This window comes from Psammomys obesus, unplaced genomic scaffold, assembly GCF_907164565.1.
Source record: "Psammomys obesus unplaced genomic scaffold, mPsaObe1.curated_primary_1811, whole genome shotgun sequence".
NCBI lineage: Eukaryota > Metazoa > Chordata > Mammalia > Rodentia > Muridae > Psammomys > Psammomys obesus.
The window spans coordinates 11,405,434-11,466,381 of NW_026596085.1; the positions used below are offsets into that span (position 1 = coordinate 11,405,434).

The 60,948-nt window shown below is 51.2% G+C and overlaps 3 protein-coding genes across 6 annotated transcripts in view; 1 reads left to right on the forward strand and 2 right to left on the reverse strand.

Annotated features, from left to right (window-relative positions):
* Pim3 (Pim-3 proto-oncogene, serine/threonine kinase) overlaps positions 1-489 on the reverse strand; it is a 3,508-nt gene extending 3,019 nt beyond the window's left edge. The window contains exon 1 of the mRNA XM_055627228.1: positions 1-489. This exon is cut by the window's left edge and continues 42 nt beyond it. Within this exon, the coding sequence (XP_055483203.1) occupies positions 1-43 (43 nt within the window). The 5' untranslated portion in view covers positions 44-489.
* A 31,122-nt stretch (positions 490-31,611) lies between these two features.
* Positions 31,612-38,503, reverse strand: Creld2 (cysteine rich with EGF like domains 2). Its single transcript, XM_055627253.1, has 10 exons — positions 38,281-38,503; positions 38,107-38,189; positions 37,551-37,661; positions 37,003-37,094; positions 36,070-36,246; positions 34,997-35,092; positions 34,420-34,503; positions 33,606-33,701; positions 32,998-33,138; positions 31,612-31,905 (listed from the first exon to the last, which is right to left on the reverse strand). The coding sequence occupies exons 1-10, from the start codon at positions 38,410-38,412 to the stop codon at positions 31,856-31,858; spliced, it is 1,062 nt and encodes a 353-aa protein (XP_055483228.1). The 5' UTR covers positions 38,413-38,503; the 3' UTR covers positions 31,612-31,855.
* Positions 38,504-38,761: 258 nt separating this feature from the next.
* Positions 38,762-53,276, forward strand: Alg12 (ALG12 alpha-1,6-mannosyltransferase). Of its 4 annotated transcripts, XM_055627157.1 has the most exons (11): positions 38,762-38,879; positions 39,365-39,579; positions 41,111-41,298; positions 41,372-41,504; positions 43,890-44,063; positions 44,651-44,845; positions 46,815-46,918; positions 47,536-47,759; positions 52,067-52,236; positions 52,320-52,395; positions 52,547-53,276. In XM_055627157.1, exons 3-11 carry the CDS (start codon positions 41,134-41,136, stop codon positions 52,776-52,778), a joined length of 1,473 nt encoding a protein of 490 aa, XP_055483132.1. In that variant the 5' UTR covers positions 38,762-38,879; positions 39,365-39,579; positions 41,111-41,133; the 3' UTR covers positions 52,779-53,276. The 4 variants fall into 4 exon arrangements, with proteins under 4 accessions (XP_055483132.1, XP_055483130.1, XP_055483129.1 ...); XM_055627155.1 differs by lacking the exon at positions 39,365-39,579; XM_055627154.1 differs by lacking the exon at positions 38,762-38,879 and having other exon boundaries at positions 38,886-39,579.
* The last annotated feature ends 7,672 nt before the right edge of the window (positions 53,277-60,948 follow it).

A 60,948-nucleotide genomic window follows, 5' to 3' on the forward strand; every position in this document is an offset into this window, starting at 1 on the left:
GCCCGCAGAGGTGCGCCAGGGAGCCGAACTTGGACAGCAGCATCGCGGGTGGCCTCGCGTGCGGTGCCGCCTCTGACCCGTCCGGCACGGACGCGGGAGGGCGGTCTTCCTGACCGCAGACAGCGCGGCGGATCCCGCGGCCCCGAGGCCGAGCGCTCAGCCGGGCGGCCGCGCGGCGCAGTTGCCCGGTGGCCGCGCGAAAGCGCGTAGACGGCAGCTGGCCGAGCGGCTCACACGCCCCGGCCGCCTCGCCCCGGGGTTTTGGACCGCGGAGACGCGTATCCCTCCGCGGAGGCGGGGCCGCTCGAGGCTCCGCCCCCTTCCGCCCGAGTCTCGCTTCGCACGGTGGCTGTTGTGAGTGTCTCTAGGCGATGCTGGCAAAGCCGGACGCTCCCTGTCGGTTCGCCAAGGGCCCGTGGCGCGCGGGGACGGCGACCCGTCCGAACTAGCTTGCCGTAGTAAGTCGCGGATGTGCACGGCGTACCGCGGCTTCCCACAGCGCGCTCACCGGCCCTGCGCACGCGCAGCTCGCGCGCGGGCGGTGGCCCCTATGCCTCCGGCAGCGCGGGCGGGACCGCATCAGCCAATAAAAACCGAGGTTTTGAAAGGACACGGGGACTCAGCCAATGGCGGCGCGGGGCGGGGCCTTCCGAGCCTCGCCCCCGAGGCCGCACCGAGGAAGGTCACTCTCCGGCTCTGCGAGTTACGCGTGTTGTTCCCTCGTTCTCCGTGGGCGTTCGTGGCGCGTGGAGTCGGCTCCCTCCGACAGGCGGAAGTCAGGGAGGGCACTCGTGCGGCTCTGAGGCCTTCGATGACACCCGCGAGTGTGCGTCACCGGCTGCTCGCCCGCCACGGTGCGCACGTGGCTGGTTGAGGGAGAAAGCTCTGCCCTCAGACCTTTCTGCCCAGCCCCAGCTCCCTGGAGCACACCTTGTGTGTTTACCCATCAGCTGGGCTCAGTCAGATCTCATGTTCCTAGCTGGGTACCAAGGAGAGACTGCCTAACCCCTACATCCTCTGCCCATCCCTCTCATTTACAACCCCTTGACAAACTGCCTACAGCCTACCAGTGGCTATCATGTCTGTAGTCTGGTCCTGAGCAGCCCAGATAGTCCAGGCCTACGGCAGTTTCCCTATGACCTTTCTATACCTTAAAACACCGGCAGTTGTGGCCCACACCCTTAATCCCAGCACTCGGGAGGCAGAGGCAGGGGGATCTCTGAATTCAAGACCAACATGGTCTACAGAGTAAGTACCAGGACAGCCAAGGCTACACAGAGAAACCCTGTCTCAAAAAACAACAACAACAAAAAGACATGGCGAACTTGAACTCCATTATGCTAGGTGGTGGTAGGTAGCACATGCCTTTAATCCTATCAGCTCTGAGTTCAAAGGCCTGATCTACAGTGAGTTCCAGGACAGCCAGAGCTACACAGAGAAACTCGCTCTCAAAAAACAAAACAAAACAAAAAAACCTAATCAAAAAATTGAACTCTACTGTTGCAGCCCAGGACTTGGAGGTATGTGTTGTCATCTGGCAGCCTTAGCTGGGAGAGAATGGGTTGAGAGGAGCAGGGAACTGAACATGTCCAGTTGCTCTCAGGACTCTAGCTGGAAGTCTAAACCATTCAACATTCCTGGACTGCTACCACCTGGGGGATCTGGAGCCTGGCCTCTCATTCCTTCCCTTGTCATTGTTCCTCAACTCGTGCCGCCTTCCCTCTCTGGAACCCTTCTGAAGCTCCTGCTGCCTTGACCCAATCCAGGACCCACCTGGTTTCCTTTCCCCTTTCTGTCTATGTTGCAAACTGGGCTTGCTCACGCCGTGCCCACTAGCTAGGTCTCAGGTTCTCGGAGCTCTTTCTGGCGTTTCTCCTGAAACGCTTTCCAGTCGCTAATTCCAGTCGCTAACCATGTCTGCCCAGAACAGAGCTCCCTGCTGCACCTACCAACAGGATTCACAGGGCACCTGCTCGGGTGTGTGTCTGTGTGTGGTGAGGTGTCGTCTGCCTGTGGGTGCTTTCAAAAGACCAGCTGAGAGTCCAGCAGGACCTGTCCTCCTGCAGGCCAAGACAGTTTGGTTTGTATTGAAGCCCAGATTTTGGGAGAGGGAGAGAGGAGTGTTTGAGAGCTGTCAAGGTCTAGGTCGATGTGGATAGTAAATTCAATGGTAAAGATTATCTAGGGTTGACATGTGAACTTCTTTTGTTTTTGTTTTTTGTTTTGAGACAAGGTTTCTCTATGTAGCCTTGGCTGTCCTGGACTCGATTTGTAGTGCATGCTGGCCTTGAACTCACAGAGATCCACCTGCCTCTGCCTCCTTGAGTGCTGGGATTACAGGCGTGGCCACCACACCCGGCTTGTTTTGTGTTTTTGAGACAGGGTTTCTCTGTGTAGCCCTGGCTGTCCTGGAACTCTCTTTGTAGACCAGGCTGGCCTCAAACTCACAGAGATCCGCCTGTCTCTGCTCTCTCTGGGAGTGCTGGTGTTAAAGGCTTGTGCCACCACTGCCCAGACCAGCTGGTTTTCTAAGCCAGTTCTCTCCAGATCATGCCAGCCTTCACCCTGGCTAGTTCCTCAGGAAGTCAGCCTAGGGAGACCAGGACCAGGGAGGATCACTTCATCCTTCCTCCCGAAACTTCTGAGGGGTGCTCCTTGAATCTCCCCACCCTAACAACAATGAGGCTTGCTCCTCAACAGTGCTCAGTCACCCAAAGCTCCTCTCCCCTCACTTTGAAGGTAGGCTGAGACGCCTCCCAGTACTAGAGGGCTTGGGGAGGAGGAAGGGATCTCCTCCTCAGGTGGGGATTTCTCTTCATCATGTTGTAGGTCAATTACTCTATGGGCCTCTGTGTGCATGAGGACCCCAAACCTGCTAAGCTCCATGGTGAGAATATACCTAGCTCCAGAATCAGAATAGACCCAGGAACCATCCATCCAACCCGGGCCCAGGGAGAGGCTTGATGTGAACTGTTTTGGAGAGGCATTTAGAAATCCTTATGTTCCCAAATAATTCTGCCTCATCCTACTCCCTACCAGCAATGGACATGGCCCACCCTATTCTGAGGCTCTGATGGGCCCTGTCTGTGGAGCCTCATTCCTATTTGCATGAGAGTCTGGACTGAACCTGAGACTCAGGGTTTCTGGTCCTGTCCCTCCCCACCCCCATCCCCACCCCTATCCCCACCCCCATGGCTATTGGAAGTTGGACCTCAGGCCATCCTGGCTCCACAGGTTTCAACACCCCCAGCCAGTTCCTGTACTGGGTACCAGTTCCCCCGCCTGTTTTTTCCTGGTTCCTGGAAGGCCCATCCGGTAAGCCTTAATAATAGCTCAGGGCCCCAACGGGTCAGTGGTTCCATAGGCAGCAGAGCTAGAGTACTCCTATAGATGAGAAGGATCTTGCTGCAGATGCCCAAGCCCTGTTCCTTGCCCTTCCACCAGAGAAGGAAAGGGTGCCCTCAAATGGTGCCCTGGGTCCAGATCACTGTGGCACTGCAGAAGTGTCCATCAGCTGGCCTTCCTGTCTTACCCAGGTGTTACTCAAGGAGGGGTCTGGTGGAGCAGGATGGATTCCACCAGAGGGTCTGTACCTTCTCTCTCACTCAGCCACCCTGTCGTTGCCTGCATGCAGCCTTGGAAACAGCCATTCCTGCACTGCAGTGGGTACAGACAGAATAGAATGCACAGCCAGGCCCACCAGGTCACCCTGTCCTGCTGCTGGGAGGGGCTATGCTGTTGCTGTGGTGACAAGAGCCAGGCTGTCCTTCCTGGTAGAAAAGAAAAAGTGATGGACTGGAGGATGGTCAGGGCCTCAGTCTACACACACACACACACACACACACACACACACACACACACACACACGGTCATATGTACTTACAAACCCAGTCACACACAAGCAATGGTCCTCAAAACAACATACACACCCAGGCACACAAAACCACACTTCAGATACTCAGACCTTTGATATTACAGGAGAGGGCAGGGTGGGTACTCTCCCCAAGCTGCCCCACCCTGGTACCCCCAGGCTCCCTTGAGTCTTCACCTCCCTGCAGACCTCATCTACATCCAGTGTTCTCGGCAATGACAGAGCCTGTGTCCAACTTCCCCACAGATAGGCCCTGGGTCTTCTCAACCCCTGGCTGTCTTTGCTATCTCTCCAGCCTGAGAGTCTCCTCACTTGCCCTGTATTTACCACAGAGGCCTGTGGGACTGTTCTACCTTACCTCCGTCCCATTAACCCGTTATCTCCTGTTCCCAGCCTCGACCCAGGCCAGGCCAAGTCCATGCCTCTTTGGCCATCAGAGTCAATCCTTTTGACAAGCAGTTCCTACTGGACCCTGAGCCCCTCTAACACACACCTGATTCCCACTATAAGAGCTGATAACCCCAACTGAGCAGGCCCCTCCTTAGCCCCCATATCCCAGCTGGGCAGTATTTCAAATAGGCACACCTGGCTCCAGTCTCACACCCCTGGCCCTGGCCCCAGATCTAGGCCTGGTGTAGTGGCAGGCCAACCTCTCCCTGAGGCTGGCCCTGGCCAGCTGATTAGCCAACAGGCCCTGGCTGCCCACCCTGTCAGGCCTGTCCAGGGCCAGGCCCCCAGGCAGCCTAAAGGCAGAGTTCTCAGTTAAAGGCAGGCAAGGCCCTTTCCCCTCCTGCCTCCACACTCCTTGGCAAACCTCTCCTGGATGGGGAGAGGAGCCAGAGGAGCCAGCCAGGATTTTGCAACATTTTGCCAAAGGCGTCCCTGGGTTGGGGAGGCCCAACAGGATCAGAAACATAACACCAGCCTTCATGAACTCTGGCCCAGCCACTGTGGCTGGCTCTTCCAACCTTGTCCCAGATGCTTAGAGACACAATCTCCCTGCCCAGGGGACCCTGGCCTGTCCGAAGCCCTCAGCTCAGGCCTATCTATTGTTGACAAATTGCAGCACCCCGGTGGCATGGTTCTTGCTGCCACTGAGGCGTATTTACTCACACTCTGCTATAGCCAGAGTACATACACAGGCATACCCAACTGGCCTCAGCCCCCTGGACTCAGCATTAAAAAAAGACCCTGAAAAAACAAAGAAGATGCCTTGGGTACCTAGGCCTAAACCATGTCTTCATCTCTGAATGCTTTCTGTCCCCTACCCTCCACGAAGTTCATACTCTCTCCTCTGGTAAGCCTTGAAGGTAAGGATGAGGGTCGGTTTGGTGGCATCAGCTCACCCCATCCAGATCCACCTGCCTGGAGAACTTTGGCCACATTAACCCTGACAAAGTCAGTGTGAGCTGGGGGCCTTGGAACCATTGTAGCAGAGTGGTCTGGGCATGTCTGGGCAGACTAGGCTGGAGGTACTCCCTCTCACAAGGCCCTGGCCTGTGGTTAAACCTAGCTGCCCACACCATCTGTACTGGACCAAGTCTGTCCCCCCCCCCCCCCACTAGCCTCAACCTTTTTCCAGCTCACCTCTGAGGACCACCTTCAGAATCCCAACCTATGTACCACAGCCCAGGTCCCACCCAGCCTTGCCTTGTCTTGCCACTGACTGACACACCCTTCTGCTTTCAGGACCCCCTTCCCATATATAGAACGAGACCTTCGGTGACCAGCAAACACCTGTGAAATACTGTCCACAGTATCTAGTGGATGCCTGGGGGGGCACATAGCCTGGGATTTCATCAACAGCGTCTCAGAGCTTCCTACATGGGTTGGCTTATAGTGGTGGGACCTGTCATGCTTTCCAAAAGCCCTACGATACCAGGGATAACATCGGGCCAAGCCCAACTAGGTATGTAGGGTAGGGAAAGAAGTAGCCACTGACACTCTCCTCCTCCTCCTATCTGGTCCACACAGGTAGGCAAGTGCTCAGAACCCCCTAACTCCTAGTGGAAGACTCTTGTCCCCTAGGGATGCGGAGGGGCCGGGAGAAATGTCCATCTCCAGTATGATCATGACCTCGGCGGCACACATTTCCTGAGCACCTACTTCATGTCTCCCAGCTTGGCATGCTCATATGCCCCAAGTCAGCGAGGATGCTTTTGTCCTAGGCTCCTTCCTGCTCCCTCCAGCATGTGATCAAAGAGACCAGTGGTCTTTTATGGGATGAAGATGTTGGGGTCCAGGACAAGCCTGTGGGCAGCAGCTGGCTCCGAGGAGCTCTCCGTTGTGTTTCTGCCAGGCATGACCTCTGCCCAGGCTGGGAGAGAAACAAGTCAGGATAGATGACTGCTCTGTCGTGAGTCAACCCCTCTCCGACAGCCCTAGGCAGTGCCCACACAGTGTGGAGCTGGAAAGCCTGGCACCCAGTCTCTGTGGACCACTTTTAATGGCTCAGGAATAGGGTCCCCCCTAGCTGGGCCTAATGGGAAGCAGTCAGTGGCACTGAGGAAGAAATATGGGCTCAAGTTCTGCTCATAGAAAAAGAAGTAGAAAAGCAGCAGCATGTGTGTTCTCACAGCGCTCAGTGCCTGCAGGTGCACGTTGGTACACCGGATTGCCAGGAGCCTGCCCTCGCCGCCTTCTTCTTTCACACCTGCTGGATTGGACCCAGGCCTGCAGGCAGGGTCCAGATCCTGGAACCCACAGTATGGATACAGAGCCAGTCAGGCTGGGGCTGGGCTGCAGGACTAGTCCACAAAGCTGATGTTTCCCTCAGGCTGGGTCCTATTGCCCTTTCCACCCCACTGTCTGTTGAAAGGACTCTGATCTAGCCCCTGGGTGTCCACTGAGCCAAGCCCTAACAGGCACCAGGAGCATTCAGGGTGCAGCAGGAACAGAAGTGGGGGTGCCAGTGTCCACATTAAGAGGCCATGTCTACAGGGTGGGGGGATGATGAGCCTAAGCTGTGATCCCTCTTCTGTAGTCCCTATGAGTCCTCCCAGGCCCTTCCTGCCTCCTCAGGCAGTTCTATGTGAAGAGCCAGGAGGGCCAGGAGTGGCTAAAGCCGACAGGGCACAACTGCTGGAGCTCTGAGACAGACAGTCTTTTGAGTCTACTCTGGAACGAGAGTCCAGAGAGACCCGTGAGGCCAGAGAAAGACCTTGCCCTGTCCCTATCTCTGGGCAGGGCTTCACAAACCCACCTTGACACCGGGGCTCTAAGGTGGCCTGGGCCGGGCATCCATTCAGAAATGGCTAGGCTTTGTTCCAACCACAAGACCACTTCCCTATTCCTAGGAAATGGCAGGGATGGCAGTGGGGGAAGGGGAATGCCCTGGTCCGTACAGAGGTTAAGTTGGCTTCTGCAAAGGGGACTCCCCAACTCCTGACCCACTCACCATGAATTCCCTGTGAGTGGTCTTGCTTCCCCCAAGAAAGTAGATTGAGTTGGGACATCCTGGAGCAAGTGGGGTGTCCAGTTCTCCAGAGCCAAGGCAGAGGAATCCAGTCTGGCCTGGAGGGCACCCCCAAATGCCCCAAGGGCTAGGCAGTTCAGTTCAGAGCCCAAGAAGAAATGTACTTGGGGCACACAGTGTGCACTGGGCTTTCGGTACTGTAGGCAGTGCCCCCACGTCCTTTCACTGTTTGTGGGTTTTATGAACCTTCCGTTTTGTTGTTTTTCCTGAGCCCCCTCAAGCTAGATAGATCCACACATGACAACCACCTCAGGGGTACCAGGCCCATGGTCACAGCCTTCTGGCTTTTAGCTCTGCCCACCCCTCAGGAGGAAGATTAGAGAACTTCATCTAAGATTATCAAGAGCTGCTCATTGTCTGGGGGTTGGGGGCAGAGGCCAGGGAGAGGCTGCTCTACCCACACCCCTAAGCACAGCAGCTGTGTCCTCTTGGGGTAAGGCAGGACGCCACCGTCACCCCCTAGGAGACACTCCTCACAGTGTTTGTTCAGGTCCCTGTCCCCTAGTCCTGTGCAAAGCTGTAGAGAAGAGCTGGCTTGAGGATTGAGATAAGGTGGGATGGGCACCTTGAGATAGAAAGCTGGGGTTGGAGGGTCCTGAGGCACAGCTCTGCTCCTTGCTCGCCTCCTGACCTGCCCCTAGTAGCCAGAATGCACAAGTAACCCAGTGGCTGAGTCAGCACTCAGTATGGAAGGAATGAAAAGAATTCTACACTTTCACTCTTTGGCTGGGTTCCCACCCTAAGAACTTTCTCATCTCCCCCAACTCCACACCACCCCTGCCCCACCCAGCTTAGAAGACTTGGTAGCCTACAGGCCCCAGACTATTTCCCCACCAGAACCCCCTCCAGCCCCCACTGCCTCTTCTGACCTTGGCGATAATTGAGCTCCCAATGGCTCCTTGGGGCTGTGGGTGCCAGGCCACAGCCTGGCACTAGAAGACCTGCTGTCCACAGTCCATCTGCCTGTGTCAGCACTGCCCTCCCAGGCCTAGGCAACCAATCTCACTGTCTACATGGGGCCTTTGCCTGGCTGCCTGGGCCTGAGCTGCAAAGCTGAGCTGGGTTGTGGGTACCTGGGAATCCTGCTCATTTTCTGGATCAGAGGCCCAGTGGTGCCAGCTGACCATACAGAGCTTTCCCATGCCTCCTGCCTCACACCTGACCATCCTGCCCTCTGAACACACCTCCTATTCTGAGTACATACTTCTGCCCCTGGACTAGAAAAAGGTCAGCCCCAGCCAGGCCTGCAGTCTAGTTGGGTGTGGGGTTGGGAGTGATGAAAGTTGGTGGGGATGGAGGCTAAAGTACAGGGAGGAAAGGGATGAACAGATGACCCACTAAGCCTTTCAGCCAGCACCAAGTTAAAGCGTGAGTGTCACCCAAAAGTCTGTGGTCCAGTCCTTTTGAAAGATTTGGTGACAAGGTTATGGCTCTGAGTTACCCCAGCCAGGTTCAGGCCTGGGTTGTAACAGGAGGAAGGAGAAGAGACAAGCTCAGGCTTCCTCAGGTTCTATTAGGGCCAAGGGTATGAAATCTCTTGCCCATTGCCCTTGAAGTTTAGCCAGCTACTGTTGCTCACCCCAGGTCCCTACTTGGGCACAGGGATACCTCTACTAGGTAATGCTAGGGCAGTGGTCTAGTTGAGGGTAGGAGATGCCCTGCCCAGAGCAGGGGACCAGCTTTCTTATCCCTTGGGGAAAGAATTGACAGCCTAAGCAGGTAGCCCCAAGTCCACTATCCATTCCAAGGAGGAGACTAATGGACCGCAGGGAATACAGCTCCCTGACCTTCTCCTCTGTCTTTGCTCCCTGTGGGTCCCAGTCTCAGCCACACCCTTGCCTGGGTGTTCCCGGAGTGGCTTTAGCTTCCCTGGCGGCTGTGGGAGGAGAGCCGCTGACTCGCAGTTTCTGGGACGCAGTTTTGGGGTTTCGACCCGGCCCTGGTAATCCGCCCAAGTGAACAAGCTGGCTGTTCTGGTGGTACCCTAGGCGGAGGCTGCCCCACAGGCAGCAGCAGAAAGGTCATTCCCTCGGTGTCATCTAGCCTGCTGCATAGACTCTAGTTCTCAGCCAGCCCTCAGCTGATTCCCCTGCAGCCCTAGCCCAGAGGCTCCACTACTGCTCCACAAGCAAAGGTCCTCCTTAGCTTTCTCTCTCTGGAGGTTTCTGAGCGTGCGAGTCTCCTGCTCACAACCCTTCACCAAATCCCTGTTGCCTGGGGAGGAAAGGCAGAGGTTGGGCCTCGGTTTCCAGCAGTAGAATGGGTTTGCTGGGAGCTCCACCCACCTGGTAGGACTTTAAAAGAAACCTTCATCATCTATAAGCAGATCCTGACTTTCTCTGGTGCTCTTCCCAGCACCCAGAACTACCTTTCACCCCTAGGACCTAGCTTGATGTCCCTGCATGTCCTCAGGCCTTGATCAGGCCTTTGTCTCCTCCAAGAGACCCTAAAGCCCAGCAAGGTGAGCTCCAGCTGCTAGTGATAGCATGTATGATGGATTGAAACGGTCTAGGGATTACAGGAGTTGGCTCAGGCCTTGGTGGGGTCCTCCCAGGCCTTGGTAGCCTGTCAAGGGAATAGGCTGGCTGGCAGGAGAAGGGAAGGGACAGTAGCACCCATACATTCAGGACCTGCACACGGGTTTTTTTTTCCCCGCCTTGACACCTTCTTCCTGAGTATTGTTTATAGATGGGGAAACTGAGGCTTGAGTAAACAAAGTTGCTTGGCCTCACAATAGCCATAAGGGAGCCTGGGGGTGTACTTTATTGCATACTCTGGCTTAGCCCAAGGCCCACAGAGGCTGTGCTGCAAGAGCACAGGCCATGGCCCTCACAGTTCCCCATGCCAGATGCTGCCGTTGATCAGGTAGGAGTGCCTGGGAGGCTGGGGACAAGGACTGGTTGGGATGGTTGAGCTGGCTCTCGTAGGGGAAAGAGGACCTCAGCCAGGTCCCCTGGTTCTTGTGAAAATTTACATGGCTAGATACAGGTTCTCTGCAGAGGTGATTTAGTGACCTGTCCAAGCGGGTATAGAGCCCTTTAGTGACAGCGGGCAAGGCCAGACTAAAGTCAACCTGTGCACCAGGGGCAAAAGAATGAGGAGCAGGGCAGCCGTCAGAGCAGCCCTGCTGCAGCTAGCTCGAGAGCTTAGAGTGTCTGCTGGCTGCTCAGGGCCTGAAGTTACGACGGGCACAGGCAGGGCTGGGGCTGGAGACTGAAGTCTTTCAACATCCAGGGACCCAGTCCAGGTTTGGCCTCCTGGTGAGGCTGCCTTTCCTCAGTTCTGCTGTGTCCTTTGTGCTTCTGACCTATGAAGATGGGTGGAGTGTGCATTTGGGTGCTGTCCAGCCCACCTAGTCCTCTCTCTCTCTCTCTATCTTCACCTTCAAGGCTCAACTGTACCTGCTCTGCCACTCCCAGCTGGGCCAACACCCCCAGCAGGTGGCCACCTGATGTAGGTAATGCCCATGACGCAGGCCAGGGCCTCTGTCCTGCCTACCTCCTGGCTAGGCCCCAGTGCACATGTCCACGTGAGCAAGCAAGCAAAAGCGCAAACACACACACACACACACACACACACACACACACACACACACACACACCAGTCAGACCGGTTCTGCACCATCAGCGTTTGGCCTCTGTAAAGTTCACATTGGTACAGGGCTCACACCGCAATCACACTGAGTCCCTATACTCACCACATCCCAGCCCCCAACACATGCCCTGGTGATGCCCAGCCTCAGTTTAGTTTTCTTGCTGCTGAGCCAGATAGTGCTGCTTAACCTAAGGATTTTGTGAGCCTTGGCATGAGGAGACACACTGCAGTTGAATACAGCATATCTCCAGCATGGAGTACGGAGACACCCCCACCCCCACCCCCACCCCCACCACACACACAGACACACACACACACACACACACACACAGACACACACATACACACACTCCCCACAGCAGTGTGGCAGAGCTGGCAGTGAAGATAGGAAGTCCCGCCACTTACCCACCATCTCACAAACTACCTCCTCGTGAGGGGCCCTTGTGTGCGGAGTAGGCCGGAAGGGCAGCAGCCCCAGGTGACCCCTCAGCTAGCACCTGGCAGTTCATTCCTTAGCTATGGGTTAGCCACTTGGAATGTTTGGTCACCAACCTGGTGTTTCCCCCCACCCCCACCCCCACCCCCAGACCAGATTCACAGCAGCCCTGCTTCTCTGTCCCTCAGGGCTGATCTGATCACCATCCCATCTGTCTCCAGGATCACCAAGTCACTCCGAGAGACTCTGGGGCTACAGAGCTGATGTGTTTGTGCTGGTGGACCTGTGTGAGCCTGGGGTGAGCTCCTGGATGTTAAAGGCTGGGAGGACTTGCTGCATGCATCAGGACCTGTGTGGATTTTCTGCCACTGGACAGGGATGATGATGGAAGGATAGTGAGCAGCACGGAAGGTGGGTGATGAGGAAAAGACATGAAAAGACATGAGGTATGGGGATGGGTGGGAGGCAAGGTTCATAAGGGGTCTCAGGGCATTAAGTGTCAATAGAGACTTAGCACTGAAGAGACGACGTGGACCCGCGCTGAGGGGCGAGAGTGCTGTGGAAGGTGGTGAGGGGGTCACAGGGCAGAGATGGAGGTGAGGCAGCGTGGATGAGCCAGTGGAGCAGGACTAGCCAGGATGGTTAGGGACACAATGGGCCCTTGTCCCATGCCGGGCTCCAGGCGCCCTGAGCAAATACACACCCTGTTCCCGCTGCACACTGTGTCCCCAACTGGCCGTGGCTTGGGGCCAGCAGGGAAAGTAGCCTGGCCAGGACACGTGCCGAGCTTGTCCCTGAGGCCTCCACAGAGTCCTCTAATAGCACCCAGGAGTCCCTCATGCTGGATGCTCCACACAGATGCTCTCTGCTGCCTCACAGGACCCAGCCATTTCTGGAGCCCTATGGAAGGGGGGCCTTGCACCTCCACTTTATCCTAGCTGTCCCCTCTGGCCCTGGGGATCCTGCTGGGGCCTTGTTCTTTCTCTCTCTCTGGATGCTGTGCTTGTGTCAGAGGCCAAACTTGTCAGGCCTGACTCCAATCCTTGCGGAGGCCCCTCCTGGGCACTGGCTCTCTCTGGACAGTGACTAGCTGCAGCAACAGTCCTGCCAGACATCCTGCCCACACCCAACTCTCCCATGGCCTGGCCCAGATCTGCTCTATGACAGGGTGGCTGGGTCCCCAACATGCACTGGAAAGGTCCCTGGCAAGGACTGGGAGTCAGGAAGGACAAGATGGAACCCTCCCACAGAGGCCTGTGCCAGGGGCATTAGGAGTGCCCCTTGCTGAGTTTCTAAATGGGAGCTGAAAGGGGTACAGTGCTGATGTGGCAAGTGGCAGGGCTGTTTCCAGGTGCTGGAGCTAGAGAGTACATTCCAAAATCCCCTAACTTCTTGTCACTTCTCTCACAGCAGTAGAAGCGGCCTCCACACTGACAGACATCCCAAGACACATCTAAGGGGCCTTTTGGGTCAGCATAGGCCTAGGAGCTCCAAGGCACCCCCCAAGCATAGGGTGCTAGCTGTGGGAGTCCGGACACAGGGAGGCTTCATGAGAGAAGGTCGTGTAGCCACATGTACTGGACAGCTCTGTGATTCAGGGTCCTAGAGCTGCTATAGGGTAGGTGGGGGAGGGGGAGTATGTGGTGAGGTGAGTATGTAGTTAAAAGTGCTTGCTGTGTAAGCCTGGCGATCCGAGTTTGGTAACTAAAGCCCACGATGGAAGGAGAGAACCATCTTCCAAAAGTTGTTCTCTGACTTCCACACATAGGCCATGGTATATGCGAACTCTCGGTCGAATACACGTAAGACACACACACACACACACACACACACACACACACACACACACACACTACTAAATTAATTTAAAACAACAACAACAAAAAGGTTAAATGAGATGAGCTGGGCAGCTTCTCAAAGAGCCCGGTGCCTGGCCACCCCAGGATGCGTTTCTGGAAGGATGGACAGTTTAAAGCTTCTTGGGAGAGCGTCCAGCGCTTGTCCCTTCCCACACAGGGCACCTAGTTTCTTCTGAGGGCACAACGGTGTGTGCTTGGCACTCTGCTGGGCCCACAGGACAGCAAGAGAGCCATCTGCTTGTCGCCCAGTAAGTGTCCTAGCCACCCTGGTCCTTACATGATACTTGGTTCAGAAGCTGAAGAGTGTCAGCACTAGGGCCCAAACTGCCTCTATAGAGACAACCCAGTCGACTTGACCACCAAAGAGGGTGCCCCACTCCTGAAGGGTGGGAGGCCTAAGAGCTCTGCTCCCTCCCTCTTACTGTTAGCACGCCATGTGCTCGTGCTAAGGGGTGGGGTTGGGGGACTCTTGATGTAGCAGTCCTGTGCTCCACCTTGGCCAAACAACAGTGACCTGGGAGAGGTTGGCAGGGTCGCAGGAGGCATGACAACAGGATTCCTAGGAAGTCTTTGTACACATTTATGTGGAAGTGAGGTGTAATCCACAGGCCCACAGCACCCACCTGCATCTAGATCAGCCTGGATTTAGAGCCGAAATGAGCCTGGTCATTATCACCAAGTACCTCTGCCTGTCAGGCCTTACCCACATACTGCTGTCCTCCAAACTTTCTGCCCTGTCATTACGCATCTCCAGCTGAGGGTCAGCCATGTACCACAGTCAGGGTCTTGACTCTTCTGGGCTCCAGAGTGTCGCCTCACCTGCAGGTTACTTGAAAGGACCTGGTCCTGGCCCACTTTGAAGACAGGAGAGTCAACATCCCAGGCCCTGGGACATCACTGCAGAGTTCTTAGCTGGGAGTGGACTATAGAGTGGCAGGGAAGGACATATCTTCTGATTGGGGCAGTACTCCTGGCAATAGTCCATCTTCTTTCCCATGGTCTTGGCCTTGAACTCACAGAGAGCCACATACACTTGCCTCCTGAGCAGTGGGATTAAAGAGTTGTGCCATCATGCTTGGCCATGCCCTATCCTGTGGGCCTGGGACAAAGGGCAGGGGAGTAGATTCTGAGCTTGTCCTAGGCCTCCTCCTTCTGAGATGCAGAGGACAGGAGAGTGTGGACATTGGCCAACCCGAGGAGACTTTGGGCATCAGTCATGCTTGGAGACAGTGATCTGGAGAAATCCGCCTGCTTAGGGGTAACTGGTAAGGGCCAAGGTGAATCCAAGAAGATGTGTGGTAAATGAATCCCCAGGAGAGCCAGAACCCCCTGAGTCCTGGTGCCTGTTAGAAACCTTTGAGCTCTAAGTCCATGGCAACAGAGGTGGACAAAGATATCTTTAAGACTGTACACACTGGGTCTAGGGTGTTGCTAGGTGGCCGAGAGTTTGCTAGCACACACAAGGACATCAGTTCTAGTTGTAGCACCAAACAAACGCATATGTTGTAATGCTTAAACTGTTCGGTGTCCCAGGCCATCAGATAGAGCCGGGGGCCTGAGATGCCTGACAGGCCTGCCCTACAGAATGGTAGGCTTTAAAGCGTCCCTGACTTTCTTCTGTGATTCATGGCCTGTATCCACACCCTCCTCCGGCCACCTGCGGCCACCCCTTCCCTGAGGGGCTGAGTTCAAGCCTGTAAAGGGCACCACAGGCAGCCCACCTCGTCCCATTTCCCTTCACTCAGCCTCTAGCTTTACTTCCCAGCCCTATGTGGTCTAGTGAGCAATGGAAATTCACAGTCCCCAAATTCCATGTTCCTTGTTCAAGAATTAGGCAAAAGAGGTGCTATAGGTCTTAAAATGCAAAGATTTTTCTTTTCAATAGTTTCAACTTGTGACAGTTTATGTCATATAACGTCATTCTAAATCAGCGGTTTTCAACCTTGGTAGTCCCGCGACCCTTTAATAAAGTTCCTCATGTTGTGGTGACCCCCACCATAACATTATTTTCATTGCTGCTTCATAACTGTCATGTTGCTACTGTTGTGAATCATAATGCAAAATATATGATAAGCAGGACATCTGCTCTGCAACCCCTGTGAAAGGGTGATTCAACCCAGAGAGGGGTGGCAGCCCACAAGGTAAAGACCACCACTGATACAGATCAAGCTGGCCTTGAACTCACAAGAGATCCTTACACTCACTGTGATCCCCCTGTTTTGGCCTCCTAAATTCTGGGATTAACAATGTATGTCACCACACCTAATGCCTTCAACTTTAAAAATTTCGAGACAAGGTCTCACTAAGTTGCTGCCCCTGCCCCAGCCTCCTGAGGGAATGGCAGACTTTCAGTAGCTGTGCACACGGGTTGCTGAGATCTTGCAGCTCCGTCTCTGTGTGTTTTGTCTTAACCGGGCTGCTGGAGGCTCTGCTTTTTCTGTCTTGACATAAGTAGCATAAAGGTTGCCTTTTAAACATCATTAATTCTACAGTCCAGTCACCAGACACATTCACAATGCAGCCATCACCGCCACCCTGTCCAGGAGCACTGAAGAACCTCAAATTCTGTGCCTACTACATAACTCCTGGTCCCAACTCCAGCCTCTGTGAGTACCGTCCTACTTTATGTTTCTATGCATATGACCGCTCCAGGGACCTCACTTGACCAGAACCCCAATATTCTCCTCTTGCATCCAGCTTCTCTGATCACGCCCAGATCCACACACGATTTATCACAGACCTCTTCCTTCTCAAAGCTGAGTCATATTCAGTCGTGTGGGTGTGCCTTGCTTGGCTCATCCACCCATGTGCCCTGGACCCTGGGGTTGCTTCCATGTCGTGACCACAACAGATGGCACTGCCGTGTGCGAACCCAGCGGGGCAGCGAAGGGTCTGAGTATCTGTATATCTCTCCATATTATAGACCTAGCCAGAGGAATGGCTGGGCCCCACACAGTACTGTGACCTGAATGTGTCCCTAACACTGGAATTTGGGAAGCTCAGTCCCCAACTGGGAGATGAAGCTTAAGGCATGGGCCCCAAGGATGGTTGGATGCCCTAATCATGGGGTTGGGTTTCTGGCAACTGGACTAATTTGGATCCTCCTGCTTCTGCTCATTGGCTTCTGCCCCTTTCCTGGCCTTTTTTTTTTTTTTTTTTTTTACCCACTTCTCCTCTCCCCCTCTCTCTCTTATTTTGTCTCTTGGCTTCTTCTTCATTCTACCATACAATAACAGAAAGAAAGCCCTCACCAGATTCCCACACCCCCAGTTCGGACTCTCCCTGGCTTTTAGAGTTATGAGCCATTACACGGGGGGCCCATAGGCACCTGTGACTAGCCACCTGAATAATGGCAGCTGCCCCGCGCCTCATGCTCACCGTCACTTGCCATTCCTGTTTTCTCACAGCAGTCATCCCTGTGGGTATGACATAGCATCTGACTGTAGATTTCGAATGCAGCCCCCTAAGTCCTTCTAGACAGACACACCTTCCTGCCTGCACCCCAACTCAGACTGAGCTGATTCTCGTCTTGCATCTGGACGTGGCTGGAGAAACCCCACCCGCACCTTCTCTTCTGTTCTAGCCTTCCCTGCCCAAACTCTAGCACTCCACCCTGCCTGCCCCATCCTGCTTGAGCGTCCCCAGCAGGATCCCTCTCCAGGCTCCGCTTCCCCACCAGTGTTCCAAACCCACGATGTCTCCCATTCACAGGCCTCCATAGACAACCAGCTGTGGGACCCCAGACAGAGCAAGCTCCCCCCAGAGTGTGTGTCAGGCTAGCTCTGAAATTGCCTCTGTGGCCAGCACACAGTTCCTGGACCTGCCCTTCTGGCCCTCCTTCCTTGGTGGGTCCCCAGGCTAAGTCTCTATCCCATAGGAACCATCCACTTTGTTTTTATAAGACAGGGTCTTTCACTGGGAAGGACTCAGGACCTGTTTAAGGTAGGCTGGGTGGCCTGTGAGCCCTAAGGACCCTCCTGTCTCTGCCTCCCCTGCTGGCATTAGAAGTATGCACCACCACGTTTTTTCAAACATGGGTGCTGGAAGGTTGAATTCAGATCCTCCCGCTTGCATACCAAGCATTTTACTAACTGAGACACCTCCCAAGCCTCTTCCTGTCCCTTGTCACCTCCTCTCTTCTACCTCATCTATACAGTTAAGGTCAGTGTCCAGCCCTACTTCAACACTACACAAGTGACCTGCTTGACCCAACATCCACTCATAATCACACAATTTGCATGGGTCTGAACCCCAGCTATGGTTGAGCTGCCTTCCTCCATCTTGAAGTGCCCACAAGGGCTGTGGTGGTCTGGAGGGTTACAGGACCCAGTATGGATTGGAAGGCAAATTGTCACAGCAGCTTTTGCCTCCAGGGTCCTGGGACTCTGAGTGCCTGGTGGGCAGTGAAACTTTTGAGTGGCTCATGAGCCTGTTTCCCAGGACAGCTCTGGGGGACCAGGCATTCTGCAACCTGCGTGCACACACACCTTCTGTGTCCCTGTGGGGTACTGCTGGCTGTTGCTGTGAGGGCTGTATGTTCTGGGCTCCTAGACGCTCACACGATAGAAGTCCCTGGGTCAAGGCCTAGTGTGCTGACAAGCCGGGACTCCAATTTCCTCAGTTCTGTGAGAGGCTGCAATAGACTCAGGACGCTAGTGGGGAGAGTGAGGCAGAGCCTGGAACATGGGACCAGAAAGCGTGGTAGGGGGAGGCTGAGGACCAAAGTGACTCATTCTCTAGCTCTCGCTCTCCCTCCCCTCTCTCTCTCACACACTGCCACCCTGCATGGGGCTCACTGTGAACAGCTGCAGCTTTGTGTTTTCAGAAGCAGGAGGCGGTGGCCTCAGCCACTCCAGACACCCAGGCGCTGCCTGCAGCCCCAGAGTCAACTCGCTAGTCTTCCCCGGGCCGTTTCTTGTTTCCCCGCACACGGCCTCTGCTGCCTGGGGGCTCCGTGCAAGGGGCCTGGGGCTTGCAATGAGGAGCTGTGTATGTGTGGGGCACATTCATGTGTGTGCAGCCATTCATTCACTCTCTCGGTCTCTCATTCACACTCATTCATTCACTCACTCTCATTCTCTCACACTCATTCATCATTTGTTTACTCATCATCCATTTGTTCATTCACTCACTCATTTATTCACTTACCCTCATTCATACACTCATAAACACATGCTTAACACATGTATTCGCTCTTCACTTCATTCATTCATTCATTCATTCATTCACTCACTCACTTGCTCACTCCTTCATTCATTCACTCATCCATCTTTCACTCGTTAACTAATCATTTACTATTCTCCCATTCATTTATTCACCACTCATCACTCACTCACTCTACTCGGTGAGTTCTCTCTTCCTGAGAGCTAACCATGAGTGAGCGAGTGTGTGTCCACTTTCCTGCTGTGGTGATGTCCCAACTGACATTTCCAGAGCGGGCTCCAGGGTTCCCGATTGACAAACAGATGCCATAGAGGATGGCTCTGCCTTCCCTTCCTTTTCTCAAATACTGGAGCTTTGTTTACTGGCTTTTGCGCTCTTTTCTGCATATAGAACCTTGGACTTTGGAAAGATCAGAAGGGATGGGCCCATGAGACCCCTGATGCCACACACCACCTGAGCACCTACTATATGTCTGGCCTAATGTGGCTAGTGAGTCTCCTTGACAAGAAAACGAGGGACACTAGCCTGAAGGGGGCCTTGAACAATGGGGAGAAGGCTGTAGGACATTCAAAAACCACACAGGACTAGACACGGAAACCATAACACAAGGCTGAGACCATGGAGGCTTGCATCTGGACCAGGGGGAACAGAGCTGGACAAGAAACCTTGACCCAGGCAGCAGCAGTTTTCCTGCAGCCCCCAGCTCTCCTACCCCAAACAAAGGTGACATTGCCTGAGCTGGTCTGTGCCACGTGCTGTCAAGGTCAGTATGTCCAAGCTGTCTCCTTCACCCCCAGCCTTTGCCTTGGACTCATCCTCTTCTTGTAGGCAGTCGTGTCAGCTCCACTAGTCTTGACCTTTAGCCTGAAGTAGCAGGTGGCTTTGGCCACCAGAAGGCTCCCTCCCTAATGGCCCAGAATTGAGGTGTGAAGTGAGAGTGTGGGGGCATCCAACCAGGCCTGGATGAACATCACCCCACCCCAGAGTCACACACCACCTCCTCACCCGTGATGTAGCCCAACCCTAACTAGACATGACACAAGAGGGGTGCAGAGGTGGCTGACAGAGTAAGGATGTCAGTGTGAGCGGAAGGGCATCAGGGATCCTTCCTGGCCAGGTTGTCCAGCCATCCCATTGGCAGTAGGTCCACACAGCATTGCTGGCCCAGCTTCTGAAGTGCCAGGCACCATCCGGTGCCTCACAGCTATCTGGGTAGGGTGACCCTGGCAGGGCAGCTGGGCTACAGAGCCCAGCTATTAGAGTCAGGGGGAGACCTGCAATGTCTTGCCTCCCTGGCAGGTAGTTAGTGTTAGGAGCAGATGGAGGAGGGACCACTGACTGATGACAAATGACTTGTCTGTACTTCTGTGTTTGTGTGTATGTGTCTGTGTGCGCACAAACATGTCTATGCTGTGTATGCGCAGAGGTGAAGATGCTGAACATGCCTGGGTTGATGTACGGTGTTGGTACAAGGCCAACATGGGAATGCCAGCTTGCTCAGGGCTGCAATGGGTTAACCACTGAACAGCAAGCAGCATGTGAACTTTCACCCAATGTTGGTACGAGTAACAGGAAAACATGGCCTGAACCAGGACAGGACCTATCTGGCCTTCTGTGAGTGTGAGTGTGTGCGTGTGTGTTCCTTAGGCTTTTGGCTGTTTTCGTCTCTTGGCTCCTGTATAGCTCACCTCTCCCTTCACTCTATTTTCCAGTCCTTCTTTGTGAGACTGCCCTAAGTTGTAGTATTACTCCTTAGTGCAGCTCATAGATTGCCCTTAGGGGCACCATTGGCTATGAGATCGAACAGGAACACACACACATACACACACACACACACATTTCTCAGGCTTGTGTCTGGTCTCTCAGTAGTCTTCCCTCAGGGATTGAAGGCCCATGGATGATGGCATCAAGAGGCTGGCTGTGCCTGTCAGGTTCAGAGCTGTGAGTAAGGTGGACAGCAGGGCTTCTGTGAGGTATCTGCCCCACTAAAGGAGAGTCCTGTCTCCATGCTGGGAGCTTTGGCAGACAGCTTTGCCTGAAAGCTGGAGGCCTGAGTATCAGGCAGAGGGGTGGACCAAAAGGGGTTAGACAAGAGAGCAGCTGATGACTGGCAGAAGCTATGAGAATTGGCGGAAGCTGGAGCAAGTGGCCTGCGAGTGGCCTGGCAGGTCCTGGAAATCCTGGCTTCCTGTTTTTCCAACAAAGGACCTCTGTCCCCCCCCAGGAAGGCCACTGGCCGGAGGTAACTGATGGTCCTTTTCCGTAAACAGGGTTGTTTTCTTTTTTCCTCTCTACACAATACCAGCACCCCCAACCTTCCCCCCCCCCCCCATGCCTGTCACCACCAGCCACCAGGCCCAAGCAGTCCAAGAGGAGATATCTAGCAAGCAGTCTCCTAGGCCAAATCCCACCCTTTACCAGGGAACTAGGCAAGGGCTCATAGTTTGCCTGCCATGGCAAGGCCTTAGGAGGAGACAAGGAACAGGAATTCAGAGGTACGTACTCTACAGGGCAGGTGGAGACTTGAACCAGCTTTGGGTAAGCCCAGATGGTTGAACCTCTGCTGCTAAGGACTTGGTGGGACTCTGACCCTCATGGCCTGATTTAGCAGTTTACAGAGCAGGAAGCCAGGCTTGGGCCCATGTGGTGGGCAGTGCCCTGGGAAGGGGCAGTCCAGGTGCCTCCTTCAGGCAGGGCCAGCTGTCAGCTGCTTCACAGTGGGGTGGGGTCAGAGAGCACCCCACTAAGTCCCTGATGGAGTAAACTTAGGGGCAAAGGCTCCAGGCCAGCTCCAGGCTCCAACATAGAGGTGAGGACAACACCCAGCCCCCTCCCCACCACAGCCAAGCTGTGGGTGGACCCTGAGGGGTGCAGGGAGAGAGTCTGGTCTTTCTGGAAGCCAGATGAGGTGGGGGTGCCCTCTTCATGTGCCTGGCCCTGGAGGAGCCAAGAGCAGGCAAGATGCCCAGTGGCCGATTCTGAGCTGCAGTGTGCAGTGTGTGTGGGTGATTGTATGCATCCAGCAGCAGGCGCCTGAATGGGCCTGTGTGAGGGGCTGGGGGCTATTTATAGCGGCTCCTGCAGGGAGCGTGAACTATTAATAGTTAGGGCCAAGGGTGAGTGGAAAATGTGCCTGCCCCTGCGGACCAGGCGGTGGGGGCGGGGCCTTCTCTGCTGGAGACACCCGGGGCTGGTACTAGCCCCCACTCAAGCAGCCCAACAAGGGCCACTGTTATTTGGACAGCAGCTGAGCTAGGGATTCAGGGCTTACCTAGAGCTGCAGGCTAGAATGTCATCCCTTTCTCCTCCACCCTTCATCCGTGGGTTGCTGCTCTGGGGTCAGGGGGACCCAGGGAGGTAGAGAAAAGCTATGTCACAGAGATGTCACTCCCCTGCCCCCAACCCGTGTGGCAGGCTCCCTGCCACAGGCTGGACTTCTGGAAGCTCAAGCAGGTATCTTGGCAGTAAACAGGTGATCCTTAGAGGATGTCAGCAGCCCTGAACTGTAACAGTGGCAGTCCTGGGCTGTCGGGGTTGTGTGTGTGTGTGGGGGGGGTGGTAGCTTCCCTAGGCTTAGCCTCAGGCTCCATCCCTGGATTGCTTTTTGGAACTTGAAGGACAGGGGTGCAGAAAGACATTTAGATTAATAATAAAAGAAGCCAGTAAGGCAAGTAGGTAAAGCAGTTGGGTGAAGTCTGAAGAGCTGAGTTCAATCCTCAGGACCTACACGAGGGAAAGAGAGAACCGACTCCCCAACACGTGGTCCTCTGACTTCCACAAACCCACCCCACCCCCACCTCCACCAAATAAATAAGAATAAAATAAAGAAGGAGGAAGAGGAGAAGAAGCAGCAAATGGCAGAAAGACTGGTAACCCTTCCCTACTTGGGCCACAGCTAACAGAATAGAGGAAGAGGAAAGAAAAGCAGGGATCTAGGAAAGCGGGGAAAAGGTGGATGTGATGTTAATGGCCTATGAATGAAGGACTATCCTGGCAGGAAGTCTTTGCGCCTTGGATCCGGCCCAGCACTTTAGCCCACTTCCACTTTCGGAAGTGCCTTTCTCATAATAAACTCTCTATTCCTATCACTATCCACGTGGTCCTGCTCCCAGTGCTTTGTCCAGGGACACAAGGACCCGGGGAATCTCATCGGGTGCCCTCCGGGTTGCAGTCCAAACTCCTTAACAGTACAACCGGTAAAAGTACGGACTGGGTCCCAAGGTCCTAGCAAGCCGCAGTGGGTGTGGCGCGACCCCCGAACCCAGCAGTGCAGAGCGACCCCATTTCAAATGGAGGGCTCGCCACACTGTGTCTCAAAACGGCGGACCCACACACCCCAGCCTGAGCCTAGGCATACAAGAAAGGGCGTGCACGGTCTAGGGGTTCATCTCCTGCAGGAACCGTGGGTGCACAGTATGGCGAGGGGTGCCAGAGCCCGCCCACGGCCAGTTGTCGCCAACTGCTTTCCAGGAAGGTCGTGGCCTTCGCCCTGAAAGAGCTGGTGTGGAGCTGTTATTTGCTTCTGTGTTGGGGGCGGGGATTCCCGGTGCCTAGGCCGAAGCAGGGGAGGGGCAAGGGGCGGGACACGCGACTCTGAGATCCGCCCATCCCCTGCACGTCCCTCCCCTCCCCGTCACCCTTTACGGGAAACCCTCCAGGATTCCTCTCCTAGCTGCTCTGCTCCGCACCCTTCCCAGGGCCCGAACCCGCTGTTAAGGGCTACGGACCTGGATCACTGGGGCTCCAAAAGGGCCTGGAGCGCTCTCGGGTTCATTGGTCCCTTGAGGGAGAGGGTCACTAAGGCCAGGCTGAGACACATCTCAAGGGGCGTGGCGAGCCTTGTCAGAGAGCTGGATGGGGATGGTGGGTGAAGCTGGGTGCGGGGCCTTGGACAGAGGCAGGGAGCAGGGCTTTTGGTTTGGGACAGCCGACCTGGCCCAGTCTAGTCATGTTGCCTGGGAACCTGTCTCCAAAGGAGCTGGCCTGGCGTCTGGAGCAGTCAGCCACAATGAGCTCTTTGAGAGAGAGAGAAAGAGAGAGAGAGGGAGAGGGAGAGAGAGAGAGAGAGAGAGAGAGAGAGAGAGAGAGAGAGAGGGAAGGAGAGAAAGTAGAGGAGGGAAGAAGGAAAGGAAGGACTGAGGGAGAGAGGGGGAGAGAGAGAGATTTTGAAGCTGGTCATTACCCTGCCCCCTCCTGAAGGTCATTTCTGTCGCCTAGAGCTAATCAGGAGTGTGGCCAACTACCTGCTGTTCCCTGGGGATTTAACAACTTTAAAGGTTAACATTGTCACAGGCCAGTGTCCCCAAGTGACCTCACTATGACCACCCTGCCCCACTGGGCTAGACCACCGGTCCCAGATCTTCCTGTCTGTCTGCTTCCATGGCCTCAAGATCAGTAGATGACAGTTCCGTGGAGCAGGGAGGGGGCAGAGGGAGGTAAGGGGAGGAGAGAGTGGCAGGCCCAGGGGTCTCCTAGGGCCAACCCTGTACCAGGACACCACTGTGTTGTCTGTGTTGTTTAGGAGGGCACCCACAGGAGGGACGCTCATCTTCTGCTGGAGGCTGGGGAGGGATGGCCTTGTGCTCATCTTGAGGGCTTGCCTGGGGTGGTTTTCTGGCCTTACTGAGAGCAGGTAGGCGTTGTCTGGTAAGGGCCAAGCCGTTCAGGACAAAGTGCCTGTTAGCGGTCAGGCACTAGTCATGGGATTCGGTTTAGGATTAAGTAGGCCTGGCTTGGTGAGAATAGGGGCCCAGCACTGGAGAAAATGGGGAGGCAGGAGCTATGCCAGCCATTGGGAGCTCAAGGGAAACCCTGGCAGAAACAGACTTTCTGGAGAAAGCCACCTTCCCCAGGCTTTCCTTGTAATGAGCCTATGTGCGTCACAGCTCCCTTGCCATAGCTCAGGACACCTCAAAGGGTTGTCGCAAGGGCTTCACGGCTGACCGCCCCCTTGGAGCTGGCTCTTACCAAACAGATAGGGGTTGCAGGGCCTGAGCTTCTGCCCAGCAGGTGTCCAGATGGTGGTGGTTTGAGAGTTGACAAGAAGGGACTGTTTGTTGGGCAGAATCCAAAACCACGTATAGGTCAGCTTTCTGTCACGGTTTTGGAAGTTTCGGTCTCTGCTGCTCGGCTTTGATGGAGGCAGAACAGCATGGTGTGAGTGGGAAAGTGTGCCCAGTGCCTCATTTCATAGCCAGGATGTGAATGAACGGAGGCAGCGGGCCAGAGGCAGGGTCCCACAAGATGCCCCCATCATCATCATTGGTCTTTTTGAGACAGGTGAAAGGTTCTTGGTGTGGCCCTGGCTGTCAAACTTGCTTTGTAGATCAGGCTGGCCTCAAAACTCACAGAGATCCACCTGCCCCTGCCTTTCAAGTGCTGGGATTAAAGGCATGAGCCAGCACTGCCCAGCCCTTACCCAATTTAATTTTTTTTTAATTTTATGTGTTTGAGTATTTTGCCTGCAAGTATGTATGTTTGTGTGCGCACCGTGTGAGTGCCTGGTGCCAGATCTCTTTGAACTGGAGTTACAGGTCATTGGGAACTGCCATGTGCACGCTGGGAATCTAACCTGGGTCCTCAGCAGGAGGAGAAAGCAGTCTAACCACTAAGCTATCTCTCCAGCCACCCTGGATCCCCTTTATCTTCTTTGCCGACAGGAGTCTGTTGACAGGGAGCACCACTGGACAACACCAGGGTCTTCATCAGCTGGCTGGCTAGCAGGCACACAGGTCCCAGGCTGCAGCGGGAGGCTCTCCTTCAGCACATCCAGGCTGAAGGCTCTTTTCAAAAGGTCCAGAAGGGTGTGCTGCATGAACGCAGATGTGTGGCAGTCCACACACAGACACGTAGAGATGGCCCTAGCAGAGCCAGGCTCAGGAGCAGGGGCAGCAGCAACAACAGCAGACTTAGCAGCCATGGTGGGGACAAGGCCTTGGACACAGGGTGTGGGGGCATGGCCGAGGAGGGAGCCCGAGCTACAGGACTGGTTGCAGAATGGCAACTCAGCAAGATAGCTGTACAATAAATTCCCTTTAAGAGCTCTTCACTAGTGGTCTGAAGGTTCCAAGTAGGACCCACTTCTTAAAGTCTTCCGGTCCTCCCAACGGCACTAAGCTGGGGACTAAAGCCCTCAACACACAGGCCTCTTGAGGGGACACTTGAGATGTACACTATAGGGGTTGGAGAGTTGGTTCTGTGGATAAGATCACTTACTGTGCTTACAAAGGACCCAGGTTCCAATCTCACTACCTACATGGTGGCTCACAGCTGCCTGTAACTCTAGTTCCACAAGTTTCAATACTTCATGCATGGCACACACACACACCGGCTGGGAAATATGCTAAGGACCTGCCCACCTCCCTCCCCGACACTAAGCCCATAGCTAGGATTAAGTTATAGTATATCTTGCCATGGACAAGCTCGCTTGAAAAAATCAAAAAGACTGTACCCCACCAGAACCTCAGGACCTACTGTGTGCTCCAGGCAAAAGCTGCCCTAGTGGGTGAGGGGATCTTAGTGGTCATGGAGCCCTTTCTTGAGGATATGGTGTGGATACAGTGTTGGGAGGCTCTCAGCAACACAGGAGACACAATACTTTTCTATGTTAGGACAGCCAAGGAGACAGACTACAAGGCTGCAGACACCAGAAGAGAAGCAGGCATCTCACTCCCCCAGGGGGCTAGAGAACATACTATGTAGCCCACCCCAAGAAAAGAGAAGGAGCCGTGGAGGAGTGCCGATGGAAGCTGTCACAGAGAGCTGTGACAATGACGTGAATGGTGCAGGCGGCTTGCTTTTGGCTGTCAGTAGTTGGAATGCGGCTGGCTGTTTGAGAAGCAGGTTGGCATGGGGCCAAAGGCCCGGCTAAGGTGAACAGAACACCATGTTCCTGGGGATAGATGGGCAGTCAACCAGAGAGCTTAGCCTGCAGGGCAGAAGAAAGCAAGGATGCATGACCGAAGGCCAGGACAGCCACTGGTAACGTTGTGACCCATTGCTCAGTTTCCAGATTCACCCCCACCAAGGAAGCTGGGTCCCTAACATTATTACAAGCCCCGCCTAAAGGGCCGAGGACATTGACTTGGGGGACTGTACAGAGAGAGGGAGGCATTTAGCACGTAAAGAACCAGCCCTGTCCTGACACTGATGTCCTGAGGTGCCCTTCTGGCTACCCTAGTGTGGAACTGTAGCCACATCCCACCTGCCAATGGTGCGTCTGCACCCCTAGACACCTGGCAACACTTTCCCAGACCCAGAACAGAGCAGAGCATCAGTATGGATTCTGTCCTTGGTCACTCCAAGAAAGGCTGTCAGGGACACAATTTAAAGACCCAAAGGGACACAAGGGTGGTGCTTTCACAGCAGCTCCATTCATCCCTCTAGCGCGTCTCCTACCCAGGCGCCTAGCAGGGGTGGTGGGAAGTAGATGTCGCAAGAGCTATCTGATTGGAGCCAGAGGTGGCATCTCTGCCCCAGCAGGGCTCTCCGGCTCCGGGCTCGCATGGCCCTTGCGGCCACGCGTGCTTCACCACCTTGTTTGGCAGAGGATCCATGTCATGGTTGTATGTCCGTGCTTTTGCCCAAGGCTACAGTAACTCTGCTGTGACCAAGAGTGGCGAGGCCTGGTGGGCCCGGCAGGCTGGAGTAAGGGGACTCCAAAGCAGTCTCTCAGCTGCTGCCTGTGCCCGCCTCTGGATGACACACAACTTGGGGAGTGTGGTGGGCGATCAAGTGGTGAGTCGGGGGTTCTACACTTGGGAAATCTTTAGCCCCATGCCAGGGACATGAAAGGGTGGTATTGGATAGGGAGCCCCCTCCCCCCCAAGTGAGCCACACATAAGTGGCTTCCGCTGCCTTCCACAGACTGCCATCTGACTCCAGATTGAAAGGCTGGGTAGGAAATACGGGGTTCATGGCTGAGTGCCTGTGGTGGACCTGTCACAGAAACTGTCAGGCTGCAGGGCCAGGCCATTCACCCCCAGTGAGGGACTGTGTCTGCTGAGTTGGAGATAAAACAGCTGACCACAGACTATTCTGTGACCATGTTTTTAGACTTAGCGCTAGCCCGATTCTTTCACGCCCTGTTATCAGGTCATCAAACCCAGGGACAGTGATCACCGCTGGGCGGTGTGGTGCTTCTGGGATGGCAGGGTACAGAGCTTGCCACATGCATGGGCACTCACCAACCCACATACCTTTGCTTGGGCCTGGGCTCACACCACGGCCTGCTAGGAGCGTCTGTCACCGACTATAATGGTTCAGGGATGTCACCATGGTGTGTGGACACAAAGAGACTGTCAGCAATCGTGTGGCAGGTTAAGGAAAGAATTAGTGCTTTGTGGTGACTCTGGTCATTTGCTTGAACGGAGAAAGAAATGGACTCACAGACATGTGGTCTGTTTGGCTGGGTGGGTGCTGAGAGGAGAAAGATGGACATACCAGAGAGAAGGGGTCTGGTGTGGGACAGATGGAAGGACTCCTCGGGTGTAGACACAGGGTCCGACAATGAAATCCCACCCAGCCTCCAGAGGACAAACCTAGAGATTACTCACCATGGAAGCACAGCCATGACTATGAAGGCGGTGAGACTTAGCGCGGAAGTAGGGTTGTGGACAAATGCCAGCCTTGGGTATGACATGGTCATTCCCACCATCTTGAAATTGGAGCGGGTCTTGACTGTCTGCCTGAGACCCTCACAAGAGGAAGACTTTTAGCATTTCCTCGTGGAGTGAGTTGTGGAAGGGGCTTCAGCTTTTTACTGAGATCCGGGCACTCCCTCCCTCCTGCCGTGGCTTCATGTGGTTTTGCAGTGGAATATTTAAAGACTATCTAGACTATATAGGAATATAAGACTATATAGGAGCTTAAAGTCTAAGTAACACGGAGGCTCCAGAAGATTCTATCGCTGTGGCTTTCAGGCTTCAGTCACCATGCTAAGGTGGGGGATTTGGGGTGATATAGCTGTCTTAGAGAGTCACCTATGCCTCTGTAATTATGCCCCTGTAATTAACTCTACCAATAAACTCATTGCGTGGCAAGCTGCGCTTGGATGGTATTGGCTTCTGCCAGGGCTGACCTTTTGGGGGTGATGTTTATTCATGCGTCTCCAGGAATCAGCGACATGCAGCTAGCACAGAAGATGTTTTGGACAGTCGGGTAGACAGAATGACTTAGCTGGGTGACACTCGCCGCCCTGTCAGTGTCTGGGCTGTCACAACGAGCACACGGATGGAGGAAGGGCTATGCTGGTTTAAGCAGAAGCTATGCCCTCGCTGGACAGCCAGGCTGCTCCAGTGTCCAGGGGTGCATCCGGGACACTGGCTGCTACCCTGTGGTGGCAGGAGGTTTATTCTCAGCCAGCAGCCCATGTGTGCAGTGTAGCTCTCCTCTCCCCGGAGATCTTGGCTGGGATTCAGGCTGCCTGGCCAGATGCTCCTGTCAGCATTTCTCCTCTGCTGTGGATGCCTGGAACTAGCCATTGTGTGATGGTGTGTGTGTGACGGTGTGTGTGTGTGTGTGTGTGTGTGTGCGCGCGCGCGCGCGTGCGTGTGCACATGCTATAGTGCTATGCACCCAGAGTATAGACAACAGCTCTGGACCCACCCACTCCAGGCAGTCACTTTTGTCACTCAGCTGGGACACAGTATCCAGACATTGTACCCAACTGGGCCACAATGGCTGCATACTGATAACCACTGCCTTGAAGAATAGCTTATCCTCCAGCATTCCCAGAAGGCCACACTGAGCTATACTTTTCTACAAAGTCAGTCTTAGAAAGAACTACTAGCTGAGTCCATAAGTTTCCGCTATGCGTGCTAAAGGCAGGAGAAGGTCATGCCCGGCAAGGCTCCAGACCTGGGTGTATGCTAAGACCCAAAGAGCCTGCTGGATCCAGAAAGGGTGAGATCCTTTTGAGCCTACAGACATCCATGTGCCCATGTGTGTATGTGGCAAAGAGGTGATTGGGCCAGAAAGCCAGCACAAGCCCCAGCTCAATGCCCCGGAGACTGTTGGACAGGAGAGGGTGTCATGGTGGGTGCTCTGAGGGAACACAGCTGTGAGCAGAAGTACCCAGATTAGATGAAGGAACACCAAGACTTCAGGCCACAGGTCAAGCCTGAAGCCAAGATATTTTTTTCTCCTTTCCATCCAATTTTGAAGATGCTCTCTCACAAACACTGGTGGGAGGGTAGGGCAAGGGCTTGCCAGGCTTCTGCCTTACTTCAGCCTGAAGTTGTAGGGCAGGGTCGCTGTAGTCAGGTCTGGCCCAACCCAGGCACAGCACGGGACCTGCTGGGACATGGCCTTTATACCCTGGAGTGTGAAGGTAGGCCTGGCTAGTGCAGGTCCATAGCGCCATCTGCCGGCCATGCATTAGGCAGAATTGAAGTGGTTCCTGCAAGCCATCCATCCTTCTGTAATTAAGGAGGAGGGCAACTCTCATTGGACATGGTCTGCTGGGAACCTGGGTACATAAGTTCCTTAGGTTCTCTGCTCCAACCCAGAAGGCAGAGTGCTGGCACAGGGGTACCTACATTCAAACCCCAGGGTCCATGTTCCTGATCTCCAGCTTGTGAACTTCTGGCCACTGTGGTCAGGGACTCCACCTGTTCTATTTGCCTGCCAGATGAGGTCCTACTAGAGCCTGTCCACCTCTCTTGTCAAGTGATACCTGTCTAGTCCCCTCCTCCATCAAACAATGGACCTTCTGTATTGCAATATGGCCCTAGTTTCCTCCATCAGAAACATTTAAAGAGGAAAAAGCAAGCAGCCACCCTAGCCTGAAAAGAGATGCCAAGTCATCAAGTTGGTGAAATCCGTTCCAGGGCGCATCCAAGCAGCAGGAATACCTGACCCAAGGCCACAACACCTGCAGGCCCTCACACCCAGACCTTCTATGCCTGCAGCACCATCCATGGAAAGAGGCGTGCACGGGTGACCCACTGGCCAGTGCCCTTAGGGACCACTCTGCTTTCAGAGGATGGCTGGCTGTGGAGTCCGCCTTCAGTTACCTGAGAGCTGGCTGTGGAACAAACCCTGGCGAAGCAGCAGGGAAACCGGCCTGCACATCCAGGTCTGCGATCGGCCTGTCGACCAGGTCAGTGTCCTGACGTGAACTCCCTATCCCAGTTGGATCAGAACAGCATCCAGCAGACAGAGCCAGGCAGGTAGGATGGAAGAGACGCCAAACTGAAGCCTCAGCCTGCCAGAGACTCCATTCTAGTGTCCAGGTAGGAGCTGACCATGGAGATGCCCAGCTGGCACAGTGACAGTTGTGGAAAGGGTCTAACAGGTGTCCATTCCCTTCACATGTCTGCATAGGACTGCAGGGACACATGCATGTCACAGCTTAGGGTAGCACAGCAGGAAAGAGTGGAGTGGTGAGGCCAGACCAGGGGCGGGGGGGACCTCCTCAAGGACCATGAGGTCCTAAAATCCCTAGAGAGCTGCAGCAGAAGGGCACCATGCTGGCAAGGCCAGGGCTCCTCCAGGGACCACAGACAACCCAGATCCTAATTTAAAATTTTCTTCATGCCCAGATAGACAGTCTGTCCAGCTCAGCACCTGAAATTGGTGCCTTCCTCTGTGAATGCTGTTGTCAACACTGCCATTGCAGGCTTACATGCTGAGTCCTTACATGCTTCCTGTTACTGAAACAATCAACTTCAACAGAGGAAAGGCTATGCTGGCTCAGTTTGGGGGTTCCAATGCATGTTCACCTGGCCCCATTGCTTTGGCATGTGGTGAACCGGTGGTAGACTCGGGAGCATCAGAGATGCTAGACGATAGACAAGATTCCTTCATTGTCAAGAAAGGAAGAGCAAGCCAGGATCCCAACACCTCTCCCATGGAAGGCATGCCACCTCCCACTGGGCCCCACCTCCCAGACACTACATAGCAGGAACCAGGCCTTCAGAAAGTATCTCCAGCAGCTCCTAACGCTACACATTACACAGTTTGCTTGCCTGAGGCAGATAGACCACGGGTCAGGGCAGGACAGGAGCCCTCCCCGAAGCCCCGTCCTCTACCACACTGGGCATATATATGCTCAGACAACTTGCCAGGTGCCCTCCAAGGTCAGTAGATTCTGAGTCCCCATGGAAAGACATGGGGTCTCATCCATCTCCCAGCTCGGGCAGGACAGGTGCAACCTGAACAGTGTTGGGGGGTCCACATTCTCAATGAAACAAACCAACACGTGCTGTTCCTGGTGACCTTCAATGATCAATTTTATTATAAAGAACAGTATCAAAATATACAAATCTGCTTAAGAACCACCAAGAAATGCAGCTTTTTAAAGGGCCAAGTGAATATCAGCTATTTCAGGGTAGACGGCTTCTCCCTCCGGGATCTTCCTGGAGAAATGGGGTTGATGTCCATGGACCACATTTTCTATAGATGATATCCTCTCAATAACTTAAAGGGTGAGTCTGGCTTCGGAGCCCAGATGCCTGTCACAAATCTTCATGGAAGGGCGGCTGTGTGGGGCTTTCCTCTGCAACTTCTGTCAGAAGACATGCGGGACACTGAGTGAGTACCCAGGGCTGAAGTGCCTTGAGGATGGGTGGAATGGATGGCAGCTGGCTGTACAGGTGCTGGTGTCCCAGTACTCACTGGTTGGCTCACACCCCAGGGATAGCACCCTGACTCCCTCCTGACCTAGCAGCTTTCTAAGGACAGCTCAGGGTGAGCCTCAGCACCCACTATGGTGCCTAGGCAGGTACTTCAGAGCCTTGAGCAGAGGATAATAGTGTGTGGTGGAGGGCAGGCATTGACAGCAGGCAATCCTGTCCTCTGGCTGCCAAGTTCCTCTTATCCTTGGTAACTCACTGACTGCAACACTCCTAGGTGCAGAGGCACAATAGTTTACCCTGAGTTTACCTCATTCCCAGAATGAGCTTCTGGGAAACTCCTGTCACCCTCAGCCTCTCTGACCACTGCCTGTTCTCACTTTCTACAACTCCTGTAGTTCTGTCAGATCAAACTGTCTCTCTCAAGGACAGAGGCTGACATTCTGGCTAGCACCTATAAATGTGGCTTGATTTAGAAATAGGTTATTTTGCAGGTAATTAGTCATCGGGGTGGGACTTGATCCAGGATAACTTGTGGAGTCTTTACGAAACAGGAAGCTTGGACACACTGAGACCACGAAAGGACTAAAAACATTCTGGAAGGACTGACAGACCCTACTTCACAGCCTCAGAGATAGCCAGACTCTGACTTGGGCTGGGGTTGCACAACCCCATATTTTTCTTTTGGGAATCCTGGAGGGGCTGGTGCCTCAATGAGGCTGTTGCACTCTGCTCTTCTTCCCCCTCAGTAGGGCATCACACTTTCTTTTCCTCTCTCTCTCCACAGCAGACCCTACCTGAGGCCACTAACTGAATCCCCCCTGTACTGGCATCTCTGGGCTCCTACTGAATACTCCTCCTCCTCTGTGACCCTAGGTGCGCACTGTGCAAACATTTCACCCGTCGTCTGTGTTGTCCAACGGAGCAACTCTGTGTTAACTTCTTACTTGGCAGTTTTCAAGTGTCTGGCTAGTTCCAGCCCTAGGCAGGGCAGGCCATATTGCTCCTCGCCTTCCGCCACTCACCGCTTTCTGCTGTCTGTACACAAGCATCTTCTGTCTCCTCAAAGCCTTCTGGACACACGCAGACAAAGCTCCCTGGAATATTGTAGCAGTTTTCATTTTTCCTCTTACATGCTTTTTCTTCTAGTGAGCATTCATCTATATCTGAAATAAAAGTACTGCATTTCAATAAATGATTGCACGCACACTCACCTCAGATTATGAAAGTTGCTCATTCACAATTATCAATGAAAGCACTGGGATTATAAATGTCCATCAGATATAGATGTGAAGATCAAGAAGGTGCTCAGAGGAGAGCTTCCTGGGTCTCAGTGGCCTGGCCTCAACTGGCAGAGCAGAGATATCTCAGCAGTGAGGATGGGAAGCCCAGTACCCTGGACACTGCCCAAGAGAGTGGAGATGACAGCCAAGTCCCCTGGGAGCTGATGGTGACAAAGGGGCTTAGGTAAGCGTGGCTCCAACCGGCACCATGATATTGTCTATGCAGGGACAGACTCCATGGGCAGTATCGATCAGAGGTTGTGGGTCCCAACGCACGGGGGGGGGGGGGCTTGGGCAAGTGATGTGCTCCTTCTAAAAAGTTCATGTTCTCTAGAAGACAGCTCACTCACCTTCACACTGTCCACTCTGCTTGGTGTAGCCAGAGATACACTCTTTACAGTTGGCTGGGCCTTTTCCTGTACAGCCCACACAGGTAGAATCACATTCTAGAGACAAGGGGGGAGAAATCAGACTACTTCCACTTTAGTAAGGCAGGGCAAGAATAGCACACCATAGAACAGGCCCTAGTGACACTGAGGAACTTAAAACAAAGCCACCTCAAGCCTGGTGACAATTCGTTTCCCTAACCAAGACCTCACTAAGAACAGCCAAGCGTAGACTGCAGGCTTTACAGGCCTAGTGTCTCATTTCCCTGAGAGGACACTGTGGCCTGCTTGTACTGCCCAGTACTACTGTAGACACCAGGCGGCAACCTCATCCCTGCTGCTCTCTGACTTGTGTAAGACCTGAAAATACATCCTTGACTGGCAAATTTGGAAAGCAAAAGAGTGTGGACAATTTGGGTGTGGTGGTGCACGCCTTTAATCCAGCACTTAGGATGAGGAGGCAGAGGAATCTCTGAGAGTCTGAGGCCAGTGTGGTCTACATAGGGAGCTCCAGGACAGCCAGGAAGGTCTTGTTTAAGAGTGTGAAAAGTTTTCCCTACAAGAGAAAGGACTGGTGGGATTTAAATGAATGAGGCTAAACAGCAGCATGGTCCAAGATTACTGTGATGGATGAAACATTTGTCGCATCGAGATGTGCTGTTTTTCTGCAGCATGTCTACTTTCAAGTTTCTGAAGCCGACCACACAGAGGCCATTCTAGTCACACATGTTGAAGGGAGGGAAGCCCAGAGGATGACAGGCCCCAACACTCTGGTCACCTTCACACGTGTACGAGCCGTTGACATTCTCACAGTACTGGGCATCGCTGCAGGGGGGTGTCTCTGCTGCACACTCATCCACATCTGGAACAAAAAAGGTTGTGAGCAGAGCCACAAATCCAACCCATCCCTTCCCTCACCACCCCCACCCCAAGGCCTGAAGCCAGCTGGGGGCTGAGCTCTGAATCTGCCTAAGGCCAAGCAGCTGCTGAGGGGTGAAACCAAAACTAGGACTGACAGAGGGAGGAGGGGAGGCAGTGGCACCTGGGGCTACAGAAGATCAAGCCAGTGCCAGCTCCACTGATGGCCCCAGTACAGGGTTGGCAGCATCAAAGGGGTAAAGATACAGCAATAGCAGGGCCATGGCAGGGCCATGTGCCCTGGTGCTGTGATGCTATCAGCTGTGGCAGGGACATCTGCTTAATCTAGATCTGAGTCCTTCTCAAAACCCACATGCAGGCCCGGCTTTCCTTTCACAGCCCCGAGGGGGCAGAGACAAAAGGCATCAGATGGGAGTCAGACCTCACTGGGGGTCTCTCCTACATGGAACCTTTCCCCGCCCACCCAGTGTCCTCACCAACACAGGTATCCTCCACACGTGCCCAGCCCACTTCGCACTTGATACAGTCTTTGTTGGTCGGACCTGAGCATGTCTTGCAAGACTCATCACAGACTGGAAAGCAAAGGCTGTGTTAGGAGGGCCCTTCTGGGAACAGGATCCTATCATCTCCCACACAGCAGAAAGGTTCCTTTGGGAATAGGGATTTAAGATTGGCGGGAAAATCTTAAGTGATGAAAACAAGAAAATAAGCAGCCATTAATTCTGGGCAAGTCGTCACCATATGCAGCAGGCCTCTAGTCAATGACAAGGTACTGCTGACTACTTCCTTCATGGATTCATAAAACACCAAGTGTGTGAACTAAACCAAGGGTGCTGTCGTGTGCAGGCAGCAACCACAGGGGCCGAGAAGGCTGGCAAGGCCTGTGCTCCCCTGACTGATTTGACAGGTAGAGCTGACCTAAGTCTCAGGAAGAACCTGCCCAGGTAACCTTGACAAGCCAGGTGACAACAAAGGAGCTATTGGGGCCAGTGCTCAGGAGCAGTCCCCAAGAGTCCTGGTTTCTATGTGCAGCTGGGTCTCGCGGGCCCAGAAAGTTCTAGTTCCCTCTGAGTTGTTCGATTGACTGCAGACACGTCCCAGCCTCTATATCTTGCCTCCTCACTCCAAGAACACCTGGCAGGAAGCTGAAGGACCTGTCCATCCTTCAGGGACAGCCATAGGCTTCGAGCAAGCCTTTCATCAGTACATTTCAGGTGATCACAGGGAATATGGCCCACTACTAAGTGCCAGGTCAAAAACAAACAAACAAACAAACAAACAACAGGCATTTGGTATAGGCAAGGCAGACGCTGTCACATAGGCACTGAACCTCCCAGAAAGGCTTCAAGAAGCAAGCAGCCTTTCCTTCTGGGGTACTTTATCAATACTTCAAGAAGGCCACACCGCTAGGCCTCCTGCACTGCTCTGGACAACTGGGGCTAGGGGGTCAAGAGCCACTCTGTTCCCAGCCAAGCAGCTTCGGCAGAGGACTGCTCCCCATGGCCTCACCGTCAACTGAGCTGGCTAGACCACGGGTGCTGCTGCTTACCAGAGCAGATGCTGTGGGTCTCGTTCCTCAGCACGCTGAAATAGCCGTCCATGCAGTCAATACACAGCGGTCCCTTGTAGCCTACATGACACTGGCAGGACCCGTCACCCTCTCTGCTGCCATCTCCACTGCAGTAGCCATTACCGCTGCAAGGTCTTTCGGACCCACCTTGGCATGCTTGGAAGACATAAATCTTTGTTAGGAGCAATCCCCAGAGATCGACCGTGTCTTTCTCACATGTGGAGAAGCACAGCCTAATGTCCATTGGGATTTTTGATAAACTAAACCCGGCACCATTCCTGCTGGGGGAAATGGGCCTGAAAGCTGAAGGAAAGGGCTAGAGACAGACCCTGACTTCCTGAAACCTGCAGGATCAACACTGTAACGCCTGTGGGGAGCCAGCTAAGGGACAACGTGATATGTGCTTGGGAGAGAAATCTGGTGTTATATTCAGTGTACAGGCAGGGAGAGACAAGCAAGAGGCGGCTCAGCCTCCGGACATGCCTGAAACTGAAACTTCTGCCACCTGACCCAGCCCGAGCAACATGACTGACTGCAGTCTCCAGGCTCACCTCATAGAAACCCCAGGGCCAGCTAAGCAGGCCCACTACCTGCAACTCCTCTCAACTTGTCTCTCCTGAAGTACAGATGAGTTCCTCAGTCTGTGATCCCTGCTCTAAAAACACATTAGGACTAGAAGTTCTGTGCTCTACACAGCAAGGGAGAGAAGTGAGCAGTGACGCAGGAGCCTACATTCCAGGTTCACAGCCCTAGAGTAAGGGTGGATAGCTACCCAATTGAGGAGAGAGGCAGGGGCCCCAACTTCATAGGAAGATGACGTAGTATGAGTGCCCTCTGTGCTTTTAAACACAGGGGAGTCAGAGAGGAAGAACAGGAAAGATGGAGATTTGGGATTTCCCAAGGAAAACGTACCATGACAGTCTGGCCCATAGGTGCCCGGAAGACAGCAAGCTTTCAGTGTGTGTACACAGAACCATTCAAATAGGTTAGGGTAGTCCTTCTTCCTGAGGATTTAGAAACAGTCATTAAATCCCATGAAATGCTGGGCTGGAGAGCATGCAAGGCTCAGTGGTGGAATACACACAAGAACACCATGAGGGGATGTCTGAAGTCTTCGACAGTTTCAAGCCCTGAATATATGCTATGGGTGTGTTCACAAACACAGCGATGGGGAGGTTTAATTTATAAATCAGGCAGTAGGAGATCCATGACAAACACTGCAACGAGGCTCATCTCTGGAGTCTTCACTTCCTGTCTTCAGGCTCAAGTACCTTGGGGTAGGAGGCATTGTACAAGCCCTCAAAGCTATGTGGTGGGAGAAGCAAGAGTGAGCAAGCTTCCTGACTCTTCGTGAGCTGTGCTCTAGTAAGAGACAACTGCAGCGCAGGGGTAGAATGGGACAGGGAGGTACAGCATGGGAAGAGACTGCAAAGCCACAGATCAGGGCACAGGGCACGCACAGTGTCATCCACCAGGCCTCCAGCTGCTCCTCCTGCTCCTCCAAGACTTGGTTGCACTCAAAGTCGCTGCTGTCACACAGGCCCTCCAGGATCTCCAGAAGCCGGATCTCACTGAAACACAGCCCATCAGCACCCCAAAGCACCGGTAAAACCTCCACAACCATGGGCAGGGTTAGTCATTGAGGGGAGGCTAATCCTGGGTATGCAGGAGACCCCCAAAGCTGGTTAGGTGCTTCATCACTATAGGATGAGGAGAGCTTACTCCATCAGCCAGGGAAGCTAGAAGTCTCTAGGAGAGCTGGCAGCTCCAGTTTGTGTTCTCAAAAAGCCTCCCTCTGTGTGTGTTGTGTGTGTGTGTTGTGTGTGTGTGTTTATGTGCGCGTGAAAGTCTTTCAGTGTGTCTATGTACGAGCAGAAGTGGCTGTAGGGAGCGTTGAAACCACAGGCCAGCGAGTGGCCAGAGGCAGAGATGAACAATGACAAGGTATCCATCATCTAAGGGGTCTTTCCGTGTGCCGGTGGCCGTGGCCGCCAATCCGCGCAGTTGGGCACCCACCTGAATTCGTACTTGGACAGAGACTTCTCCTCCCACGCTGTGTTGCCGCCGCCGAAATTCTTTCTGGCCGTGTTGGCCATCCCCTGTGGAGGAGGTGGCACCGGCTCGGTGGTCCGCAGTGAACCCCGCCAGCCCCCGCCCGGCCCCGCTGCCCCGGGCTCGCCGCCCGCCCACCTGCTTGAACTTGTCCACAAGCGTCCGGCACTTATGGCACATGGTTGGCTTCCGGGAAGCTACAGTCCCGGGCGGCGGCAGCAGCAGCAGCAGCAGTAGCAGCCCAAATGCGGCTGCGAGCGGCAGGTGCATGGCGGGCGGGTTGCCGGCGACCGGCTGAGAACAGCAGCGGAGTCTCGGCCTCCGCCCACCGGCCCGCGCGCCAGCCGTTCCCTGGGCTACTTGACTGCGTCGCCGAGGCCCCGCCCATCTCTCACCCTGCGCGACACCATTGGCCGGAGGGACTCGCCCTTGCCTGATGTGGACCAATTGGGGTTCGCCACGAAAATCCACCAATGAGAAGGCCCCGGGTCAGCATCCCGCGAGAGTGGGGCGGGACCGCGGTCTTCTAGCCTGCCCTCGTGTCCCGCCCTCCATTCATAGCCTGTGGCGGCCATCTTTACTCCGGGCTCAAAGAGCCCGCCTCTGTCGCTAGTCTGGGCTATGGTGGCCATGTTAAGCCCGGGCAAAGACTTCGCTTCTGGACCGTGTTTCCACAGCCCGCTTCCTCCTGAGGGCAGTCTGCTGAGTTCGGAGGGGTCATGCGGAGAGCGGAAGAGGTTAGCATTAGCCGCCTGGATTTGGGTACTCGGGAGGTGGCGGCCAGGCTGGGGCTTTTCCGAGCGGGCTGTCTTAGCGCGCGTGATAGCCTTTGAGTTCCTCACCTAGGGGCTGAACAACTCACCTGGGGATCGGGCTTCTCACGTAGAGGCTGAGCATGTTGCTGGGGGCATCTCACCTGAGACCTGGACCTTTCCTCCGTTCCCCACCCTCCTCACCTGACGGCCGCAGCTGTCACCTGTGAACTGAGCTCTGCATGTTGGACCGGCTCGATGTGGTTGAGGGTCCACAAAGTAGCCAACATTTCCACAGGGGCCTCAGGCAGTGGGCTCACTTGACCTTCCGAACTTCAAATGGCTTGAGTGAGGAGCAATATGCATTATCTGAATTTTTGGAGAACACCTGTTTGTACAAATAATACAGTTTCATCTGGTCTTTGGTTGACAAGTAGGCCTTATTTGCACCAGCTCATTTTTGTTTCCAGCTCAGAGCCACAATGTGAACGAATGATTCGGACAGTTTCCGAGGAAGCCTTGGAATCCTAATTGACAGGGACAACAGTATCTTTGAAGCGTACTACCTAATCTGAGGTGCCCTCCTTCTCGAAACCACATTTGCTAAGAATATGGCTTTTTTGAGCTTGGCTGCTGGAAGGCGATTAGCGGTATGTCTGCCCAACAGCTTCCCCCAACTCCCGTGGTACGTGTTTTTTTATGTACTAGCCAATATCCACTTCGTGTTGTTTTTTGCTCTTCGTTGAGTATTCCAAACTCACCCTGGTCTTCTGTTGTCTTTGGAAATAGCTGCTGTTGGTCCTCAGCAGAAAACACACCCCTTTCTGCCTGTGAGGAAATGTCCTGACTGGGAGGGAGGAGGGTTGGGTGAGTTCTATGGATAATATTCACCCTAAGGCTTGGTTTTCCTTCAAAGATGTGCAGAGCAGATAGTTGGAACAGCTACGTCGGAGTCTCTCAGGCAGCACATCCCACGCTGCTGCCTCAATGGCTTGGCTCCTTCCCCCTTCTTTCTGAGACAGGGTCTCGCATAGCCAAAGCTGCCCTGGAACTCTGTATAACCAAGGATGACCTTAAACTTCTGATCCTTTTGTCTCTACTTCCTAGGTGCTGGGAATACACACATCCCACCAATGCACCAGTGTAGTTCTGGAGACTAAGCCCAGGGCTTTGTGTTAACAAGTTGCCCAGGTTGGCCTTGAACTCTTGTTCCTCCTGTCTCAGTGTCCCAAGTGCTGGGATTATAGGAGTTCATCACTATGCCCCAGTCCGTTTTTGTGCCAGGTTGAGAACATAGCGTACACATTATTCCATAACCTGACCATTTTCTTTTAGTCAACAATCACACTTTTTTATGTCAGTATGTTTTATTGTGTCTAACGCAGCCGGCCAGGTGGGGTTGGGTGTTGGCCAGACTCACTGTAGCCTTGTAACCACACTTGGGAGAAGCAGTTGCCAGCTGTTTTATTACGCTCTGCTAAAGTCTCATGAATGCCTTCATGCGTGTGGGCCATTTTCTTGATTGATGATATGGGAGGGCCCAGGTTACTGTGAGTGGTGGCATCCTGGGCTGCTGGTCTTGGATGCTCTTACAAGGCAGACTGAGCAAGCCACGAGGAGCAAACCAGTAACCAGCGCTCCTTCTTGACATCTGTATCAGTTCCTGCCTTGATTTCCTTGTGTGGTAGACTGTAAGGTTTAAGATGAAACAAAACCTTTCTTCCCCAAGTTGCTCTTGGTCGTGGTATTTTATCACAGAAATATAAACCCTAACTAAGACAATAATTATTATATTTTAAAGGGTTGGGGCTGGTGAGAGGATTGTGGTTACAAGTGCTGACTGCTCTTTCAGAGGATCAGGGTTCAGTTCCCAGCGCCTACACAGCACCTCACAACTATCTGTAACTCCAGTTCCAGGGGATCAGATAGACATGCAGGCAAAACACCCATATACATAAACATTAATTTAAAAAAGTTAAAAGCTGTGGTGGTCAGGGTTCTCTAGAGGAACAGATCTGATAGAATGAAATATATATATATATTTCATTGTATATATACACATATATACACACACAGTCTTTATTAGAGTAGCTTATAGGCTGTGCTCCTCTTTGCCCCACATCTTACCACTGTGACCTCAAGAAGAATTTTAAGGGCTCTTTCTGTCTGAATGCATAAGGTAACAGTGTTAATTTCTTGTCTTTGGTCTTGTGAAGGTACATGAAGTCTAAAGTTCTACATGGCTGGCAAGAAATCATCAGGCAGGCAGCCACTGCTGCTTCTGGGACTGTTGGTCACTGTAGCTGCCATCCATCTTGTTGCCTGTCCCTACACCAAGGTAGAGGAGAGTTTCAACCTACAGGCTACGCATGACCTGCTGTACCACCAGCTGGACACAGACAAGGTGAGCCACTGCTGGGAGCGGAGGCGTGCTGCACCTCCCCAGCCTCTGCACTGACCATTCTCTCTCCTTGCAGTACGACCACCATGAGTTTCCTGGAGTTGTTCCCAGGACGTTCCTTGGGCCACTGTTGATTGCCGTATTCTCCAGCCCTGTAGTTTATGTGCTTTCATTGTTGGAAGTATCCAAGTTTTATTCTCAGTTGACAGGTAAGGGCCTTACAAGGGTGAGAACTGTGACATTACATGTGGGTTGGGGAGGGGAGGGTGGGAGATGTGAGGACTCACTGTAGCCTTGCAGCTAGACTTGGGACAAGCAAGCAGAAGCTATACCTTAGACTCGGCTGAAGTCCTCATGACATACTTTAGATGCAGGGTTAGAAGACAGTGCCCACTGCTCCTGTCTCAGCTCGGGGCCTCAGAAACACACAGCCTCGACTGTTACAGAGTCTGCACACTCTACAGGGAATGTGCGGACAGACTTCGAGGTCTGAGGTCATCACGCTGGTCTTCATACAGAGCTCCTGAGCCCTTCTCTGTGCCCCTATGAGTACTTCCTAAAGTTTTTCATTGTTGCAGAAGGTTTGACTGGTAGATAAGATCTACTAGTAGGACAGAGTACAGTATTTTAGCCCAGATATATGATGTAATGATCAGACCAGAGTTAATGTTTTTGTATCTTCAGATACTTGTTTGGGGGTATTGAGGACACTGTGGCTCCTGTTTTTATTTATATTTGCTTATTTGTTTGTTTGTTTGTTTGTTTTAGTTTAAGTTCAAGGTCTCACTCACTGTGTAGCACAGGATGGCCTAGAACTCAGTTCTCCTGCCTCATCCTCTGACAGCTGGGATGGCAGGTGGATGACACCATACCTGGCTTCTCTGAGGTGTTCTAAAATGATTTCTGCATGGGTGACAGACCCAAGACACTGCTGTACTGGAGATCAGAGCTCACTGCTTCTGTAGCTGATACCCTTACTTTTTTTTTTTTTTTTTTTTTTTAATGTATGTATCTGGTGCCCATCGTAGTTGGAAGAAGGGCCAGATCCCCTGGAACTGGAGGACTTTTTAAAAAATTTTATTTATTTTTATTTTTTTATTGTAGACATAGTCTCACTATGTAACCTTGGTTGTCCTAAAACTCGCTTTGTCGACCAGACTAGGCTGGTCTTGAACTCATAGAGCTCTGCCTGCCTCTGCCTTTCTAAGTGCTATGTCTAAAGGTGTGCACCATCATGCCTGATCTTATACTAAGTTAAGAACATTTGTGTGTACACATCCTGCCTGACATTTTTAGCTGACAATCACACATTTCAAATTCAAAAAATTTGATTGTGTCTAACACAGCTGGCCATAGTTAGAGTTCAGTTTGTCTAGCCTACGTGGAAAGCTTTAAAAACTGAATTCCCAAGAGACACTCAGCCCACTTCTCAGAAAGGCTGATTAGGATAGGGAGCCCTGCCAGTGCCCCAGGGCAGCTTGTAGATCACAGCCTTGGTGTTGGCAATCATCAGGAAGCCCCAAATGTAGAGGCAGCTTGTAGGCCTCATTCCCTGAAGGAAATCTGTGGTAGTTTTGTTTGGGGCAGCTAGGTATGCCCACTGCCTTTGCACAGTGACATATTCCCCCTCGGCTGTTGTAAGCCTGGGATTTCTGATGTATGCCAGCTCCTGCAAGAGGCCCAAAGATTCTTCTCAGGGTTATGGTAGCCATCCGAGAATGGAGGTTGTGTGACCAATTGTCCTTGTCCAGGGCTCTAACAGAAGTTTAGAAAAATGGAAAGCAGGAGGAGCCCTAGGATCTGGGTGCAGAATGAGCAGATGGGACCTTGAGGAAGTAAAGAGCTTTGCCTGGGCACTGTAAACAGAAGTGCTAGACAGGCTCCCTGCTAGCATCGTGCAGAAACCAAACCCAGACTTTTGTGGACACAGCTCCGAAGTGAGATATCTGTGCTCTGAATCCATGAGCATGCAGAAAAAGGGAAGCCTGGTGCTCACTCTGAATGCCTGGGTTGGCTTTTAGAAGTCTGCAGCTCCCGTCCTGCCATGACTGCCAGCTTCCTGTGCCATCATTTTAGGACGTGGCACCCACTGGCTAGTAAGGCTTGTCTACTCTGAGAATATGTGGACTGGCCCTGTTCAGAGGTTCCTGACTCACCTATCTTCAGAAGATCACTTCCTTCAGGGACAATTCCCATTCATCTTCCCTGCCCCTGCTCCTGCCGCTGGTGTTTGCATGCATCAAGATCTGGATGCATTACAAGTTGGATTTGAGTTCAGCCATGTCCTCCACATCCCCTTGCCAGAGGCCACTGCTTATCCTGCCCTTCCAACACTGCTCTCCAGCTTTGCCCAGCATTTGACAAACAGACAGCTAGTTCTGTGGGGCTCAAAGTCAGAAGCTTGAATGGTGCAGGTCTCAGTGCAAACATAGGCCCAGGTCCCTAATGGCCACTTCTGGTACCAAATGTGAGGTCCAGGTAGTATATTGGCACTGGCTGGCACTGTGGTTGACACCCAAAGAGCCCCTGGCTTCATCATCTGTGTGTGCTGTTGGGTGGCTCACATCAGTGACTTTGTTGCTCATTTGATTTAGTCAGAGGAGTCCTTGGGCTTGGTGTGATTTTTGGACTCTGGACGTTACAAAAAGAAGTGAGACGACAGTTCGGGGCCAAGGTGGCAGCCATGTTCTGCTGGACGTCAGCCACACAGTTTCACCTCATGTTCTACTGCACGCGGACCCTGCCCAACGTGTTGGCCCTGGCTGTGGGTATGTAGCTTCAGGATGTACCTTCTGACCCCCCTTAGCTAAGCACTGACCCCCACCTCATGGGCTCCTCATAAACTGCTCTGGGTCTCTGTTATCGGAGCAGGCTTACTTTCTGGAAAATGCTACCTGGAGCACCTGTGTTCTATTCCAGAAGGCATTCTGTCTAGGCAAGTAAGCTTCTCTAGGGTTTGTCTGTGTGTATTTTGGTTTTTGGTATTTGGGGGCATAGTCTCACTATATAGTCCAGGCTGGCCTTTGAGTGCTAGATCCTTCTGCCTTACGCTCTGCAGTGCTGAGCATTACAGCTTCTGTGTGTGTGTTGAGTGTTCTGCTGTATGTTATTTAAGCGTATCATGTCCATATGTACCTGCAGAGGCCAGAAGAGGGCATCAGGTCTTCTGGAACTGGATTTCCAGGCAATTGTGGGCTGCCACATGGATGCTGGGAGTGGAACCTGGGTCTTCTGCAAGAGCAGCCAATTTTTAAATTGCTGAGCCATCACTCCAGCCCCCATAGAGGGATTTGTGGGTATGTGTTTTATAATAAGAAAGTGAGTTCCCCTTATCTGTGTGTTTTGTGTTTTACAGTTTTACCAGCCCTCACAGCCTGGCTGCAGCGTAGGTGGGCACGCTTTATCTGGCTCTCAGCCTTTGTCATTATTGGCTTCAGAGCTGAGCTGTGCATGCTGCTGGGCCTTATGCTGCTGCTGACCTTGTACCAAAGAAGAATGTCTGTGGCCAGAGTGTTCCGGCATGCCATCCCAGCAGGGATTCTCTGTCTAGGCAAGTCAGCACCTCAGCTTTGTCTGTGTGTATTTCACTTTCAGTTTTTGCTATTTTGAGACAGAGTCCTACTATTTTAGTTACTGTTCTGTTGTGATGAGACACCATGACCAATGCAGCTTATAAAAGAAAACATTTAATTGGGGCTTGCTTACAGTTTCAGAGGGTTAGTCCGTGATCATCATGGCGGCAGGCAGGCAGGCATGGCGTTAGAGCAGTAGCTAAGAGCTTACATCCTGTTCTACAGGCATCAGGCAGAGACAGTGAGAATGAGCCCGAACCTGGTGTGGGCTCATTTGAATCCTCAAAGCCCAGCTCCATTGACACACCTCCTCCAATAAAGCGACACCTCCTAGTCCTTCCTAAACTGTCTAACAACAAGAAACCAAATATTCAGATTTATTAGACTATGTGGGCCTGTCTCATCCAAACCACCACACCCATTGTATAGCCCAAGCTGACCTAAATTTGAGCTCCTCCTGCTTGAGCCTCCACAGCACTAGCATTACAAGTGTATCAGTTTGAAACTTGGTATGTGCATGTGCATGTAGCATCCAGAGGTCAACCTCTGTGTCATTCCTTAGGAGTTAGCCACTTTGGTTTTTTGGTTTTTTGGTTTTTTAGGTGTTTTTTGTTTTTGTTTTTGTTTTGTTTTGTTTGTTTGTTTGTGAGATATATTTAATTCTATTTTATGGGTATGGGTATTTTGCCTGCATGTTTCTGTGTACTGTCTGTGTGCCTGGTGCCCATGGAGGCCAGAAGAGGGCATGAGATCCCTGGAACTGAAGTTACAGACAGTTGTTAGCCACCGTGTGGGTGCTAAGACATCTCTCCAGCCCCATGCCTGGATGGATATGTGTGTATGTATGTACATATATATATACACATATATACATACATATATATCCATTTGGTTTTTTGAGACAGGGTCTCTTTATATAGCCTGGAACTCGCTTTGTAGACCAGTCTTCCTTGAACTCACAGAAATCCACCTGCCTCTGTCTCCCTAGTGCTTAGTTTAAAGGTGTGTGCTACCACATCCAACTCATACCTGGCTTTTTATGTGGGTTCAAGGATACAACTCAGGCCTTCCTGCTTGCAAGGGAAGCTCTTTACTAAGCTGTTGCCTCAACCCTTGAGTCTTGTTTTTTTGTGTATTATATTTAGCTTGTCTGTGTGTATGTGTGCATGCGCGTGTGTTTTTGTGTACATACATGGCCACACGTGAGCCTGTGCACACCACAATGCACTTTTGGAGGTCAGAGCACAACTTGTGGGAGTGAGTTCTCTCCCTCTGCCATGTAGGTCTCAGGGGTTAAACTAAGGTCATCAAGCTTGGCAGCAAGAGCCTTTACCCACTGAGCCATCTCACTGGCCCCCAAGAAAACTTTTTTAAGCTTTATTTTATTTTTTATTTCTGAATGCACACACATAGACACACACACACACACACGTCTGTATATGGGAATATGTGTGTGTGATTGTAGGCACCTACAGAGTCCAGAAGACTGTTTCTTTTCTTGGTATAAAGTACAGGCAATTGTGTGCCTTCTCTGTGGGTCCTGAGACCTGAACTTGGGTCCTCTGAAAGGGCAGTATGCTGCTTAACTACTGATTTATCTCTCTAGCCCTCTTTTTTAGATGTAAATAAGACGATCTGAACTGGCAGCAGTAGAATATCCCAGTCCTGTCCATAGAGGTGGCTTCTACTCAGAAGCCTGCATGTACCCACTGTCCTTAAAGTTGCTTGGCCAGGCAGGAAGAGGGCAGTGTGTCCTGTGCTGGGGAAGACACTTGATGGTTAATGGTGTCACACACCACCACCTTCTTTTATGGGAAGCTGCTGGCAGTTTCTGTGGCCATGCGGCCACTTTGTGAGGACAGTTAAGCACAGGGCATCTGTGGGTTGAGGCTTGAGTTTTATAGTTGGCCATATTCCTTACTGAGGACACTTCTGTTCTGTTATTAGGGCTGACGGTTGCTGTGGACTCCTATTTCTGGCAATACCTTGTATGGCCAGAAGGAATGGTGCTTTGGTACAACACTGTCCTGAATAAAAGTTCCAACTGGGGCGTATCCTTTCAGTATTAGAGTAAGAGAGCACGGGCTAGTCAGCGCCATGGCTCTGGCCTCCGTCTCCTGACTCCCTCTCAGCAAGCTGGTCCAGCACAGGTAGGGTGGCTGTCTGAGGGTCAGGGCAGGAGCTTTTCCTGTGGCTCACACCTGAGACTTGCTGCCCACGGGTGGTGCTGAGGCCCATGCTACCTTCTAGCTATCCTGTGGCAACATCTCCCTATGAATCACCTAGTCTAACCCATGGTCCATGGGGCAGTCTGCTTCTTAACACATTTATCCTAGAGTACTTCAGACAGACTCATGGTAAGAAAGGACAGCCTAGCTATGACTTGATAACATATTGGCTTCATCCATTAATATTGTGAAGAAAGGAAGAAAGCTGAAGGAACTTCCTTCCCATAGTGCTCTGGGGCCCTCACTTGTACTGTGGCTAGGAAGGGTATGCTGCACTCAAAATCAGTCATCCCCATACCTCCTAAGCAGGCCTCTGACGTGTCCTTTGGCATAACTTCCTTTGGGGCTACTTCAGCCTTTATGCTGTTACCATCCTAGTTCCATTATGGACAGTGACTCTGTCTCTGACATACTTGTGCCTCCTTAACCCCGACCTGAAGACCTCCCCACTCCTGTGGTATTTCTACTCTGCCCTGCCCCGAGGCCTGGGCTGCAGCCTTCTCTTCATACCCCTGGGTGCAGTGGACAGGAGGACCCATGCACTGTCCCTGCCAAGCCTGGGATTTGTGGCTTTATACTCGCTTCTCCCACACAAGGAACTGCGGTTCATCATCTATACCTTCCCTGCCTTCAACATCATGGCTGCCAGAGGCTGCACCTACATGTGAGGGCTCCATCCTTGAGATTCTTGTCTGCTTTTTCATTTTGACTGTGTTTTTTGGGTTGCTGATTGGAATTACCTGGTTGATTAGGTATTTTTACAGTTTCATTAGAAATAGGTTTGCTGTGCTGGGTAGCATATGCCTTAGGAGGCAGAAGTAAGTGGGTCTCTGGTTTTGATGCTAACGTGGTCTACATAGTGAGACCTTGTCTCAAAAAAGGAAAAAAAAAGTAAGTTTGCAAGTTTAACATGAGTAGAGCTGTTTTGTTTTGGAATCAAATTTGAAATTTATTAAGTTAAAAAAAAGATTATTTGGTGTATTAGAAAAAAGTTACGTGCTTAAATTCAAGGATTGTCAGAGTGTCCTTGTCACTTGAGATTTTTGACAAATTGGATGTCTGTGGTCCTCAGTGCACCAGGAGGCCTCTGGGCAGTGCTCAACGCCTCCTGCCCTGCTTGTGAGTCTTGCTTCTGTCTCTACCCAGCACCTTGCTAACTGTCCCAGAGCTGGTCTTGGGAGACATGGCCAAGGTAGGCCTTCAAGGCTGAGGGAGATGGCTGGTCCTGGAATGGGTTCCAGGGCTCTGAATGATCCATCAATCAGGTAGAAGGTGTTGGTCTTGGCTGGAGGATGGCTGGAGATGAGGTGGTGCTTTTGTTCATTGTGGGGCACAGAGAGGCTCCAGCTGTGGTTTCCAGCCTCTTGGTTTCCAGAGGCTCCTGAAATAGCACCATTCGCTAAGGGCCAAGTGTTGACACGTGAGTATGAGGGGACCTGTAGTGGTTTGAATTAGAACTGTCCCCATAGGCTCACCTATTTGAACACTGAGTTCCCAGTTGGTGATACTGCTTTACTCTATCTCTTAGTTGGGGGGATATAGTGGGCTAAATTGTGCTGAAAATCTATATTTAAAATTTGGTTAGTAGGCTATTTTTTTTAAGATTGTATTTATTTATGTATATGAGTACTCTATCTGCATGTACACCTGCAGGGCCAATAAAGGGCATCAGATTCCAGTATAGATGATTGCGGGCCCCGTGTGGTTGCTGGGAATTGAACTCAGGACCTCTGGAAGAGCAGACAAGGCTCCTAACTGCTGAGCCATCTCTACAGCCCCTGTATACTATTTTTTAAAGGGTCAAAGAGCACACATTCTTCTCTGGGCTGCACAGTCTCTGTCACAGCTGCTAACACCATTGTTACCACCATTGTTTAAAGTCAACCTCAGAGGGCTGAGTGTGAAAACAGACAGCGCCATGTGCGCCATGTCCCATCAATGCTTGTTTACAATATGTCCTTTAAAGACACTGAGGCAGACAGAAGAGAATCCAGAGTTTGTTTTGGATGACCTGAGCTGCAGCTTGGATACAGGGGTTCAAGCTGAAGTGTGCTATGGTGTTATAGCCATAATCAGGTCTTAGAGGCACGCTGAGGAGTGGGTCGTGGGGATGCTATTGTCTACAGCAATCTAGATGGAGCAGGTGGAGTGGAAGTTAAACACTTGGGAACACCAGATTGTGCCATCCCAAGCTGGGATGGCTACAGAATGAGTTCCGGATCATGCTGAGCTACAGTCTGAGCCTTTCTCAAAAAACAAAAATCAGCAAAAGGGCTGGGGATGAAGTTCAGTTTGCAGAGTACCTGCTCAGCGTGCACAGAGCTCTCTGTTCAGTCTCCAGCACAACATAAATTAGGTTCAGGTGTACAGGCCTGTAACCCCACCATTCAGGAGGTAGAGGTTCAAGGTCACCTTAGGCTATATAGCCATTTCAAGACTGGCCTGGACTACAGGAGACCCTTTCTAAATAAACAAATAAATGGCCCTTTATCAATAAATACTTAAATAAGTTTAAAATCTAGATCAGTGTAGGTGAGTAGCAAACCGACTTAAACAGAATGACTTAGAGAATACATGTAAAGCTGTTCCCTGAAAGTGACCAAGAAGACTAAAGATAAAGACATTTGGGCTGACGAGGTGGCTCAGTGGTTAACAACAATGGCTGCTCTTCCAGAAGTCCTGAGTTCAATTCCCAGCAACCACATAGTGCCTCATGATCATCTATAACAAGATCTTATGCCCTTTTCTGGCATGTAGGTATACATGCATACAGAGCACTCATACATTAAACAAAATAACATGCATATATACATACATACACATAATATATGTATACACACACACATACATACGTACACACACACACATACACACACACACACACCCCAGCACTGAAGGAGGCAGGGACAGGTGAATCTCTGAGTTCAAGGCTAGTCTGGTCTACAGCAAGTCTGGGACAGCCAAGGCTACATAGAGAAAACCTATCTTAAAAAACAAAAACTATCAAACAAAAAGAGACTCTGGGAGCTTAGGGGTGATAGTACACCCCTGTAACCCCAGTGTTCAGGAGGCCAAGGAATGGGTGACATGGGTAAGAGAATGCTCGCTGCCCAAGCATAAGGGCCTGCATTTGGGTCCTCAGCACCTCTTTAAAAAGCTAACTTCTAACTCCAGCACTGTGGTAGTGGTGATGGGGGACAGAGACAGATGGATTGCTGTGACTCAGCCTAATTGAAAAACTGGCAGATTCTGTGTTCACTGAGATGCACTGTCTCAGAGCAGTAAGACGGAGAGAGGTAGAGCAGGAGACCTGATGTCCTTCTCTGGCATCCGCATAGCACGCCTGGATGCCTGCATTAGTGCACCAAGGTGCGCACATACCATTACTCATCCCCCAACCAAAGTCAGTCTTAGGAAGGTAAGGGAGGGAGGGTGAGCTAACCCTGGCCCCGGTGCAGGGTTGGGCTCTTCTCAGCAGGCAGCCACAGGGGGTGTGAGACTTGGCTGCTCATCTTGCCGAAAGCTATCTCAGTATAAGGCACCCTCTCGAACTCTGCCTAGCAGTCCTCTTGAGTTGCTGTGGGGTTTGTTTATACACAACAGAAGGAAGCAGTAACCTGGACTTCTACTCTAAGCAATGATGCGGTGCCTTTTTAAACATCCCTTGAAAAAGCTAATACAAACCTGAATTAGCATCTTGAGTGAAAATTTGAAGTTCTTACTTATTTACTTTTAAATTTCTATGTATGTGTATTATTGGGTCCGTGTGTGCACATGCCGTGGCATGAGTGTGGAGGTCAGAGGACAAATCTTTGGAGTCATCCTTTCCATGTTTATGTGGGTTCTGGGGATCTCAGGTTACCAGGCTTACAAGGCAAGTGCCCTTTTAGTTGTTTTGAGACAGTCTTGCTATGCAATCCAGGCTGGCTTCAAACATGCCATCATTCTTCAGCCTTCCCTGCACCAGGATTTTGGGCCTGTGCTCTTGCATACAACATGAAGTTTTCAGATGGAATTTTGGTCATTTTGGTTACTTGAGGTTTTTAGGGCAAGTTTAGCCTAAGGTCAGGACCCCCGACAGTCTGCCTGTGCCCATACGACAATTAAGAGTTGAATGAGCACATTCAAAAGAACAGATGAGGGGGACTGACATGAGCTTTAGGTTTAAACAGAATTAGCTAGGGGCAAGAGGTATGCATAGTTAAGTAGTCGTGGTCACAGTGTGGTCTGGTTGATCATTATCTCAGTTCTGGTTCTGCCAGGTGGTGAGATGACAGTCCAGTTACCCTGAGATGAGCATTCTGCCGGGAGGGCGATCTCATCAGGGGGTCATCTGTCTGTGGGATTAGAGCAAGTGGAGACTTATGGCGCCTTCTGTGGGTTTGGAGCAGGCCATTGGCAAAGCTGACAGTAAGATGCCTCAGTTACTCTTTGTGCCTTTGGCCTTGAATGAACATGAAATGGGTTAGCTATCATCAGCTTGTAGACAGACTCCTTGAAGATCTTCACCCAGAATTAAACAGGTGAGGGACCCAGAGTCTTAAGAAGATGCAAGGCAGTGGTGCTGCACGCCTTTAATCCCAGCACTTGGGAGGCAGACAGATGTCTGTGTTCAAGGCCAGCCTGGTCTACAGAGTGAGCTTCAGGGCATCCAAGGCTACAATGAGAAACCATGTCTCAAGAAAACAATCAACCAATCAATCAATGGGGCATGCAGAAAGGGCCCAGGAATGCCAGGCTTTTGTCTGCTTTTCCTTACCATATGGTCCCAGGTGAGCCGCTGATACTTTTTCTCAAAAGCAGTTTCACAGCTCTTTTGTTCTTTGGCTGATTCTCCAGAGATAGACTTGATTAATATAACTGCTTTTAATGACTTGGTGACCTTGGAGTGGGTTGATATTCCAGATGTGCGTGGATACATTGGTGTTCTTGCCACCATATGCTTTTCGTTTACTGTCATTCTTTTTTCAGCCTGAATAACTATAAAAAGTCTTGGCTGTATAAGGTGGGAACTCTGCTCGTGATAGGACACTTCATGGTGAACACAGCACTTACAGCCACATCCCTCTATGTGTCCCATTTCAACTATCCTGGTGGTGTCGCGATGCGACGGCTCCATGAACTGGTGCCTCCCCACACAGGTCGGTACAGGTGCTCCTAGGGAACCAGCCTCGACCTTTGTGAGGTGTCATGCCGGTGTCTAACTGAGATTTGCTTTTCTTAGATGTCCTTCTGCACATTGATGTGGCTGCTGCCCAGACAGGGGTGTCGCGGTTTCTACAGGTCAACAGAGACTGGAGGTTTGTTTCTGAAGTACCGTAGCTGCAGGTGGAGCTGCTTCTCACAGAAGCCGCCTAGAAGGCACTCCAGTGGCACCTAGGTGGTGGGGAGAGGTGGCGTGAGACCTAGGTGAAGACGAGTGCGTGCTTACAGCTGGCTTTTCTCTCCCAGGTATGACAAGAGGGAAGATCTCCAGCCTGGAGCCGTGGGCATGCAGGACTACACGCACATCCTTATGGAGGCAGTGCCTGTTCACCTGGCCCTCTACGGGGACACGCACCGTGTCCTGGCTAGTATTGAGGGCACTACAGGTGTGAGCCTGAACCTGACAAAACTGCCCCCCTTTGATGTCAACCTGCAGACGAAGCTAGTGCTTCTGGAACGGCAGCCTAGGCCAGTCTAGAAGGATGAGCTCTCCAGGAGCATCAAGTGTGGCCACCTACTCAGTGAAGACAATTCAGAAAAACAGCAAAGGGCCAAGGACTACAGCATGTCCTGGTGTCCACCTGCCATAGCCACACTTAGGACTCACGGCTGGGACCGTGGAGCCCAGGACAGTAGCCTATGCAGACCTGTCTGCATAGTTAGGCTCATTTATATTCACAACTAAGAGGAAATGGGGAGCCAGGCTAGAACAACCTGCCACCCTAATTCTGCAGTGACTCTCGGTGTGTATGTCCTGTCCCTGAACCCACTGTTGCCCATGGCCTCAGGAGACCACAGTATAAACCCAGAGCTTCAGCACAGGGTAGACAAACACACACACACACACACACACACACACACACACACCACCCATTATTTCAGCTGTTATAGTCCAAGGCATGTCATCCTCATTTCAAATTAATTCTTAAAACATACACATGCTCATAAAGAACAAGAATAAAGTTATGTTTTCTTATATTGTGTCTTGTTTTGTGGTTACTTCTGGAGACAGTCTCTGCCCTGGTTTCATAGTAGGGGCCACTGTGTCTGCCAGTCCGTGCTGAACATTCATGTGGAAGTGTGACAGTGCTAGTCATACAGATGACATTTGCACATCATGCATCCGATATGCAGGCACATACCACACAAGCTCATGTGTTTACAGATATCACACATACATAGCCTGGATAGCACATTCTGCTAGGATAGTACACAGCTATAAAGCTGTGTGTGTGTGTGTGTGTGTGTGCATGCTCAGATGTATGCAGGTATATTACGGCTAGGGGACAGTCTTGAATTTTTTTAATTTTTGTTTTATGTGCACTGGTGTTTAGCCTGCATGTATGCCTGTGTGAGAGTGTCAGCTGTTGGAGTATAGACAATTGTGAGCTGCCATCTGGGTGCTGGGAATTGAACTGGGGTCCTCTGGAAGAACAGTAAGTGCTCTAAACTACTGAGCCATTGCTCCAGTCCTGGTCTTGGGTTTTGTTCCTCAGGCACCATCTACTATTTTTCTGTTTTCCTGCAAGTGAGCCCCAGGGACCTGCCTTCCAAGTGCTGGAGTTACAAGCATGTACTACACGCATGCTTGGGTCCCACCCTACCACCAAGTAAGTTCTATGGGTTGAATTCAGGTTACCATGCTTGCAAGGCAAGCTGTCTTCCAGCTGTTTCTAGTCTTCGAGAGCAGGTGGTTTGAAGCATAGCCTTTGGCCTGTCTTGCTTACTAGTGCACACAGTCATGATAGACACCACAGATGTTTCCTGATGCAGTCCTCCATGGTGGCGGAAGGGCAGGCTTCAGACTCCAGGTCACCTCCCTGACCCCCAGCCAGCATTCTGAACACCCCCCCCCCAGCCATTTATTTCCCTGTTACCTGTGTGTGTGTGTGTGTATGTCTATGTGTATTGTCTTTTGTCTCTGTGTACATGTGGATTACTATGGTTTACTACTTAACTTCCACGGTCTGTAGGTCATCCTTAATGCTGATGGGTGAGATGTGCCCAGTGGGAGCCCTGTCACATGGTGCTTGCCTATGACATGGCCCCTTTGAGCATTTCCAGGTGTATGGTACTCTCAGGTGTGTGTCCTCCTGGGCCTGTGGGATTAGCCATGCCTCAAGTGTACTAGCTCCTTTTGGTGGAGCATGGCTTTAAGCCAGGATCTGAGGCTGGGTATCTTTGTTGTCCTTGGGGTGTCCTCTCTTAGACCCTTCCTGTTGACAGATTAGGAAATACAGGCATGGCTACATGTGCACAAACGTAAACACATGACATGTATGGACAGTCATGGGGCCATAGCGTAATTGTGTTGTGGGACCTGGGACCGAACCCAAGGCCTCATGCATGCTAACCTGGCCTGTACCATTGAGCACCAGTACTCATTACAGTTCTTCCCACGCCATGGGGTTCTTGTCAATCTTCATGCCACAACTGTGCAACTCCCTGCGACAATGAAGATCCTGGCTCCTGGCAGTGTCCAAACATTTGGTACTTTGTTCAATGACAAAACATACATTACAAAGTTCTGGAATTGTGTGCTGCACAGAACAAACTTGCCAGACGGAGGTCAGATCTGTTTGCAGTTCACTCTCCTGCCCATGACTGGGTGTGCAAACACTGTTGCTAAATTTCTTGGGCTGGCCTTTGCCCTTCCTCAGTGTGGTTGTTTTCCACTTGAAATGCAGGTAATGTGTGTCTGTGTGTGCATGTAAGCCTTTGCACTTGCTTTCAGTGCTTACCACCCATCATTTTGAGTTTGTAGGACATGACTGTACTTGTAAGGATCAAGTCACTCCTAGAAGTAAGCACAGGGAGGTTTCTTTTTGCTTTCTTTTATCTTTTTGTTGTTGTTATTGGTGGTGTACTTTTAAAAAACTTCTTTATTTTTGGAACTCCACCTGTTAGGCTTGACATGGCTTATGTAGCTTGTCTCCTGGGTACTTGGTACTCCTACACTGGGAAGGAGAGAGAAAGGGTTAGTGGGAGAGGGAGGCCAGTTTTCTTAGCTGCTTCACTGCTGGTTAGGGTCATCGGGTTCCTTTGAGCCAGTCCAATCCTCATTTCAGGAAATCTCCAACTTCTTGTCTCACAACAGCAACCAGGAGCAGCAAGGGAGAAGCAGGAGCAGCCTTATTCCTTGAGCTCCACACTCTCTGGGCTCTGGCATTTATTCTGTCTCCAGGGTCCTCAGATTTAAACTATCTGCAGCTGGCAAAAAGCTCCTCCCAGAGCTGGCATGAGGCAAATAGTCTGATGCTGTGGACCATCTGAATCAGTCCCACAACCCACATGTGAAACCAAAACAAAACCATGTTTGTATCCACAACAGTTTTTGTTTTTTGTTTTGTTTTGTTTTGATGTTTGTTATTTGAGACAGGGTTTCTCTGTGTAGCCCTGGCTGTCCTGGACTCCCTTTGTAAACCAGGCTGGCCTTAAACCCACAGTGATCTGCCTGCCTCTGACTCCCAGAGTTCTGGGATTAAAGGCATACACCACCATACACCACCATGCTTAGCTTCAGGGAGATTTCTTCCTGCACCTCAGTTTACTGCTCTAGAGGAGGTAGGACCTGGGAGAATAAAGGTGATAAATGAGGTGGACTAAAGTCTCATGCAAAAGCCAACTTTATTCAGAGCATCAGACAGTTTATACCCTGAGGGTTAAGAGTCAATAAAGTGTACGCTCACAAGGACCAGTCACACGTGGTACAAACATGTTTTCCATTGAGGCATATGAACAAATAACAATATCCAGCTGCAATGAATAATCTAAAGTAAACTCACTCCTATCTGCTACACCTGTGAGGGGCATGAAAGCACATTCCAAGAACAAATCCGTGGTTTGTTTTTTTTTTAAGATTTAGTTATTCATTATTAGGTATACAGAGTTCTGCCTGCACGTATACGTGCATGACAGAATAGGAAACCAGATCTCATTATAGATGGTTGTGAGCCACCCCGTGGTGGCTGGGAATTGAACTCAGGACCTGTGGAAGAGCAGTCAGTGCTCTTAACCTCTGAGCCAACCCTCCAACACCCAAATCCGTGTTTTTAAAGAGACTGGGTTCACAAGGCTCTGTCTTGTTTACTTGGAATTTTCTCACAAGCGTCAGAACTTCCTTCCCCTGGCTCCATCTTGGACTTTGTTCTCATACACCTCCTCCCCTCTTTTTGGTCATTAGTGTCATTTCTTTCTATCTTTGTAAAGACAGGCAGAGAGGCACATCTTATTTGTCTTTCTGTGGATGGGTTTTGCCATGTACCAGTATCTCTGGAAATTCTGCTTCCCATGGATGGAACTCCACCTGGTAGGCTTGACATGGCTTATGTAGCTTGTCTCCTGGGTACTTGGTGTATTTCTGGCCTTTTGCAATTCAATGCCTCAAAGGATAATCTTGTGGGACATACTGTTTGAGGTATGTCTGCAGGCTGAGGTAGACATACCTGGGCCGAGAGAGATCATGTGCTATGCATGTCCCACCACCACTCACTGGACAGGGACAGCCTTCGGTGTGGCTGTCATATTGGTACTTCCACCTGCAAAGCAGATTGTGAGTTTCTGGAAGATTCTGTGAATTGTCTGTTTGTACCTTTTGTCCATTTCTCTAATGGCTTTTAGGTTATTTTCTTCCACTTTATAAAATGATGTAATGATTAGAAGTACTTGTATTTTATTTCTCATGGTTAATGACCTATTCACCCTGTCTAGTACCTTGTGAAGGGGCTGTCTTCTTCCTGGGTGTTTCTGCTTGCCAGTGTCAGGGTGTCACACCATCAGCCTTCTCCTGTATGCAGAGGGAGCCATGCTTCCTCCATACCCAGAATGCAGCTGTGCTTCCTGGGTACTCAGCTCTTCCTATGCAGTATTTTCCTGTCAGTTTTTGTCCATCTGGAAATAACATTTCTCTATGCCAAGTATGATCCATGAAAAACTCACGTTTGTGCTGGGATTACTCTCAAATACACTTTGCTTAGGAAGTAGGCACACCTGATGCTGTTGAAGTTTCCCAGGGAAGACAGGGCAGTTCCTGTCCTGTGCCATGTCCTATAAGTGTATCAGGACGTTTTATCTTTTTTTTCCTATGACAGTTCGAATTTGTGTTATTAAACTTATTCCTAATGGAGTTGTTTTGTGGCTATTATAAAGTTTTCTCATTCACCATGCCCTCCTACTGGGTTATTTCTATGTATGAGCACTACTGGTTCTTACTGCCAACTTTGGCTGCATCTTAAGTCTGTGTGACACCACATACACTCTGTGGAGCTGTTCTTCATAGTTTGCCCTTGACCTCCCTGAACTTAAAAGGACATTACAGTGCCCTTTCTAGAATGGGACATAAACAGTATATGATGTGTCACCTTTTGTGCTGCAGCTCTTTCTTTCATGTAATGTGTTCTAATTTGCCTTCTATTGCTGTGATAAAGATCATTACCAAAAGCAACTCAGGGAGGACAGGGTTTGTTTCATCTTACACTAAGATCACTCCAAGAGAAGTCAGGGCAAGGCAGAAACCTGGAGGCAGGAACTGAAGCAGAGGCCATGGACGGAGCACTGCTTACTGACCTGCTCTCTGACCTGCTCCCCGTGGCTTTCTTACACCACCCAGGACTACCTGCCCAAGGGTGGCACTGTCCCCAGTGATGTGGGTCCTCCAACATCAATCATTAATCAAGAAAATGCCCTACAGACTTTGCCTACAGGCAATCTGATTGAGGCTTTTTCTCAACTGCGGTTCCCCTTCCAAGATAACTCAAGCTTGTGTCAGGCTGAAAAGCCAACCAGGCCAGTGATGTTTCTGAGATACCTCAGATGTAATCTGACCACACATCAGTATTTTGCTTCTCTTGCCTCTGAGATAGCTTCACCCTGGATACCGCAGTTGACCTGTCCACTGACCAGCTGATGTGAGTTGCTGTCAGTTCTGGCTATTAAAAATGTTTCCATGAACGTGTGCATGTGTGTTCTCACATAGATGTGTTTCCATCTCTGCTAGGTAGATGCCTCATAGAATTGCTGAGCCAGGATATATGTGTCTTTGAGTGGTATGCCATTTCTTCAGATATAATCGCACCAATTTATGAACACAAATTATGAATATGCAGTGCATGATGATTCATTCAGAGTGGTATTTCTCTTAAACATTTAGTATTCCCACCAGTGGTGCAGAATATGTAGCTCATTTTTGCATTTTGGCTTAAAGTGCTGGTGTGTTGGAACATAGTCCAGGAATGTAAGCCTTGTGAGGAGAATTCTGAGTCCTTGTGAGAACATTCCAAGAAAACAAGACGAGATCTTGTGACCTCAAAATACAGAATTGTTCTGGGAAAATGTTTTTGTGCTCCTCCCAGGTGTGGTGGAAGGAGCGAGTTCACTTCAGATTACTCATTATTGCTTGCTGTTGTTATTCAATTAAATGTTTAATCTGTCCTTTATATACCTCTATGAAAAAACGTTTTTGCCACATATTGCTCATCCTTGTGATTGTATACAGCCTGAACTCATGAGGACTTTACCTGTGTGACCTTTCTTAACCCTCAGAGTATCTATCACTTGTCTGGGGCTCTGAATAAAGTTGGCTGTAGCATGAGACTTTATGCCTCATGTATGGGCTCCATCCTCCCAGGTCCCTCCACCTCCAGATCAGTGACAGTGGTGGGGTCTTAGTTTTAGGCCCTGACTGCGGTGCAGTGGGGTGCCACTGGCTCTGCATGACAATTACCTGATGACTGACAATGGTGACTATTTTGTATGTACACTGGACATTCAAGTATATTTTTATGAAATATCTGTTCCAAATACTTTGTAAAATGAGTTTGGAAGAGTTCTTTCCCTTTCTGCTTCCACTTCCTTAGTATATAATTTTCTACACATTCCCTTTGTGAGTCTTTGCCAGTAAAGTGAATTTTTCTTTTCTTTTTTTCTTATTTTTGGTTTTTCAAGTCAGAGTTTCTCTGTGTAGCCCTGACTGTCCTGAACTCTTGTGTGCACCCAGACACATAATATGTAGACCAGGTTGGTCTTGAACTCACAGAGATATCCACCTGCCTCCACTTCCCAGAATGCTGGAATTACAGGCATGCATCACCACACCCAGTGTGAAATTTCTTATAGGCAATCAATATTTGGATCCTGTTTTTTTTAATCCCATCAGTTAATCTTGGGCTTGCATGTATCCCAGGCTGGCCTCACACTATGTAGCTGTAGGATGATGTGAATTTCTGCCTCTGCTTTCTATATACCTAGATTACATACATGCATCACACCAGGTTTCTGCAGTGTTTGAACCCAAAGCATTGTATGTGCTAGGCAATTACCAACTGAGTGATATTCTCCAGCCCTAATCTATACTTTTAAATTGAAGATCTAAGTCCATTTATATTTATTGAGGTGTTTGGTGGTTTCTGGGATTTTTGTTGACTCTTTTTGTTTGAATTCTGACGTTCTTTTCTTTCTCCTTTATACATGTAGTGTTCTTCTGCTTACTGAAGTGGGCTTGATTCTTTTCTACTTCTCACTTATTTCTCTCATGAAATTTATTTTATCCTAAGCTCTACTGTTTGTGACCATCTTTCTTCTTCCACTGTGTATAGGACTCCTTTAACCATCTTCTGCAATCTTGGCTTAGTAGCCATAAAAATTTTGTAACTCATATTTATCTTGAAAGTTTTTCATTTCTCCATTGATTTCAAAGATACAAGATATTGTTAGATACAGTAAGTCTTGCTTGCAAGTTATTTTTCCTCAAGAATTGAAATAAATCAACCCATATATTCTTGGCTTTTAGGATTTCTGTGGAGGTCTGATATTCTAATGACTTTGCCTTTGAGTTTTCCTCTTGCAACTTTTGCTGTTCTTTGCTGTAGTCTCAGAATTTAACTGTAAGCCAGGCAGTGGTGGCATATGCCTTTCATTCCAGTCAGAGGAAGGCAGATCTCTGAGTTCTACAGGTCTGCAAAGTGAGTTCTGCAAAGTTTTTGGTTTCTGCAAAGAAACCAAGGTTACACAGGGAAACCCTGTCTCTAAAAAAAAAAAAAAAAAAAAAAAAGAGACACAGAATTTTAAACATAATGTTTCATTGAGAGGTGTTGGTTTTTTTTTGTTTTTTGTTTTTTTTTTTGTCTAGTTGGGGTTCTAAATCCACTTGAACATCCCTAGATTTGGTGAAACTCCTGGTATAATATTCTTTTATTTAGACTTTTTTTCTGGCATTTCATTGAATAGGTTTCCCATGCCTATTGTTTTTATCTTTGTTCCTTCTTCTACCAATTCTTAGGTTTAATCTCTTGACCCATCCCCAAATTCTTTAAAGTTGTGGTGATGTTCACGTATGTCTAAATGCAGAGTCTCCTCAGGTTTTAATCCTTGATATTTTCTTCTTATTCTAGTTTATTAGTGATTTCCACTTTAAAAAATTATTTCCTGAATTCAACTTCAATATCTCTGCTTACTTCTCCAAACTGTCTCATTGCCAAAGTTCTCATTAATGCTGCTGACTTTTTTGTCCAGTTCTGAATTGGCTTAATTTGTCACCTTTGAGATAACTGTCATTTCAAATACTGTTTTTGGATCATTTGTTTTGCACTTATCTCTCCACATCTTTGGTCTTAGTTATTGAAGAGTTCTAAGCATTTGGAGGAGTCATAGTG

Bases quoted from the DNA above. Each gene is read 5' to 3' on its own strand.
- Alg12 (XM_055627157.1), top strand. From the start codon at position 41,134: ATGGCTGGCAAGAAATCATCAGGCAGGCAGCCACTGCTGCTTCTGGGA. The intron at 44,846-46,814 runs GCAAGTCAGCAC...TTCTGTTATTAG, and splicing joins AGCAGGGATTCTCTGTCTAG to GGCTGACGGTTGCTGTGGAC. The intron at 46,919-47,535 runs GTATCCTTTCAG...CCCGACCTGAAG, and splicing joins ATAAAAGTTCCAACTGGGGC to ACCTCCCCACTCCTGTGGTA.
- Creld2 (XM_055627253.1), bottom strand. From the start codon at position 38,412: ATGCACCTGCCGCTCGCAGCCGCATTTGGGCTGCTACTGCTGCTGCTG. The intron at 37,662-38,106 runs GTGGGTGCCCAA...GCTGTGTTTCAG, and splicing joins CTGTCCAAGTACGAATTCAG to TGAGATCCGGCTTCTGGAGA. The intron at 31,906-32,997 runs GTGAGTGGCGGA...GTCTTCTGACAG, and splicing joins TGTACAGACAGCAGAAAGCG to AAGTTGCAGAGGAAAGCCCC.